At 65.4% G+C, this 66,911-nt stretch overlaps 3 protein-coding genes across 7 annotated transcripts in view; 2 read left to right on the top strand and 1 right to left on the bottom strand.

Annotated features, from left to right (window-relative positions):
• Positions 1 to 2,683, top strand: part of MKNK2 (MAPK interacting serine/threonine kinase 2) — an 11,050-nt gene extending 8,367 nt beyond the window's left edge. For all 4 annotated transcript variants that reach the window (XM_032358603.1, XM_032358594.1, XM_032358583.1 and 1 more), the window contains 2 exons: positions 219 to 262; positions 509 to 2,683. In XM_032358603.1, the coding sequence (XP_032214494.1) occupies positions 219 to 262; positions 509 to 749 (285 nt within the window). In that variant the 3' untranslated portion in view covers positions 750 to 2,683. The remainder of the gene's footprint in view (positions 1 to 218; positions 263 to 508) is intronic.
• Positions 2,684 to 15,356: 12,673 nt separating this feature from the next.
• BTBD2 (BTB domain containing 2) lies at positions 15,357 to 33,883 on the top strand. The gene is made up of 9 exons (XM_032358736.1): positions 15,357 to 15,802; positions 25,714 to 25,833; positions 28,242 to 28,398; positions 29,919 to 30,024; positions 30,114 to 30,311; positions 31,929 to 32,121; positions 32,224 to 32,311; positions 32,466 to 32,612; positions 32,808 to 33,883. Exons 1-9 carry the CDS (start codon positions 15,366 to 15,368, stop codon positions 32,967 to 32,969), a joined length of 1,608 nt encoding a protein of 535 aa, XP_032214627.1. The 5' UTR covers positions 15,357 to 15,365; the 3' UTR covers positions 32,970 to 33,883.
• A 5,231-nt stretch (positions 33,884 to 39,114) lies between these two features.
• On the bottom strand, positions 39,115 to 63,087 carry CSNK1G2 (casein kinase 1 gamma 2). 2 transcript variants are annotated; one of them, XM_032358692.1, is made up of 12 exons: positions 62,843 to 63,087; positions 47,508 to 47,943; positions 41,852 to 41,892; positions 41,591 to 41,660; positions 41,357 to 41,505; positions 41,038 to 41,272; positions 40,888 to 40,973; positions 40,729 to 40,813; positions 40,495 to 40,643; positions 40,303 to 40,386; positions 40,117 to 40,223; positions 39,115 to 40,022 (listed from the first exon to the last, which is right to left on the bottom strand). In XM_032358692.1, the coding sequence occupies exons 2-12, from the start codon at positions 47,689 to 47,691 to the stop codon at positions 39,968 to 39,970; spliced, it is 1,245 nt and encodes a 414-aa protein (XP_032214583.1). In that variant the 5' UTR covers positions 47,692 to 47,943; positions 62,843 to 63,087; the 3' UTR covers positions 39,115 to 39,967. The 2 variants fall into 2 exon arrangements, with proteins under 2 accessions (XP_032214583.1, XP_032214588.1); XM_032358697.1 differs by lacking the exon at positions 62,843 to 63,087 and having other exon boundaries at positions 47,705 to 47,856.
• Between the last annotated feature and the right edge of the window lie 3,824 nt (positions 63,088 to 66,911).

Below are 66,911 nucleotides of genomic sequence, written 5' to 3'. Positions count from 1 at the left end.
CCTCAGGGCTCGCCGCTGGAGAGGCACCCGTGCCCTTCGGGGACGTCAGGAGACCCAGGAGTGGACACGGGAGGGGGCGGGAGCCAGTCCCCTGGGCCACTCCTGGACTTCCACCCCCTCCCGCTCGCCTTGGCCTGGCTCAGTTCCCGCAGGTGCGCCCTGGGCGCGGGGGTGCCCCTGGGTGCTGCTCCTGAGCCCCAGCCGTCCTGTCCCCACAGTGCGCTCCGGAGAACACTCTGCCCACACCCATGGTCCTGCAGAGGTGAGGCTGTGGGGGGGTCCCGAGGGGGGGCACTGAGTGGGGGTTGGTTAAGGTTGGGCGTTCAAGAAAGACAAGCAGTTCTCTGTAAGTGGGCGGGCTGGGGAGCCGTCTGAGTGCCGCTGGTGACGGTGACGGTGACGGATCGAGCCCCGGTGGGAGGCTGCAGCCCCTCCCCCAGGGTACTGCCCAGGGGATTGGGGCCTGCCTGCAGCCCCCCGCCGACCTCTGCGACCGCCCCCTCCCCAGGAACAGCTGTGCCAAAGAGCTCACGTCCTTCGCCGCGGAGGCCATCGCGGTGAACCGGCAGCTGGCCCAGCGCGAGGAGGACGCGGCGGCGGCGGAGGAGGGCCAGGGCCCGCCGGTGCTCATCCGCGCGGTCTCCCGCTGCCTGCAGCTGTCCCCGCCCGCGCAGAGCAAGCTGGCCCAGCGGCGGCAGCGCGCCAGCCTGTCCGCCGCCCCCGTGGTCCTGGTGGGAGACCACGCGTGACCCCTCACCCCTGTACATAGGTCACTCCCGCCCCTCCCCCCACCACCCCATCAAATCTGAAGAGGTTTTTTAAGCTGTTTCCAGCCGGTGACCCACAGGCTGCCCTCCCCTGGCTGGGCTCCGAGGCGCTGAGCTCAGCCGGGGGTCTTTTTATATGAGGTTTTTGCTGTTGGGTTTTTTTCTCCTTTTTTCTGCCCCACCCCCATGTCTCCCCCCTTTAAAGGTGTTAAAAGCAAAGCAGGCGCCGGGGAGAGGAGAGGGGAGGCCGCGTGTGGCTGGGCTTGCGGGTCCCTGCTGCCCCGGCCCGGAGGCGCGCCCGTACTGTGAAAGGTCCCCGCCCGCCCGCCCTGCCACGACTCAGGACAGGAGGCGATCGTCGTCTTCCAGAGCTGGGGGCCCAGGAGCGCGCCCCTCCCCAGCCCGCACAGTATTTCAGGGACGGGCCCGGCCCATACCTCCCCCCAGGGACCCAGCAGCTCCCTACCCCTCACCCCAGAGACACCCTGGCGGCTGGGTGGGGCCGGGTTTCTCAGGTCTCCCTTGTGGCGGGAGGGGGCCTGGGTGCAGGCAGGTGGGCTCCACGGCTGCCCGCTGTACCCACCCCCCGCCTCGGACTGACAATCGGGGCTCTCTCAAACCTTGACCTTAAGCTGCAGCCCACCCCAGGTGGGGGGTGCCCCCGCTGCCCCCCCAGGATGGCGGTGCCGGAGGAAGTGGGAGGGGCTGGACAGGCGCCCGTCAGCCAACGTGGGGGTTCCAGAGACCCCCACCCTGGGCACCCGAGTGCCCCTTCTCAGGGCTCAGTCTGACCGCGGCCACGTCCCGCCCCTTGTCGCCCTTGGGGTCTGGTGTGGAAGCTCTATCAGCCCCCTTCCTCCGCAGAGCCAGGGCCCGCCCAGGGGTCCTGCTGAAGCTCCTCCACCCCCAAGGGCAGCGTTTCGACCCGCCCACCTTCAGGAAAATGGCCGCTGCTGCCGCGGCATCCTCCGGGGCACCCTCCGGGGCACCAGGAATCACTGTGCCCGCCTCTGCCCACCTTGGCGCTGGGCTCACACGTCGGGTCTGGCAGGCCTGGGGAGACCGATGCCCCTCCTCGTCCTCGGGAAACACTATGCAATACAGGCTCCCCTTCTCTACGGGCCCCCTGCCCGCCGGGGAGGGCCCCCCGCGGTCCCTAGGCCCAGCAGCCTAGCCGGCGTCTGGCCTGGTCTCCACAGCGGCCCAGGGCCTGGAAAGCCCTCCGGCTTCTAGTTTGTCCTGTTCTGTTAATTTTTCAAAGACATCAGTTGACTTGCTTCCCTGTTCTCGAATACTTGAATGTTGGGGGGGGTCTCGTGGGTGGGGGGGCCCAGATGCCGTTTCTGTGGCCGTCTCCCGTGGCTGGTGGGGACTGCCGCCCTCCAGCCCCCCCCGCCCACCCGGATCTGTGGACTGGCCTTTCCAAAGACCTCGGGGCGTGGGAGGCCGCCCCACCCCGTTTCTTGCCCACCGGTGATCCTACATTTTGCAACTGGGGATTCTGCCTTTTTGTAAAAAACAAACAGGCCCCCGCCCGCCACAGGCGCCTTGGCCGTTTTACTCTAGAAAGCGGAGCCGTGAGGAGCTTTGTTCCTTCTTCCCAAAGGTGGGACAGCCACTTCTCTGCCTGCCACACGTCACAGGGACCGTGGGAGCTGAGGGGCTGTCAGAACCGTTACTGTGAATGCGCCTGGCCCCCAGGCCGCCCCACGCTGGGGGAGGGGAACGGCCACGTTCAATGTTAAGATGTGTAAAAAAGACAAAAAAAAAAAAGTTTTTTTAAAAGTGGGGGGAACACATCCAAGCACTTTAAGCGCCGCACCAGGTGAACTGATCCAGCTCATCTTCCGGACACCGACTGTCAATGCCGGAATTTTGTATTGTTTTGTAAGGATTTAATAAAAGTCATAAAAACTCGGGTGTCCTGGTTTCCTGTTTTGTAACAAGTGGCCTCCAACCATTTCTCACCCCTGGTGAGGCTGTGAGTCGGGGCTGGGGACAGGTGCGGGGGGTGGGGGGGCTGCTGGGGTGTGCCCTGAGCCGTCTTCAGGGAGCTGAAGTGGAAGCTGCTGGGCAGCCTGGCCTTGGACCCTGGCCCTCACCTCCCCACGTCCCCCCCACCGGGCTGCTGCCGGTTGAGCCTGGGGAGGAGGAAGGAGAGCTGCCCGCAGTGCCACTGACTCGGAAGGCCACGACCCAACAAAAAGTTGGGTTTTGAAAAAAGCCCTACAAACCTGCCCAGATTGTTGTTCCGTGCAGGCCTCTGTGCCAGATAGCCCCGGGCTGACTTCGCATCCTGGCGGGGAGGGAGCGGATCAGGGAGGGCTTCCTGGAGGCGGGAGCCAGTGGGGTGGGGGAGGGGCGGTGACGTCGGGCCCCTGAGGGTGTCACCAGCTGCTTCAACTTCCCCATCTGACCAGCAGGGATCCGAGATCGGCCTCACGAGGAAGGCGTGAGCAGGTGGCAGGTGCCCAGCCGCCTACGAGCCGTGTGAACTTCTGGGCCATCTGCGTGGGCTCTAGCTCTGTCCCGGGGCCGCAGCGTGACGGTGCCTCGCTCCTGCTGCCGGCCGAGGGACGCTCACTCGCGTGTGGGGGACACGTGTGTCTGTTCACCGGTCCGTGGTCCTCAGCTTGTCCCCACATTTTTGGGTGCTGTGAGCCGGGCTGCAGTGAGCAGTCACCTCTGTCCCTGCGTGGACGGACACTGCCGACGGGAGGAGGCACAGGCACACCCGGATGTCATTTCTGGAAGGACCATCTTGTCACTGTGTGGAGTGGGGACACAGCCCAAAGGGCCTGGTGAGCTGCAGCCAGCCCAGGGAGGGGTGACAGCCCGGGGCAGGGGGCGCCAGGAGGCCAGAGAGAGAACCAATAGCGACCTGCGTCAGTAGGGGACCCGGGTGCTCCTGGAGTCCCAGGATGTGGCACAGGAGAGAGGGGCGCTCTCTGGGCTGGTGACAGGCACAGACCCGAGGATCTGCTGGGCAGGAGGGGCCCCGTCCTCCCTGGGAAGGGAGACTCAGCCAGGAGCACACCCTACCTGGCACGGGAAGGGAAAACCCAACCCCCGCCCCCAGCATTTGTCCAGCTGCCCCTAGAGACGTCTCTGGAGACCCCACAGCTACCCTGCTCCCTCCAGGACCCCCGCCCCCACCGCCAAGCGCCCCCTCCATCGCCCGGGTCCCTCCCCTATCCCTTGCCCAGCCCGGCATGTGTGTGCGCGCACCGAGCCCCGGGGGCCACGTGCCAAGCCCCCGTCCTCCCGGGTGGCCCTGAGCCCCGCCTGGCCCCGCCAGGCCCCGCCGCTGACCTCTCCCTGTTTCCTCCCGCCCCGGCAGGGCCTGCATCAGGGACCGCGGGATCTGGCAGTTTCCTCCGGGCGGACCCCGCCCCTCCCACCTCTTCCTCCTCCAGGAGCGGCAAGAAAGTCCAGAGCAGGAGGGACTGGGAGCCTTTCCCAGGCTGGTGACGCCCCGGCCCCGTGTCCGCCTGGGTCAACGGAGAGGCTGGCTTGGGGCTCACCCCCTGCGGCGGCGCCGTCCGGCCTTGGGCACCCCGGCTGATGCGGGCAGGCGGGCGCGTGCAGACGGGACTGGGACCAAAGCGCCCTGGAAAGCGCCCTGGAAATCTCGTCTGCGACGCGGGTCTGCGCCCTGCACCCCCTTGACAAGGCTGGGACCCAAGCTGATGTTTGGGGTGGATGATGGGGAAACGGGCTGGCCTGCGGAAGCCGTATTATCCTCACAATTCTGTCTGCAGAGCTGAGAGTTTTTAAAAATAAATTTTATTAAAAAGTAGTAATAAGGGGCGCCTGGGTGGCTCAGTGGGTTAAGCCTCTGCCTTCAGCTCAGGTCATGATCCCAGGGTCCTGGGATTGGGCCCCACGTTAGGGCGCTCTGCTCAGCGGGGAGCCTGCTTCCTCCTCTCTCTCTGCCTGCTTGTGACCTCTCTCTGTCAAATAAATAAATAAAATCTTTAAAGGAAAAAAAAAAGTAGTAATAAAGTAGCGTCTCCTGGGCGGCTCGGTCGGCTGAGCATGTGACTCTTGATTTTGGCTCAGGTCCTGATCTCAGGGTCGTGAGGTGGAGCCCCGGGCAGGGCAGGGGTCCCCCGTCTGCCCCTCCCCCACGCACGTGTGCACCCTTGCTCACTCGCACTCAAATAAATAAATAAACAAACAAAGTAGCAACGCACGCACAGACAGCCAGGGCCCCTGTGGGTGTCGGAGCCCGGGCTGGGGCACGATGGCTGAGGTCTCCTCGTCGTCGTGGGACGGCGTTTCCTCTTGGGGTGACGGAACTTTCTGGAGCGAGACGGCAGCCATGGTTACACAGAACAGTGACTAGCACACGCCGCTGGTGCGTGCTGTGATCTGCGCCTCGATCCGAGCGAAAAGGCGACCAGAGCGCGTCTGTGGAGGAGGCGCCCGTGTTCAGGTAGCGCACCGAGGGCTAATCTATCACCCCAAGGCGGGGGCCGAGGCTGCACAGACGTGCACCGCCCCCCAGGACTGGGGCCTTCCGCAGGGTTTGCTCCTGTCTCTCCCCGTCCCCACGGCAAGGTCTCCCGTTTCTCTCCGCCCCACGCAGGGTCTGGGATTCACGGCAACCACAGGAGGATGCTTCAAGGTTTCTGTCCTGCCCGTTATTTCCCTCATGTAGACTCAGTTTCCCCACGTGGAGTGTGACAACGGCGACCCCGCTTCCCTCTTCCGACCCCCTGTGAGGCAGCAGGAGGCTGGGACCCCAGCAGGGCAGGGGGACAGACGGCTGGCCCGGCCCCGGACACAGAGGCACAGAGACGTGAGAGGAGCGCCCCCAGCATCGTGTCCACTCGTGCGAGGTGGTCCCTGAGGGTGTCCGGGCCACAGGAGGTTGTGGGACTGTGCCCTGGTCGCGCCCGACCCGAGCCCCTCAGCTCAGTGACTCAGCCCTGCCCAGTCTCTGGTCCTGCAGTGTCCCCCGCCTTGAGCCTGGTGCCAGGCACGCAGGGTGAGAAGCCGGCTCCCGGCCGCTGCCGATGGGACAGCCAGGACCGAGGGGAGGGGACACGGGCCTCTCCTGGGCTTAGAATCGGGGGAGTCCACACACTGCGTCCCAGGGACAGTCCCTTGTGCTGGGAATCCACAGCGGGTCCCCCCCCCCCCCCCCGCTGCCCATTGGTAACATTTTGCAAAACCCTGTTACAAAGTCAGCCCCAGGACTCCGGCATCCCTGCATCCAGCCCAGTGGAGAGTGGCGTAGGGGTGTCCTAGGCGCAGGGGAGGGGCGTCCCTGTCTCCCATACTCTTCTCTCTGCGGGTGCAGTTCACACCCATGGTGCCCAGTGGCCCCGGGGGTGTCTCTGGGACCCCCACCCTGAAGTGAGGCAAAGAGAGCCCCTCGCCCTGCATTTGGGGCCGGAGCGGGGTACTGGGGCACCGCCGGTGGGCAGGGGAGCGATGGGGAAACCAGGGCACAGAGCGGTCGCGTGCCGGCCCACGCACGGAGAAGCGGGGTACGCGGCCGGAGCCGTGGGGCTATGAGGGGCGGCCGCTTCGTTCTGTCCCCGCCTGCCTGTCTGTCTGTCCTTCCCTCCTGACCCCCCTCCCTTCTGCCTTTCTTTCCGGAACAAAAGCAGGTATTTGCGGAGATTGAGAACTCTTTACTTCCCAGAAGGAAAACCCATAAAGGACATTTGTGCTGTGGGTCTTGAAAAATTCACCAGCGAATGAAAGGTTTCCACGCACGGCGTGTGCGCTGGGGGCGGCGATGACGGTGTCCGGAGAATTGTAGGGGGGCTTCGGCAGGTCCTGTGAGTCCAGCCCTCTGGGTCCGGGGCGGGGGGGTCCCGGCCCCTCCGTGGGCCCGGATGCAAGGCTCGGGAGTGGGGAGAAACGGACCTGGAGGCCTGGGTTTCTCCGTGGGGTCGGCAGGGACCATCCGGGGCGGGGGGGGCCGGGAAGTGGAGGAGGATGGCGGCCCGCACGGCGTCCCCACTGTCCCCACTTAGCCCGACGGCACAACCCACCCTGTGAGGTTTCTCAGGAGAGCCGAGGAGGGCTGGGCTTTGCAGCTGGGTCCGTCGGGGCTTCCAGACCAGACTGGGTGGCCCCAGAGGCGCGGCAGGGATAGAACGGCACCCCTGCCCATTCTGCTGTGGGGACGCCGTAGGAAACCAGGACAGGGGAGAGGGGCGAGCTCCGTGGGGGGTTGCCTGACAAAGAATCCCAAACTCACCAGTTTAATGCAACCATTATGTTCTACTCCTGCCTCCGTAGACCAGGAATTTGGGGAGGGTTCAGCAGGATGGTTTGTCCGGGGTCGGCCCCGAGCCCACAACACGCAGGGAGGGAACCAGACACAGGAGGCCACACGGGGTGTGAGTCCACGCGTGTGACATGTCCCGACCAGGCTCCTCCACCGCCGGGAAGGGGCTTGTGGGGGCCGGGGGACCGGTGGGGCTGGGGAGTGAGGGCTCTGGGGAAAGGGATTCCTTGCAGGTGATGGAGGGTTCTGGAATTAGGTAGTAGTGACGGTTGCACACTCGGGAAACATACTGACCACTGAGCGAATGGACCCGAGGACACGGGGCTCAGCGAGAGCGGCCAGACCCAGAAGGACCCGTCCCATAGGACCCCACTCCCAGGAGGGCCCCAGAGGAGTTCGGTCCACGCAGAGAGGAGGGGGTGGGACCGGGAGCTGGGGCAGGCGTGGGAGTCTCCGTGTGGGGGGTGGGACGTTCTGGAACCGTGTGGGGGTGTGAGCCGTCTGCACAGACGGTCGAGGCAGTGCATTCATGTTATGTGCACTTTATCACAGTAATAATTTTAAAAAGGTAAAGCAAAAACCAAAACAAGACAACAGAAGGCACGGGGATGTATTTCTGGCCCCGTGTCTGGGCGGCTGGGCCACTGCTCATCTCTCCCCGCTCCTGGGCTTGCGGCCACAGTCCCCGCGGGGCAGACAGGACAGGAATCTGGAGTGCGTCCCTCTGTCGAGTCACGGCCCTGAGGTCCAGCACTACGGGCTGGCCGAGTCTGTGGCTGAGGGGTGACCCGGGCCCCAGCCGTGTCCAGGCTTCTGCCAGGACGGTCCTGGAGCAGGAGTTGGGGGTCGGTGGAGGGAGCTTTCCAGAGAACGGGGCTCGGAGGACAAGGGAACCCACAAGCCTCCTCCGTCGCTCTGCACAACCGGCCAGGCAGGAGTTGGCTCCCCTCTGCGCAGAAGGGACGGGCGAGGCCGCCTTTTGTCCTCTGGACGTCGACTTCACGACCTCGCGCTGGTGTCCTCCCAGGCCCCGCTGGAGAGCGGCTCCTCCGGACACGGTGGAGGACAGAGCGAGACGGACGTCCCCACCTCCGCAGCGAGGCTGGCTTCCTGCTTGCCCCGTAACCTGGGTCTTGCTCCCTCGCGCAAAGAGACATTAGGACTCTCGGGCCTTGGAGGCCGCCTCCGGGATGAGGGGCGGAGGACACGAACCTCAAAGCCCGGCTCGGCAATAAAGAAAGAATCAAGTGACCCGGAGGACTTTGGATCAGCCCAGCGCTGGGAGAGATAAGAGAAGTGTGAGGAGGGGTCGGGGGGGGGATCCCAGTCCCTGTGGTTCCGGAGAGTGGCACAAAGTGCTTCCGAAGCATTCCAGAATATTCGTGTCTGCTCTAGGCTCACCCCTGGTCGGCGTTCCTGGAGTACAGTCGGGCAGGCTGGGAGCTCGCTGGGCGTCCGACGGACGGTGTCCGCAGTGGGTTGATGTAGGAGCAGAATTTTCTCTGAGAGTCGAGACAAGTCAGTGCGTCATCAGACCCATCACCCCGAATCCCAGAGGCCCTTCTGCTTCTCCCGGAAACTGGCCCCCCGTGGAGTTGTCCCCTTTGCTGGGTCTCCCGGCAGCACACAGGGAGGCAGGAACGCACCGGAAGGTTTGGAAGGATTCCCTGGGAAAATCCAGCAGGGCAGGGACTCCCTACGGGGACAACTACCCCTGGTGGCACCGGGCCACGACTGGGGGTGTCTGCGGTCGTCACACTGTGCTGCGCCTGGCCTGGGGGTCTGGGGGTGCTGCTCAGCCCCCACAGCGCCCGGGACGCCCCACCAGTGAGGACTGTCCAGCCTCCTACATCCCCAGTGCTGGGGCAGGGGCAGGAGCCTCGTGGTGGGGGGCGCAGAACCAGAGGGCAAGGCAGGTGAGCCAAGGGGGGACATCGCACAAGGTCCCCTAGGGGCAAATCCGGAGAGGACGAGGGTCACACATCAGCTGTCCCTCCTGGGGCAGGGGAGCTGGGGTCCACCCCGCACCTGCACGTCATCAGAGTAGGGCTGCTGCCGTGCGGACGTTACTCCCAGGGTCCCCCGGCTCCCGCTCAGTCCTGGCGAAGGGGACATCAGCTGCCTGAGGGGCCGAGAGCACAAGGCGCTGGCTCGGGTCGGGGGAGCGGCGTGAGCAAAGTCCTGGGACCTGGGGGCGGCCCCTCGGCTCCTGCTAGAAACGGACGTCCAGGTGCAGCGGGCAGCGCAGGAGCCCGAGGTCCAGGACGCCCGCCAGGTGCAGGGCCCGGCGGTCCGCTCCCTTCACTCCCTGTGGCCACCGCCCCCAGGACGGCTGCCCAGGCTGCGCTGTGGGAGGAGGACAAGCCTGGGTCGCCCGGGCTCCGGGCCGGCGGGTGCCCTGACAGCGCTGCGCACACACGCCCACAGGAGCTGAGACCCCCCGGCCCCCAGCCCTGACCTCCCGCAGAGACTAAGCCGCTTGTCCTGGGAGACACCACCTCCAGGCGGGGCCCCGGCTTCCGAGCTTCCTTCGGCTGCTTTCTGGCCACGGAACTTCTCATCAGTGGGAAGCTGCCCTCAGGCTCGATGGGAGTCCAGGCACCACTGTGGGCTCGAACCCTGGGGCAGCGGCGCCCCCCTGGCCATATCTGGGCGTCTGAACCACAGGCACGACGAGACCCCGGCACCCCGCGCCCCTCTTCCTCTAGTGACCTCAACCGCACGACCGCCCCGACTGGGCGTGAGAGTTTCACGCAGAGATGCTGTTTTCTCTCAAACGCGTATCCTTCTCCCCCAAAACCTGGTCACGCACGCAGTTCCTGACCTCGGGAGGCCACGCGCACTGTCCATTCTATGCCCAAGCAGATCCGGCCGTTGGCCGGGCGCGAGACTAAATGAGCCTAAAACGTGACCCGGTGGGGCCTCCCCTGTTCCGGGTCACTGACCTGCTTGCAGGAGGAGCCTTCCTGGGCCAGGGTGTCAAGGAGAAGGCTGCGCGGGCCGGCTGGAAGCGTTTCCGTCTTCAGCCCAGGCTGATGGAAGCCAAGGGGCACCAGGAAGCCTCGACCCACAGCTGATGTCCCTGGCAAACCTCAGGTGTGTGGGGGAGGGAAGCCTTTTCCTCTACCCTCTTAGGTTCTGTACTGGGGCCTGTCAATTAAACGGATGAAAGACATTTTATAGGAGCCACACAACTTTGCTTATTTTTGATTTGACGTGCTCAGGCATCACAGGAAGAAGTTGAGGTGCAAATGAACAGGGAGATCCGACAGCTCGTACACCGTCACGGGGGAAAGGCGGGCAGAAGAGCCGTGTATGGGGGAGCAAATGAATTTTGGGAATGATAAACTGCCCTCAGGAGAATAAGTGGGAGCGGTGATAGTTTGTGACAAAGTCTGTCTGGGAGCGGCGCCCGCTTCTGTTCCCCGAGAGGAGACCCTGATCCCTGGAAGGGATCTATGACAATTGCGTTCTTTCGGGAGCCTCCGTTTTCAGGCAGATAAGGGATTTCAGGAGCTCAGACGCTCGCAGCTCAAAGTAATTCTCACAACAAAGTGCCATGTTTTGGGGGTAACAGGTCCGGGTCCCCTTCAGCTGCTCCAAAACTTTGGAAAGTTTTACCAAACTTTCCTTTTCTTTACTTGTGTCAGACGTTTTTGGTGCGAATTAGGACACCCCTGTGCGACAGTCCCAGTGTCCTAGAGTCGCGCAGTGGCCGGGGGTAATGACCTCCCACCCTGCCCTGCACCTTGGGTCCCCAGAAACGCCGCGGGGGTTTCCCCGCTTGGCTGTTTAAGCAGCGCCCTCTAGAGGCCCCGCCGGTGTAGACAGGCCGGGAAGTGGTTCGAAGACCCCCTGCGGCGAAATTCTAGCTCCTTAAGGACTCCGGCAAGAAGACGCACAGGTGTTGGGTGGGCGCACTGCACAAAGTGTCAGTCAGACGAGGCGAACAGCCTGCGGACCTTCCCTGGTCACCCCTGGGGCCGACGTGCCCTCAGCCCCCTGCTTCCGCAGCTCATCTCCGCGTCTTCCGGAGGACCGCGGAGCACAGGGAAAACGTGGCATGTTAAAAGCAACACTTACTTCTCACATTTCAGAATATTTCCTTCTGCGCTGCCAAGAGATATATGTACATATTTATATGCATCATATATGTTTATTTATTGTTCATAAATTTTACTTATATAATATGTGTTTTTATGTATTTATATGTTACTTACGTAATATATATATATTTAACTGCAATAGAGAAGTTACGACAAGGTGAAACCTGGTGGGTCAAACATTACCTATTTTACCTTTTTATTTTTATTTTATTAATTTATTTTAGTTTTTTAAAAGATTGTATCTATTATTTGACAGAGGGAGACACAGAGAGCGAGGGAACACAAGCAGGGGGAGGGGGAGAGGGAGAAGCAGGCTTTCTGCTGAGCAAGGAGCCCGATGGGGGGCTCGATCCCAGGACCCCAGGATCATGACATGAGCTGAAGGCAGACGCCCAACGACTGAGCCATCCAGACGACCCTATTTTATTTTTTTAAGAATTTTACTTTTTAAAAGATTTTATTTATTTGTTTATTTAAAGATTTTATTTATTTATTTGGCAGACGGAGATCACAAGTAGGCAGAGAAGCAGGCAGAGGAAGAGGAGGAAGCAGGCTCCCCGCTGAGCAGAGAGCCCGACGCGGGGCTCCATCCCAGGACCCTGGGATCATGACCTGAGCCGAAGGCAGAGGCTTAACCCACTGAACCACCCAGGCGCCCCTAAAGATTTTATTTTTAAGTCATCTCTATACTCAACGTGGGGCTCGAACTCATGACCCTGAAATCGAGAGTCATCTAGCCCACGGACTGAGCAGGCCGGAGACCCCCAACAGTCACCTACTTTCATCCCTGCAAAGGTCTGGAGTTTTGCCCCCGAACTGAAATGGCTAATACTTCGGAATTCCCTGTACACGCTTGAATAACATCTACCAGGGGCACCTGGCCGACTCAGTCCGTGGAGCTTGTGACTATCGATCTCACGGTTGTGAGTTTGAGCCCCAACATGAGCACAGAGATTGTTAAAAATAAAATCTTGAGGGCGCCTGGGTGGCTCAGTGGGTTAAGCCGCTGCCTTCGGCTCAGGTCATGATCTCAGGGTCCTGGGATCGAGTCCCGCATCGGGCTCTCTGCTCAGCAAGGAGTCTGCTTCCTTCTCTCTCTCTCTCTGCCTGCCTCTCAGTGTACTTGTAATTTCTCTCTGTCAAATAAATAAATAAAATCTTTAAAAAAAAAAAAATCTTGAGGGGTGGCTGGGGGCTCAGGTCATGGCCTCAGGGTCCTGGGATCCAGCTCCGCGTCGGGCTCCCTGCTCAGCGGGATGCCTGCTTCCCCCTCTCCTACTCCCCCTGCTTGTGTTCCCTCTCTCGCTGTGTCTCTGTCAAATAAATAAATAAAATATTAAAAAAAAAAGAAAGAAAGAAAGAAAGAAAGATGCTGCCAGGCAGGTGTGGTGCGCTAGACAAGCCTTGGAAGGGAGCTCGCTTGCTCATAAACCCACCGTCCACCCGTCGGGAACGGCTCGCCACTTCCTTCGGTTTCTCCTTGTCCAGCATGTACAGGGGCCCGTTGGGAACCAACACTGCACCTTGATTTTAGCCCCCTGAGGCCATCACAGCCTTCTGACCTCCATAGTTGTTGGACAGAAATGATTTAAGCCTCTGTGGCTGTGGTATGAGTTACCATCTCATACCCACTCGGGGACCAGAACTGGTCCCATGCCCCGTCCCCGAAGAAATCAGCGGGCCAGGCGCTCCCGTGCACCCCACAGTTCCTGCCATCTTAGATCTTCATTCCCAACCCTTGGCTGATTGTAGAGACCCTTGATATCACCACTAGGGTCTGTCCTTGTAGTTTATGCTGACAGGTAAAGTGAACATGAAATCACACAAGCTATAATCAGGACATTCAGAAACTTACATGGTTTGCCAAATGATAAAAGAAAAAGGTAAAATTATATTTTGGGTGAGGGGCTAAAATATCAAGGGTTTGCAAATATTCTCTGTAAAGGGCTTTGTCTGCGCTTTGGTCTCACATCTACTCACATCTGTCCTGGAAGCTGGGAAGCAGGCAGAGACACCTCGCAAATGAATGGGCACGTCTCTGTGCCAATAAAACTTTATTTACAATAAGAAGTGAGGGGCTGGGTCTAGCACTCAGGCAGGCCATATTCACTGAGGACACCTGTTTCAAAATATCACTGGAGCTAAATTGGAAACAGCAATAGGAACGCACCCTCTTCCAAACTGATTGTTTCTACCTGATCACTTTAGGTAGCCATTAGAGGTTCTGCACCAAAAATTAGCATGCAGTCATTGAAGATGTGTCCCCAGTACCCTGCAGTCATGGATACTCTTCTCCATACCCAGAGAATGGGGGTCTCTGGAGAACAGCTGGCTGTGTGTTTCCGGGCAGGGAAGGTGCACTACGGGCTTGGACTATGTCACTGCAAGAAGGCAGGGGTGTCTATCCACGTGGCAGTGTTGAAGGCACACAGGAGCCCACACAGACATATCCGTCATCAATCATGATTACAATTAATTAAAACTGCCTGAGTCTGAATGGCACGAGTCCATAATTATCCTCCAAGGGCAGGAACAATGGTTATACTATACACAGGCCTGATTTGTTCCGGTGAACCATTTCTCAGCACCCTCACATCAAAAATCTGCTATCCCGTCACCACACGGAACAGACTCAGGGTGACCCAACTATATAAAAGATCCTATCCTTTGTAAAAAAACAACAAGAAATTTAAAAAAAAAAAAAGGGCCAATAAAGAAATACACTAAAAAGCTTACACTAGTTATTTTCGGATAGTAAGACAATAGGTGATAGTCACGTGCTTTTCTGTATTTTTCTGGTATTTCCAAGAGTCCCTCCTTTATACTTCTAGAATGAAAAATTATCCCCGGGTTTGAACTGCCTGTGTCCACGGTTATAAGCTGGTGCTTTGGCCTTGGGTCAATTTCTCACCCCAAAAGAGCCGCGTGAGCTGGTGCACAAGGAGGCGTTTTATCCCATCTCGTGGCCAAGGCTGCCGTCGGCAGCACGTCCCGTGAGGGGCTGGCAGGTGTACAGGTGCAGGATGCCCTTGGCTCTGTCCTCATCCCCAGGGTAGAGGTCGTCCCCAGGGGCAGGGGACTGGCTGTCCGTGGAAGGGAAACCCGGAAGGGCTTTAAGCAAAGGCTCTGAGCCTCCGATTAAGCTCGGAGGAGACTGGATTCTACAGCGTAAGGAGGGGTGAGTGGTTGAGGCTGGAGGCTGTCCTGAGAAGCAGGGGCAGTGCACAGTTAAAGCGCGGAGTCCCTTGTTCCAATATTGTTACAAATCTCAAGATGGTGACAGCAGAGCATTCCATCAAGCTTGGGGCCCTGGATGACCGCTTGGGCTGCGTGCCCGGGGAAGTTGGCCGTGGTGGCATCCAGAAACGGGGACCCCATTCAAGCTGTGCTTTGGAGGTGAAGAGCTGATGGAGATTTGGGACTGCACACTGAGGTGGGAGGTCTTGCCTGTGGCTCTCCTAGGTGTCACCGGGCCACTCACCCCTGCCCCCAACAAAACTCCCTTCATGAGAACGACCAGGCCGAGACTGTGGTGTGGGGCGGGGCGGGGGTGGTGGTTGCGGGGGCTCCCAGTCCCTCATTAGACGCTACATTGTCGCAGATGTTGTGCAAATGTGTCCTGAAGTGCCCTGTTCAGGTAAGGGCCAGAGGAGAGCCTCACGCCCACCTATGGGGATGGGCCTGTGCCGCCGGCCTTGACCCTTCCACCCGGCCTTCTGGCCACCCTGATGTGGCTCCAGGACCTGGAAGGGTCGACGCTCTTCCTGAGTGCTGGTCAGCGGTCAGCGGCCCTTCCTCCAGGGACCCCTCCCCCAGCGCAGCTCCAGATTTGGCCCCCCGCCCCCGGGTTGCCCAAGGAGCCCGGCTTTATGGACCCTGACCTCCCCGTGTCCCCTCTGCGGGGCGCTGGGGTGCCTGACACTACGGGCGCGGCCAGCAGTTTGGGGTCGAGGCTCCGTCTGGCCCTCGCGTCAGGTACCTGGCCCCGAACGGGGCGCGTTTCTCCGCCCCTCCCCCCTGCGCGCCCCTCCCCCTCCCCCCTGCGCGCCCCCTCCCCGCCCCTCTGCAACCCCCGTCCCCCTCGCCCCGCCCGACTCCCCGCCCCCTCCCCCGTCCTCCCTCCCTCGCCCCTCCCCTCCCCTCCCCTCCGCTCCCGTCGCCCCGCCCCGCCCCTCGCCCCGCCCCCCGCCCCTTCCCGCCCTCCTCCCGCCCGCCCCGCCCCGCGGCCGCCGCACCGACAAGATGGCGGCGGGTGGGAGCGGCGGGCGCGCGTCGTGCCCGCCGGGGGTCGGCCCGGGCGCGGGGGGCGGCCCCGGGCCCAGCGCCAACGCCGCCCCCGCCCCCGGCAACGCGGCCGCCGCCGCCGCCGCCGCCGCCGCCGCCGCCGCCGCCGTCGTCCCGGCCCCCGCCGCCCCGGGGCCGCCCCCCGCGCCCGGGCCGGGACCGGGGCCGGGGCCGGGGCCGGGGCCGGGGCCGGGCGCGCAGGCCGCGGCGGGCGGGGAGCGGGCGGCCGAGGAGCCGGGGGCGGCGGCGCTGCTGCGCGAGCCCGCGTACAACTGGCAGGCCACCAAGCCCACGCTGAAGGAGCGCTTCGCCTTCCTCTTCAACAACGAGGTGCTCTGCGACGTGCACTTCCTGGTGGGCAAGGGGCTCGGCGCGCAGCGCATCCCGGCGCACAGGTGGGCCGCCGCCCCGCCGTCCCCGGGCCCCGCCGTCCCCGGGCCCCGCCGCCGTCCCCGGGCCCCGCCGCCGTCCCCGGGCCCCGCCCGCACCCCGGCCCTGCCCCCCAGCCCCGCGGCCCCGGCCCCGCCCCGCCGTCCCCGGGCCCCGCCGTCCCCGGGCCCCGCCGCCGTCCCCGGGCCCCGTCCGCACCCCGGCCCTGCCCCCCAGCCCCGCGGCCCCGGCCCCGCCGCGCCGCTCCCCGGGCCCCGCCCTCCCCCGACCCTGGGATCCCGTCCCCCCCCCACCGTCCCATCGCGGGGACCCAACCGCTGCAGGGACCCGCCACCGCCGTGACCCCTGAGCCCCAGCGCTCCTGGGACCCACCTTGCCCCAGGCCTGTGACCCTGCCAGGCCCGCCCTCCACCCCTCCGCCCTCTGATACTGGCCCTACCCTGGCCCTGGGTCCCCACCCCCCCCCAGCGGACTCCTGCCCTCCAGACCCAGCCGCCCCCACCGTCCTGCCCCAGTGGCCTGCTGCACCAAGTCCCCCATCCTCCCCGGCTGGGGACCTTCAGGCCCCCACCAGACCCCCCCACCAGACCCCCCACCTCTGGAACCCAGGAGCCAGATTCCTAAACCGCATAACCCCCTCAGTGATCCCAGGTCTGTGACACCCCAGCCCATGTCTGCCCCGGTCTCCAGGCCTGTAAAAGGGGCCATTGTTGGCCCAGGTCCGGCCCCCCTGCCAGTCTCCTGGGTGCAGCCCCCAGACCCCCAGCCAGGGCGCGGGTGGGGGGGTGGGGGGACTGATGTCAGACCCCCGTTCAGTCCTGGTCTTTCTGCCCTTTGCACTCCAGGGGGCTGGGGCCGGGCTGGGAGGCCTCTGTCGGGGGAGGGGGGCGGGGGGTGTCTTGCCAGTGGCCTGGAATGTTCCACAGCGAGCGGTCCTCCAGCCTTCCTGACATGTGGCCTTTATTTAACCTGTGTCTTTGAGATGTTTCTTTCTGGCTTTTTCTTGGTTATTTATGTGCAGCTGGATTTAGATTTCTGTCTGCAGAAGGTTCCAGGCCTTTGGTTGGGTCCCCGGGACCTCCTCCCCCGTGTGCGTGCAGCCACATGGGCCTCTCCCCTGCCTGCAGTAGGGGGACTGATGCATGTGCGGGTCCTTCCCAGAACCCCCCATCCCGCCCCAGGCCTCCTGCATGTCCATCTGATCCGCTCAGCCCGGTCTGGCCTTTAAAGCTGTTCCCCCCAACCCACCCAGCTTTGGGGAGCGCACGGAATGAGCAAGGTGGGGCCTCATGAGCTCCTGCCCGCCTGACCCATGGCCTTTGGGGATGGGGCCCCGTGGATGCAGCTGGAAACCCCACGGGGTGGGGGGGCCTCAGGGTTTGTGCTGCAGGGGAGTGACCGGCCGCCCCGCGTGCCCTTAACCTTAGGACGTGTACTCCAGGGTGCGCGGCTGTTGGTGATGAAGAAAGGATGGGGCAGGTGGGCGTGGGACCCCCAGAGGAGTCCGGGAAGGGTGTGGCGGGCTGGAGCTCCACGGATGGGCTCTGGTGGGAGGGTCAGTCTTGTGTGGTTTCTGGTGAGCTGTTCTGGGAGCAGGAGGGAGTTGTGGCCCGGGAGAGGACGGGCGAGGACAGCAGGGATCTTACCCTGCGCCGGTGGTGCCAGTGCCCAGCGGGGCGAGGGGGAGGGGAGGCCTGGGGACCAGAGGGGCTGGGCCTGCAGCAGGTGCAAGGGGGCGCTTTGGGCAGAGGGACAGCGGCTGCTTGGAAGGGGGGGCCTGGCTGTGGATGCAGCCTGCACGCGCTTGGTGGGGACCCTCGAAACAGCAGGTGCAGGTCCTCTCCCTGGGGGGCTGGGGTGGCGGCTTGGTAGGGGAGGAGGGGGTGGGCTGCAGTGGCGGGTCCCTGGACCCTGGCTCCAGCTCCTGGGGAAGGACAGGTGTGGCAGGGATGCGTCCAGGGCCGAGACACCTGGCGGTGGGGGGAGGCGGCTGGAGGCCCTGTGGGTCTGGGGTCTGCAGCGCGCGGGGGCAGAGCCGTGGGAGGGGTGGGGTAGCCTGGGAGAGGTGTGGGGTGGGGAGCGGCTGTGAGGAGCCGTCCGAGAGGGGTCTGGGCACAGGCGGGGCGGCCTTCCGGCAGACATGCACCTTCAGACCGGCCTCCCGCTGGACCGTGGCTTCGTGCACCGGCGGCCACACGAGTCCCGAGTCCCCAGGGAGCCTGGGCCCGAGACTCCCGGAGCCCGTGGGTTTGATTGCCAGCCAGGGTCCGGGTCGGGCTGACGGCACTTTTCTCGCCCCTGTGCCCTGGCATTGACGCCCCACTCTTTGGCCGCTACTGATAGAAGGTTCTAGTTCTTTTTCTTTCTTTTCAGCCTTTGGGTTGTGATTTTGGACGCGGGGGTGAAATTTGCCCGCAGTGATCATGTGGATCACTGCCTGGCGAGTGGCCCGGGGTGTTGTGGGCCTCGATTTCCCTACCTGTGAACTGGGTCTGACAGCTCAGATGCCTCCACCCCGGGACTTCCAGGAGGACAGACTTGGTGACCCCACCAAGTGCTTATCGCAGGGGTCCAGGGTGAGCGTAAATCGAGGTGGGGACGTAATCCAGGGCGTGAGGTCAGCAGGCCAGGGGCCCTGTAGGGAGGGGCAGAGGCTCGGTACCCCCGGGCCCCACTGGCGTGTGCTGGGGCTCCCCACCTGGGCCCAGATCCTGGGAGGTGATGGTAGCCTCATTGTGAGGAAACCTGGCACACCCCCCTGAGCCAGGGGCAAGGTCAACTTGAGCGTGATGGTGAGCGTCCACCGGGGACTCCGGGTGGGTCAGGCCAGAAGGGCGCCTCGTCTCTGTGTTCTTCCCCAGCGTTGTGGGTTGAATGGTGGCCCCCGAAAAGGCGTGTCCACACCCCAGTGCCTGGTACCTGTCGATGAGACCATATTTCGAAAAAGGGTCTTTGCAGATGTGAAGTTCAGGGTGTCAGAGGTCACCCTGGACTGTCTGGTGGGCTCCAAACCCAGTGACAGGTGTCCTGGGAGACAGAGGAGAAGCCCCCGACCACCACAGAGGCAGGCACTGGAGCCCTGGGGCCCCCCGCGGCTGGAGGAGGCAGGCAGGGCCTCCCAAGGGCCCTGCAGCCTCCCAAGGGCCCTGCCGCCCCTGCACCGGGGACTTCTGGCCTTCAGGACTGGGGGACGGTGGGATTCTGTTGTCGAGAGCCGCCCAGCGCGTGGGAGACTGGGGTCTCCAGGCTGACCCCAGGACAGCCCCCAACAGACCCAGATCAGGCTCACGCGGCGGGACGCCTAGCCAGGCGTCCTGGAGACTGTCAAGGTCACGAGAAGCAAGGAAAGGTGGAGATCTTGCCGCACGCTAGGGGTGCCTGAGGGGGTGGCCAGACGCCATGTGGGTCGCTGGTGGTGTCCTGCCACAGAGGGCAGGTTCGTGCCCCTGCTGAGGCCCACGCCAGAAGGCAGACTGGGGGAGGGGCTTGTGCCAACCGCGAGGAAGGCCCCTCGGGCTGGCCCACCCCCTGCCCCAGGCTCAGGTGGGCATGGGCTGACCGGGGGTGGGGGACAGAAGGGCCCTGGGCCCTCGTCTGGGGGCTCTGCTTGGCCTTCACCCTGTCCCCTTCCCCTCACGTGTACGTACAGTAGATGCATACAGTAGGTGCTCAGTCACTGCAGGGCCGCTGACCTGCCCGCGTCAGAGGTCTCGTCGTCGCGGAAGCCCTGGGTGTCTCACACTCCCGCAGTCGGGGGCTCCGATGCCCCAGTTCCTCCCGTTGTGGAGAACGGAGCCCTGCAGGGGGTGCCCACGGGGAGCGGTGTGTGGGGTCCCGGGGCATCGACTGTTCTGCTCCCAGATCTTGGCGATCACTGGCCGTACCGTTTGTTTGGGGCACTGCCGAGGTCCTTGTCCTTTGTCGAGACTCTGGGCTGGTCTCCCCCTGACACTGACCCTTCTGTCGCTGATCCCGGCCCCCCCCCCGGCAGACAGTCACGGACGCGAGGCGCCCGCGGGATGCACCCCTGGGCCGCCGACACTCCAGCCCCGGCGCCGGCAAACGGCCACACGGCCTCCGTCTCAGGTGCTCGCTTCTGCCCGGCGGGACAGGGCGGTGCGGGCAGCGCCATCCGTGAACGGGTGCGGCCGTGTTCCGAGAAAACTTCATTTGCAGAAACGATCGGTGGGCCGGTCTGCCGCCCCCGGGGCGACGCCTGGTCCCTTAGGATCTCAGCTGCCGAAGGAGTTCGCGGCGAGGCCGGGTCCACCGGCCGCACCAGGCTGGGGAGCGTGACGGTCAGGCTGGGCGCGTCTGGGCACGGGAGCCCTCTCCGCTGGCTCAGGTCGTTGTCCGGGTTCACGGGACGGCTGCGTGGTTTTCTACAACGGATTTTGCACATTTATTGCCGATTTTTGCTCACTTTTTTTTTTTCTCTGTCATGAATAATCTTCGTTATATTTTTCCAACTGGTTCTTGTGGGGAATCATGTTTATTTCTGTCTGATTTGAGCGATGTCTGTCCGAGGCCTTGTTCCTGCTAATCGTCGGGCGGATTCTGTGGTCTGGCACCGCCGATAGGTTTTCCGGTGGTGACGGGCGCCCAGAGTCCCACTGTCCCGCGCCAGCTGCCCGTGGCCACCGAGCCTTTGAAATTCAGTTGTTGCAATGGAGGGATTGAATCTTTAATTTCTTAAAAAGATTTAATTTGTTTGTTTGAGAGAGAGAATGAGCACGAGCAGGGGCAGGAGAGGCAGACTCGCCGCTGAGCAGGGAGCCCGGCGTGGGGCTGGATGCCAGGACCCGGGGTCATGGCCTGAGCCGGAGGCAGAGGCTTCACCCACCAAGCCCGTAGGTGCCCCAGTGAAATCTTCAGATTTAAAAAAAAAAAAAAGGTTTTGGGGGATTTCTCTACGCTGTTGTTTTCAGCACACTGAACCCTTGAGCCATGGCGGGGCCGGGGCTCTGGCCTGCCCCCGGCCAGAAATCCACGCGTCACCGTCCACCCTCCAAACCGCCCCTGCTGGTAGCCTAGTGGGGGCCACAGGCCGTGCGACGCCCGAGCGGACGCTTTGTCTGCCATGAGCCGTGCTCTGAGGGTCGGGAGGAGAGAGAGGACGTTGGCGGCCGCGGCGGCGCTGGCCGAGGGACACCCGCCTGGGCGTGGGCCCCTGTTGGAGGCCCAGCGACAGCTCTGTTACCTGCTTTCAGGTTTAATTTTGTTTGTTTATTTATGGACGGCAGAGGGAGAGCCCCCAGCAGGCTCCTCCGTCCTGTGCAGCCCGAGGCGGGGCTGGATCCCATGACCCTGGACGGGAGCCGAAATCAGCCCGAGGCTTAACCGGCGGAGCCCCCAGTGCTCCCGCTCAGTACGGGTGTGGCCGGGGTAACTCCGCAGCTACTGAATTCCGTGCAGGGGCAGACGGCGCCGCGTCCGTGCCGCGGGCCGCGTCCATGCCGCGGGCGTCCAGCTGCCCTGGCTTCTGCGCGGCCGCGGGTGGAGACCCAGGTTCTTAACTCCGGGGTGGACCTGGGAGCGGACAGCAGGGACTCGGGGGGAGCCCTGACGTTAGACAGTTGGAGAAAGCGCCAGCCTGGGGCTCCCCGGGGGTCTCCGCTGTTCCACTCGGGGATCCCCGGGTCCTGGATCGATCCCGGACAGGCTCCCTGCTGGGCGAAGTCTGCTTGTGGGGCTCCCTCTGCCGCCCCTGCCGTGCGCGCTCTCTTGAATAAATTAGATCTTTCGTAGAGAAGGAAAGCGCCGGCCTGCTTCCCGGCGCCTGCACCGTCTGCCCCCGTGATCTCGGCCTCGCGGCTCCGCGGCTCCGCGGCTCCCTCCGGTCTGCGGGGGCGCCGGGGGTCGCCGTGCCTTCCCTTCAGGGAGGGGTTCACAGGGGCTCCCCTGTGCTTGTGCGTGTCCGCAGCGGCTCCTTCTCCGTCTGAGCTGCCCTCGTTTGTTGGTGTAAAACCGTTCCGAACTTCTTCATCTTCTTGAGGGTCCGCAGCGACTGCCCGCCTGGCCGCTGAGTCCGGCGGCTTGTGTCTCCTCCGGCGGCGGTGGGCTCGCGAGGTCCGCCGTCCCCGTGCGCACCTGCTTCTCGCCTTGGGTTGGGTCTGCTCCGCGCTCGCTGGACGCCGGGGATGGGCGCTCCCCTCGCCGAGTACCGGGCTTGGCCTCATGGACTCGCGGCCCTTGGTCCTGGCGGCGCCCGTCGTCCCCGTGGTGGGTGGTGGTCTCCCCCAGGCCGGCCGGGGGCCCTGCTCGGCGGCTGCGGCGGCCGTCCTCCGCCCGCGCGTTGCTTCCGGCGCTGCTCTGTTCCCAGCGCGTGGCCCTTTCTCGGCGTTGCTGTGGCTGTGGTCATCGGACTCGTGTTTGGAGAGCGCGCCCTGGCTGCTGCCAGACTGTGGCGTGTGCGCGTGGAGGCCCCCAGATACGCTTCGGTCAGGCCAGCCGTACCGCAGTCTGCGCGCCGCTCCGCCAGCCTCCTAGAGCAGCCTGAAGGTCCGTCCGGTTGTCTCTCCGTCAGCGCTCGTGGTCTCCGGCGAGAGCCTCATCGGGACGCCCATTGTGCGGGCCTCCTGCGGCTCTGCCTGTGGCCTGTGCCTGCCTCACCCGCAGCCCCTCCCGCTGCGTCCCAGGGCTGCTGGCCGGGAGCACTGTCCACTCTAGGGGCTCTCCCCGGGGGACACTGAGGCTCTGCACACACCCCGTGTCTTCTCCGTGCTGCCCACTGGCTGTCGCGTTGCGGGACAAGGAAGCCCACCGGATGCCGGGCGGTGGTTTTCCGTGTTCGTGAGCTGGACTTCTAAAGGGAGAGCCGTCCCTCCTGGCCGCTCACTCGGTTCTGTGCTTGATCTGTCTTTGTGGATGTGGATACGCGCTGTGTCCCGCGCACGTACTCTGTTGAGGCTCACGGCGCCCCAGATTTGGCCGTTCCACAGCCCCCGCTCCGTGACCCTGTCCCACGTCCCTGTCCCGCCCGGAGCCTTTCTCTGCTTCCTGTCCCCACGAGACACTCCGAGTGTGTCTCGTACTTTCCCTGCTCCGGCCCTGGAATCCACCACGTCTCCAAGGAGCTGGTCCCGTTTGTCGACACCGAGCTCCGGGCGCTGGGCGTCCTCTCGCCGCCAGGGTGTCCGAGCGTGGAGCCCTTCCCAGTGGACGAGCTGCCCCCACCTGTGTCTGCGTCCACCTGCCCAAAGCACAGGGTGACCCAGTGCCCCAGGTCAGCACCCCAGAATCCATCCCTCCACCGCACCTGTTGCCCCTTTATCCTCGGAGGAGAACCTGGCACACCCCTTCCATGACAAGCCTGCTTCGTGGCACAACCCCAGGACCCGCGGCTCTGCTCAGGAGCGAGACAGGACGCGCAGGGGTGCGGCCCCTCCGGAGGCCCGGCTCCTTGAGCGGCGCCTCGCCTTTGTGCGCGGCTCTCTTGGCCTGCACCCCTTTCCCAAAACGGGTTCTCACGCCACCCGGGGGTCTTGTCCGTGTTCCAACTTCTTTAAAGCTTTTCAGTTGGGGTAGAACGCGCACAACACGAGGTCACCACCTGAGCGTCTGTGCACAGCTCCGCGGCGGGAAGCACACACCCCCACCCTCTGGCTCCAGAACTTTCCATGTCCCCACACGGAGACTCTGTCCCCACGAAGCACGGACTCCCCAGCCCTGCCCCAGCCCCCGGCTCCCACCCTCTCTTGTCTGTGCTGACGGGACTCCTCTGGGCCCTCTTGGGAGTGGGGTCCTGTGGGACGGTCCTTCTGGGTCCGGCTGCTCTCGCTGAGCCCCGTGTCCTCGGGTCCCTCTGCGTCGTGGCAGGGGTGAGGGTCCCTCCCTTCCTGAGGCTGGACCGTGCTCCCGTGTGGGGACGGGCCGCGCTGCGTGTGTCCTTCACACATGAGGACACTGGGGCGCTTCCCCTTCTGGCCGCTGTGACCCATGCTCTGTGAACACAGGTGTGCAGCGTGCATGGACACGTGTGCGGCAGGCGTGAAGCTGCTGGGTCCCGTGGTAGCTTGTGTCCAGCCCGCAGAGGGCCCACCGGACCGTCTCCACAGCGACCGTGTGACCCGCACGTCCCCGCGTCGGCGTCCCATCTCGCCGCGGTCCGCGTGGCTCACCCCCCCCCCCATCTCTGTGGGCCGAGGTGGCCCGGGGGGGCAGATTGGCGCTTGGAGAAGGAAGGCTGGCGCGGTGACGAGGGGCTGGAGGCGCGAAGGCGTCTGAGCCCGGGGACGGGAGACGGGCCGACCCTCCTCAGACCCGGTGACCTCTCTAGGGCGCGGGCTTGTGGCCGTGCCTGCTGGCAAGGGCGCGTGAGGTCCGGGGCCACAGGTGTGCGGCACGCGGCGTGGACACACGAGGTGCCGTCCGGGCCTCTCGCTGCGGCGTCCGACCGTCTCCCGGCCGGGACTGAGGTGCTTGTGTGCGGCTGGGACGCGGGAGCAGGAAGGCGCTCGGTTACTCGGTTACTCGGTTACAGGGCGCGGGAGCGCAGGGAGGGCCGGGGCCGCCCCCGTCGCGGACGTGTCCGAGGCCAGCAGCTGCGGAAGCCAAGCCTGCAGGCTGCGGGACCACAGACGTGTTTCCTGTCCCCGTCCTGGGAGCCAGACATCCGAGGTCACGGTGTGACGAGGAGGTCCCTCCTGCCTCTCCTAGCTCCGGGGGTGTCCGGGTGTCCCCAGGCTCGTGGCCGCGCCCCTCCCGTGTCTGCCTCTCACCACGGGGCTTCTCCCAGAGTCTGTGTCCCAAAGTCCCCCGTACAAGGACTCGGTGTGGGACTAGGGCGACCCTGCCCCCTGTGACCTCATGCGAACCAGTCACATCCACGAAGACGATTTCCAAGTGAGGTCCCGCTCCAGCTTTCTGGGGGGACGGGACTTTTGAGCGAGGCTGTTCTCCCCGTAGACTCGGTTTCGCGTCCGGTCCTCTGTCTCGGGTCCGGTCTCTGGATGGGCCCCGTGCCGCGTGGTGGCCCCTACGAGGGCCTGGGAGGTGTGGCCCGGGGTGGAGGGGACGGTAGGAGCCGGGGAAGGAGGCCCTTCTCCCCGTGAAGAGTCGGGGGCTGCCCGCCCTGGGACTCGGGGGGGTCTGTGGGCAGGCAGAGGCTGGAAGGGGGGTGTGGGGGCCACTCTGAGCCCCGCATGCGTCCCGATGGGGGCCCCAGGACTGGGTGTGGTGCGGGGGCCTTGGGGGCCTTGGGGGCCCGGGACAGGCGCTCTGCGGCCGATGGGTGGCGGGGTGAGCCCTGGATGCTGGGAGTGGACAGCACAGAGCGGCGGCCCCGCGGACGGCTCCGGCTGGGGGTCACAGCTTGGAGGACGGCGGGGGTGCCGCGCTGCTTGTGCTCAGCCAGTGGGCCTTCCGGTCTTTATGCTGAGAAGTCGCAGGCAGGTGGGTCCCCCGTGGTCACGTCACACTGGATGAGCCCTTCGGCCTCACAGCTCCCGCCTCCTAACGCCGCCCCTGCGTCGCGCCCCTCCCCTGCAGCTCAGCTCCACTCCCCGTGCCCCTGGCAGCCTTCCTGGACCCTCGCTCCTACCACAGCCTACGTGCGTCCAGCCGCACAGTCAGGCTGTCCGTGCACCAAACCTGTACGTGCCTCCCTCCAAGACGGCCGGGACCCTAGTACCCACAGCCCGAGTGGGGGCGTGTGGGGGGTGACGGAGGGACCCTGACAGCCCGAGCGGGGGTGTGTGTGTGGGGGGACACGGAGACACTGACAGCCCGAGTGGGGGCGGGGGACAGAGCCTCAGGGCACGGGCTGCATAGCCTCCCTCCTCCGCCTCTCCGATCGGGAAGCGTCTGCTCCCGCAGCAGCTCCTGTGGGGACAGCCGGGCTCCCGACAGCCCAGACTCGGGTGACGGGCAGAGGCAGGGCAGCGTGGAGCGTAACCGGGCTCTTCTGTGCCGCCAGGTTCGTGCTGGCCGTGGGCAGCGCCGTCTTCGACGCCATGTTCAACGGCGGCATGGCCACCACGTCCACCGAGATCGAGCTGCCCGACGTGGAGCCCGCCGCCTTCCTGGCGCTGCTCAAGTAAGACTCCCGGACCCTTCCTGGCGGGGCGCGGGCGGGGCGGCACCGAGACCCCGACGACTGCGCCCCAGAGCCCCCTTCCGTGCGTGGAGGGGCCTGGTCTGGGCGTGTCACACGTGTGGCCTCACACACCGCGGGGCCTCCTGCGTCTGGTCCCTTCCCTGCGCGTCGTGGGCTCCGGGGCCATCCCCGGGGCTGCATCCACGTCCCCGTTCTCACGCCCGGCAGTCAGCAGAGTTTGTGGAAAAGCAGGATAATGGGAGGACCTTCCATCCGCCTCTAGTTTGCTCTGTGAGCCTGGAACTCCCTCTCCACTGCGTCTGCCTCGGAGCCCTGAGTGCCGGGTGCGGGGCTGCCCGCCCCCAGCAGGGGTGAAGCAGGGCTGTGGGCTGCCCGGGCCCTTCTCCCTCTGCTGAACACAGGTCTCTCGCTTCCAGAAATGCAGGTGTAGGCCATGGTGCGGAACTTTCCAGGCTTCCCAGCAGTTAGAGCGCCTTTTATTTTTTTTTTTTTAAAGATTTTATTTATTTATTCGACAGAGATGACAAGTAGGCGGGGGGGGGGCAGGCTCCCCGCTGAGCAGAGCGCCCGACGCGGGGCTCGATCCCAGGACCCTGAGATCATGACCTTCGCCGAAGGCAGAGGCTTAACCTGCTGAGCCCCCCAGGAGCCCCGAGGGCGCCTTTTTAAGTGCAGTCCGCTTCTCTCTGCGAGTTGAAGACAGCACAGAGTCTCGCGGGAAATACGGGGCGGGGAGTGAAGAGGAAAGACCGGAAGTTCCAGCGAGCGCGAAGGACAGAGCACGCGGCCCCCATCCGCTGTGTCCGAGCCACGCGAGTGCTGGCCCAGCGCCAGCCCGCAGCCCCTCTGCCCCTTGGGGCCACCCTTGCTCCCTCCCGCTGCCCACCGCGCGCGGACGCCCGGTCCCTGGATGCCCCTTAATCCCTGACTCTGACACGGTTGGTCCTTCGCGGGTCCCGGCGACTTCCCCACGGGCAAGCGGCACTGTGGGGAGCGATCTCGTGGATTTGTCATCGTGTAACTTCTCCGGTTGCTCCGCCCGGGGGCCGGCGGGCTCGGTCTCTCCGTCTCCACCACTCCCCCCGCCGCTGGGAGTGTAGAAGCAGCTGTGGGGGGGGTGCCGTGTGCCAATAAAACTTTATTTACAAATACAGGTGACAAAACCGTGGTGAGCTCTCACCCCGTACCTGGTAACTATTATGAAAACCACAGGAAAACACGAGAGCTGACAAGAATTAATGGGGAGTGGGGGTTGGGACCCCTGTGCAGGTCCAGTGGGAATGTGAGACCTGGCTGTGTCCCCAGGAGACGCGCCAGAGGCCCCTCAGGAGGTTTCCATTCGGAGCCACCGTGACCCAGCGGTAGAGCTGCGGGATGTCTGTGCAGGAACCGAGAGCAGGGACTCTGACGTGACCTGCGCACCCGTGTTCACAGCGCGAGTGTCCACCCGTGGGTGCAGGGGAAACACCACATGTCTGTCCACACGCTAGAATGTTAACGAGGAGGGACCCCGAGGACACGGGTCAGCGAAAGTGGCCAGACCCACAAGGACCCGTCCTGCAGGACCCCACCCAGGAGGGCCCCGGAGGAGTCGTGTCCACACAGGGCAGGGTGGGGGCTGGGGCCGGGGCAGGGGGTGGGGAGTCCGTGCTTCACGGGGACAGAGTCTCCGTGGGGGGGATGGAAGGTTCTGGACCCAGGGGGGTGGTTGCAGGACCGGGTGAGTGTGCTTCCCGCTGCTGAAACGTACACCTCAAAATCGCGCTGGGGTGGGAGGGGCCGCGCGGCCACCTGGGGCCACTGCTGGCCGGCGGGTCCAGGTGCCCTCAACCCCCCACTGCTGGCCTGGGGGCCGCTGGGCGCCTGCCCTCCTCGGTCTGGGGCTGACCCTATGGGATCACAGCTGCTCGTGCATGGGGCTCTTCGGCTTCTGGCACATTCTTGGGGGACGGGGAGGGGGGCCGCGCTCGGGCGCAGCCCCCCAGATCTGGCTCTTGGGGCTGCGTCCCTGTGCATCTGGCGGGCTTCGGCCAGTTCCGACCTCTCCGTGCCTCGGCCTGCACCGCAGGCCCCACGTCCGCGTTCAGAGTGCAGAAGTGGCCGCAAGGCCCGGGGCCCAAAGCTCCCGCCGCCCCAGGGCAGACCCCACCGCGGGGACCTCGGGCAGAGTCGGGGGGCTTCCGTGCTGGTGCTCCAGCATGGGGCCGGGCCCGGGGCCGGAGGGGCCGGACTGTGGGTACGTAGTCCCTGGCTGGTCCAGGCGGGTAAGGGTCTTGGGCAGGTCGTGTGTGCAGGTCACAGGGTGATGACACCCGCTCGTTCCGGAAGGCTCCTGGGGCTGGAGCGCTGCTGCCCGCCCGTCTGACGGTCCTGGTGTCCTGTCTTAGGTTTCTGTACTCGGATGAGGTTCAGATCGGACCCGAGACGGTCATGACCACGCTGTACACGGCCAAGAAGTACGCGGTGCCCGCGCTCGAGGCCCACTGCGTGGAGTTCCTCAAGAAGAACCTGCGGGCGGACAACGCGTTCATGCTGCTGACGCAGGTGCGCGCGGCGCGGGGCGGGGGCTCCGGCGTGCGGGGCGCGGGGTCGGGGGGGCTCCGGCGTGCGGGGCGCGGGGTCGGGGGGGCTCCGGCGTGCGGGGCGCGGGGTCGGGGGGGCTCCGGCGTGCGGGGCGCGGGGTCGGGGGGGCTCCGGCGTGCGGGGCGCGGCGCGGGGCAGGTGAGGGCGAGGCGCGCGAGGGCGGGATGGGGGCGGGGCAGGTGAGGGCGATGGGACCGGGTGCCGAGGAAGGCTCCCGGGGCCGCGGGAAGCGGGTGCTCGGGAGAGGCCGCGGGTGTGCAGGGGAGACGGAGGCCCGGGGAGGGCGCGGGTGTGGGGTAGGGCGCGGCGCGGAGAGGGCGGCGGGAAGGTAAGGACGCGGGGGGGGCGGGGGTTAGGCGAGGACACCGTGCGGGCGCGTTAGGACGCGGATGCAGAGGGAGGCGGTGAGAACGCTGGTGCGCGGGGGCGGGGCCGAGACCCTGAGACTGGGCGCGGGTGGGCTGCTGGGGGGCGGGGGCCGCTGGGAGGGTGCGAGGACCTGGGGGGCGGGGCCGCTGGGACCAGGCGACACGAAGGCGCATGGGGCTGGGGGCGGCGAAGGCGCGGTCGCGGGAGTAGGTGAGGAGGGAGGGGCGCGGGGGCGGGACGCGGGGGGCGGGGGTGCGCGGAGGGTGTGCGGGACGCGGGAGGGCTGGGCGCGAACGCAGGCGTGGGAGGGTGAGGCCAGGTCGCGGCTGGGGGTGGACCGGAGTGTCGGAGGTCCCGTAAATTTTGTGGCTGAAGGAGAGCTTTCCTAGGCTCATCCTGGCCTGGACCTTTCAGACGAGGTGCCTGGCACGTGTTTGGCCAGAGATTTCCCAGCTGCCTTTTGATGCCCTTTTTCAGGGGTCGGGTGTGGGGAGAGGGGCTGTTACCATCATGAGAGTTTCTGGGAGCAGGTCCTTTTCAGGGTCTGTGGTCCCCGGCGTGGGGGTGTGGCTGGCGTGGCCGGCGTGGCCACAGGGACTGGAGGCAGGGAAGGGCGTGGACCCAGGCGGGTAGGGGACAGGGCCGCCCCCTCCCTGGCTGGCCCGGGCTCAGCCTCGTGTGGGCTGTGGCAGGGCCAGAGCCAGGCCTGTCGGGTGGCACCGAGAGCCGTAGCCCTGTGGGTTGTGCCGACCAGGCCCCAGCAGGGAGAGCACGTACCGGGGGCAGGGCCGGTGCTGGGCAGGAGCCGGAACGTTTTTGGCTCCGGTTCCCGCACCCTGTGAGCAGGGTCCTGACGGAGCAGTCTTGGCTGGTCCGAAGGGCAAGGCTTCCCTGTCCGCTGGCCGTGTGTGGCCCTCTCCCGGGCCTTCCTGCCTTCCCTGGGGCCCGGCCCGCCCGCGGGCCCCATGTCTGCCTTGGCGGCACAGGCATCGTAGAGCCCGAGTCTCTGCGGCCCCCGTGGCCGCGAGACGTGGAATTCAGGCCTGCGTCTGGCCCGAGGGGCGTCCGGGGTTCCCGTGTCGGCCGTGCGCTGACGCCCGCCCTCTCGCCAGGCGCGACTCTTCGACGAGCCACAGCTGGCCAGCCTGTGCCTGGAGAACATCGACAAGCACACGGCGGACGCCATCACCGCAGAGGGCTTCACCGACATCGACCTGGGTGAGGCCCGGTCGCCGGGGCCTGTGGCCGCAGCGGCCGGGGAGGGCGGCGTGGTGACCCCCTGCCGAGCTGGTGCCTTCCCCCCACAGACACGCTGGTGGCCGTGCTGGAGCGGGACACCCTGGGCATCCGGGAGGTGCGCCTGTTCAGCGCCGTGGTCCGCTGGTCCGAGGCCGAGTGCCAGCGGCAGCAGCTGCCCGTGACGCCCGAGAACAAGCGCGAGGTGCTGGGCAAGGCCCTGGCGCTCATCCGCTTTCCGCTCATGACCATTGAGGAGTTCGCCGCAGGTAACGGGGAGGGGGCGGGGGCCGCTCGGCAGGAGCACGACCCCCCGGGTCCCCAGGTGTGACCCTGAGCCAGCTGCGGGAGCCGGGGTGGGGGTGCTTCTCCACTGAGGACACCCTGGCCGGGTTCACGTGGACAGCGTGGCCCACATGCCAATGTGTAAAGACCAACAGGCCCTGGACGGCACCCGCCAGGCATCTGGGCTCCCTCCCGCTACGTCCCGCGTGTCCGTGCGCGTGTCTGTGTGCGGGCTGGGCCGCCGCGGTCCACGTCCTGGACAAGCCTGCACTGGGCGGGAGGAGGCCGGGCTCCCGCCGACGTGGAGGCAGCCCCACCGTGTGGACATGTGGGACACGGAGCTGCCGGCCTCTCCTCCGGGGCTGACGGGTCCCGGGTGAGGCTTCCCGTCCGGCCGCGCAGCTAGTGCCAGTCACGGCCCCGGGTCTCCGTGTGCCCCGCTCCGTGCTTGGCTTGCCGGATGGAGCAGCTGCGCTGAACTGTTTGCGCGCGTCTCACGCACACGCGAGCCAGGACCGCCGTCTCCTGCGGAGTAGTGGTCTTGAACGTGGGGTTCAGGGCTGGCTGTGACGTCCGAGCCCGATCGCCCATCATCAAAGGCGTAGTGAGTGCCTCTCACGTGCCAGGCACCGGCAGTCCGCGGTGACCAGGGGGGCCTGGGCGCTCTGGATGGCGCCAGGCTGTTGTCGGGTGGGGGTGGTCAGCGGGCCAGGCCTTGTCCCGTCCCCACACCCGCGGGAGCCTTGTGGGGGCTCCTCCTGCTGCAGCTTGGCTCACACCCCCAAAACTGCTGTCCTGGAGGTCCCCCTGCCCACCGGGCCGCTGGAACCCCTAGGTGACAACCCCAGCTAGTGCCACCCACTCCCCTGGGTGTGGGGTCTTGCTGCTTCCCGTATCCCTACCTCTCGTGAGGCCCCCCCAGGCCGCCCTGCTCTGCCTGATGCCTGTGGTCCCTGGGAATGATCTGTGTCTGCACCCTGGGGTCGGGTCCGGCCTTCTGGCCCTTTGTCGCTCAGCGCGTTTTAGAGAAAGATGGCCCCTGCTTCTGTGTCCCACCGGAAAACAGGAGACCAGAGACAAGTCGGGAAACACCGCGCCCGGAGACTCGGCGGCCAAGCCCACCGTGGCCGCGGCCTGTGCTTTTCCTCCTGCATTTCCTACGCAGAGATTAAAAAGAACCGTGTCAACTCTGTTCATGTTGTATCTTCCTTACACCCCCAGAGCTGTCCCCGCGGGTCCCAGGGCCGGGCACAGGCCTGTCAGCAGCCCAAGGAGACCAGCCCCGAGGCCCGAGGCCCCTGGATGGGATTGGGCCGGCTCGCCGCCCCCACCCCCTGTCGCTAGGTTGCCCGGCCCGGACCCCCGCCGGCTGGGGCAGACAGCGGCCCCTCGTTAGCCTGGGCAGGGCGGCCGCGGCTCCCCGAACCAGGGCTGCCCCCCAGGGCGGCTGCTTGCCGGGCGACCTGGGGGCGGGAGGGGCTTGTGGCTCCGGGAGCCAGCGGATCGGAGGCCCCCGCAGATGCCAGGGCTGCCCGGACCCCCGGTGTCCTCACCTCTGAGGGCCCCCGCCGCGGCCCGACCTCCGCCCCCTGTGCCCGCAGGGCCCGCGCAGTCAGGCATCCTCGTGGATCGCGAGGTGGTCAGCCTCTTCCTGCACTTCACCGTCAACCCCAAGCCGCGCGTGGACTTCATCGACCGGCCGCGCTGCTGCCTCCGCGGGAAGGAGTGCAGCATCAACCGCTTCCAGCAGGTGGAGAGCCGCTGGGGCTACAGCGGGACGAGCGACCGCATCAGGTGGGCCGGCGGGGGCGGGGCCGGGGGCGGGGCCGGCGGGCCGGGGGCGGGGCCGGCGGGGGACGCGGCCGCAGCTTGGCACCTGCTCTGTTCACCGCCCAGGTTCTCGGTCAACAAGCGCATCTTCGTGGTTGGCTTTGGGCTCTACGGCTCCATCCACGGGCCCACGGATTACCAAGTGAACATCCAGGTGCCCACCCCGTGGCCCGCCCCACCCCCAATCAGCCAACTCGTGGGGGCACGGGCCGACTCTGGGCCTCCGTGGGGTCTTGGGGGAGGCACGGGGCGGGGGGGGGGGGGGGGGGGGGGGTGGTGAGCAGCGCCCGCTCCCCCCGCCCCCCCAGATCATCCACACGGACAGCAACACTGTCCTGGGCCAGAACGACACGGGCTTCAGCTGTGACGGCTCCGCCAGCACCTTCCGAGTCATGTTCAAGGAGCCGGTGGAGGTGCTGCCCAACGTCAACTACACGGCCTGCGCCACGCTCAAGGTGTGCCCCTCTCAGACCCCAGACCCAGCCAGGGTCCCGACCCCCCCCCCCCCATTGTGGGGCTCTAGGGTCATTGTGGTCATGGCCCCGGGCAGGGGGCTGCCACCCCGAGGCCTCCAGTAGGACCCACACCCTTGGGAGGGGCCTTGCTGGGGCTCCGGGGTGCCTGACTGACGGAACCCCATCCACCCCCAGGGCCCCGACTCCCACTACGGCACCAAGGGCCTGCGCAAGGTGACCCACGAGTCCCCCACCACGGGGGCCAAGACGTGCTTCACTTTCTGCTACGCGGCCGGGAACAACAACGGCACGTCCGTGGAGGACGGCCAGATCCCCGAGGTCATCTTCTACACCTAGGCCCCCAGGCCCCCGAAGTCACCTGAGGCCAGCAGGCCGCCCCCCGTCCCAGGCCGTGCCCCCCGCGGCCCCCATGCTGTGGGCGCGCTCCCTGCCACGTTTCTGGGCGTCGGGAGAGGGTCACTCCCTGAGGGGAGCCTGGCTGCCTGCTCCGAGGAGCTGGGCAGGAGCTGGCAGGCCCTCCTGCGGGTGTCGGGAGGCAGGGCCGGCCTGGACCCGCCCTGAGCGGAGGGGCTGCGGGGTCCTGGGGCGTGGGAGCCCTGCACGCTGTCCCTGCAGCTCGGGGCTGCCTGACCGACGTCCTTCCCACGGGCTTCGGCCAGGACCCTGTCTCATGTTTGTTCTGTCCCCGCCCCCCCCCCGCACACGGCAATGCATTCTGGGTTCCCATGCCTCGCGTGGGAGGCGTTCAGCAGGGGCGCCCCTAGTGCATCGGCTTGGGGTCTCGTGTTCTGGTCTGGTCACGGGATGCTCAGGCCACCCCGACCCCGGGCCCCAGCACACTGGCCTTGGTCCCCCCTTGAGGTCCTGCGGGCTGGCGCTCTGCCAGGCCCACCGCAGCCGTCCCGCCCCTGTAGCCACGGGCACAGACCACAGGCCCCGTCTGCCCGGGTGATGCCGTGAGTCTGCCGTGGCGGCCAGGTCCCCGGCTGGCCCACCCCCCACCCTGTACATAACGCAGCCCTGCCCCTCCTGCAGCCACCTCCGAGCAAACACCCTGCCCAGAGGTGCGGCAGGGCGGGGGGGGGGGGGGGGGGCGGAGCCCCGCCCCCAAACCCTGCTGCACCCCCACCACGTGTTCCCGCCCCGTGATTCCTTCTGGAAACTGTCTTCCCCAAAGCCATGGAAGGTGTGCCCTCCTCACACCGTACCCCCACATGATTTTTTTAAATAAAGGAAAGAAACGTAATGGCCCTGACCCGTGGGCTTCTTCCTGCCGGAGGCGGCCTGGGAGCCCAGCTGCTCCGAGAGCTGGCCCTTCTCTGCGGCCGCGTCCCCACCGTAAGACTGGGTGGCCCGGGGAAGGTTCTGCCCGTGTCTGGAGTCACGGTCTCCTGACACACATGTCCCTGCCCTCCCCATGCCCTCTGTCTTCTGCACGAACTTCTGGTCTGCCCATCGGGGGGCCCCAGAGGGGCTCAGCCGGAGCACCCTGACCACGCCTTGTCGTCTCTGCCCTCTGGGCCCTGGAGCGGGGCGGCACACAGCAGGTCCCTAGGCCATGCCATGCAGCGCAGGCAACCGGACCATGGCTCTGCCCCATGGGTCGGATGATCCCCAAGAACAGGCAGAAAGAGAAGGGCCCAAGAGAGAAGAATTTTCCAGAATGAATACATACATCGATCCCTGCATTTAAAGATCTCAGAAACTCCGAGATTTAAAAACCACACATACTCAAAAAGGAAAAAACAGCAGGAGAGGGGCACCTCGGCTCAGCCGTTTAAGCGTCTGACTCTTGGTTTTGGCTCAGGTCATGATCTTGGGGTTCTGCGATCGAGTCCCGCGGCGGGGTCTGTGCTCAATGCAGCGTCTGCCTGACATCATCTCCCTGCCCCTGGCCCGCCCCTAACTCGGCAGCAGGCGCTCTCACTCTGTAACATGAATAAATCTTAAAAAAATGCACACAGAAGAGCTACCAAACTAGAAAATGCGCCCTTCAAAACTGAAAGACAAATGAACTCAAACAGCAAAACGGGACCCAAACTCTGTCAATTATGTTAGACACACACAGATCTCCACGGGAGGAAGACGGTCAGGCTGGGTAGGAAACCGAAACTAAACTAGTTCCTGATTCCAAGAGTCTCACTTAAATTACAAAGAAACAGAAAAACTGAAGATAAAAGGTAGTCAGTTTCACTAGGCAGACCCCGACCTTGCCAGAAAGACGGCAAAGACCTGAGGGCAGCAAGTGGCCCTGGAAGCGAAGCCCATCGCGCAGCGACGGGATGGTGGGGATGGGGGGTGGTGGGGGTGTGGTGTCCGCGCGGCAGGGAGGAGAGGCTGCGGGTGCGCGCACCAGAGCGCGTGCGGAATGAATGCGGAGACAGAGACGCAGTCAGCAGACACCAACGCGCCGCATCCGCGAGCAGGACTGCACCGGCCGGCACCGAGGGAGGCTGCCCGCCCACGGCAGGGCAGTCGGACTGGAAACCAATCCAGGGGGATCAAAGCTTGTTTCCATAAACACAGGCTAAAAAGCCATATGGAAATGAGGAAATATTTTGAACTGAATGATACTCTGATCATACTAGAGCAAAATCGCAAGATCCCGTCAAAGTGGAATTGGGGAAATTTATATTGTATGCACAGGTAGAAAAACCAAAGGTCTAAGTTTTCATCTTAAGAAACTAGAAAGTGAACAGCAAATTTGATCCCCAAAGTGGGAAACAATATGCTGAGACCAAAATTGAAGCAGAAAACGTGAAATACCAACAAAACCATTAGCTGGTTTCTTGCTGGAATCCTAGCAAAACCCAAAAACTTTCTTTTTTTTTTAAACACAAAAATCCAAGAGCGATGTCCAGACTGAAAAGGAGACAGCACTTCGCACCCCACAGATCGTGAGGACACAGCACGAGGGGTGTTCTGGTTCGGGTACGGACCGTCTGCAGGCCCGCACCCCGTGCGACCTCACGGGCGCCACGGAAACGAAGCGTCCTGAGTGCAAGACGGAAGGACGCGTGTGCAGCGCACGGTATCAGCCTCGTCTCCTTTCAAAGGGAAAGTTCTGCCATTTGCAGCAACGCGTGGCCTCACTCACGCAGAGGCTGTGCGCGGCCTTACGTGTGACGTCTGAACTACAGCCGCTCCCGTGGGATCAGGCTGGGCGAACGGGGCAGATGCTGGTCGGCGTGCGTCTGAGAAGATCTGCACGTTCTCGGGGCGCACCGTGCAGCCCAGTGACGACAGCGCAGGCCGGCAGAGCTACTACAAGGGGCCCCGTGTCCTCGCCACGCGCACACCGCCAACTCTGGGAGCTGAGGGGTGTGTTAGTCACCCTGGCCCGGGGTGGGGGGCGGGGGGCGCTGCGCATCAACGTCCTCTTGTCTGCACGCCATCGGGTCACAGCGGACAGCCTGAAGTTAAAGATGGAAGAAAACCTATCAAAGGCACACGGATGCCAAGAAACCTAGAGGGGCTGGGTTTCAGGAAGAGACACTGCCCGGCAGGCAGAGGCCAGCAACTGACCCCCCAGAAGCATGTGCCGAGCTGGGCACGCCATGGGCAGGGCACACTCTGCCCGAGAGAAGCCAGCTGGGGCTGGCGTCCGCGCGCCAGCAGAACCAACCAGAACCTGGAGGAGCTTGGAAAATGGCGGGTTTTCTCCCACGGGACTGTGCTTAGTGCTGGGCGTCTGGTGCAGGGTGGGTGGGGTGGAAATCTGCGGTCTCTCCCTGCCTGGAAATCAGAGTCTGCGAGAACTCGGGGCTGGCAATAAAAACAAGCTCAAGACATGAACAAAGTTCAAGACCTGTGAACTGGAGGCGAGCCAAAGCCCAAGTGGAAACGCAGCCTGATGAGCCTGGCCAAGGCCTCATCCAGGCCGGCAGTCTGGGAAGGAGCGCCCCCCGGCTCTGCGGTGCTCGAGCACAGTGTCTGCGACGCAAAAAGATTCTGAAACGTGGAGGAGAAAAATGAAATCTATAATCGAGGGAAAAACCACCACAGCCTGCAGAAGCGGACCTACAGGGGCCCCCAATGTTGAAACGAGAGGTCAGGGGGGCCTGGGGGGCTCAGTGGGTTAAAGCCTCTGCCTTTGGCTGAGGTCATGATCTCAGGGTCCTGGGATCGAGTCCCGAATCGGGCTGTCTGCTCGGCGGGGAGCCTGCCCCCTCACCCACCCACTCCTGCCTGCCTGCCTACTTGTGATCTCTGTCAAATAAATAAATAAAATCTTTAAAAAAAAAAAAAAGAATATATTGGGGGCGCCTGGGTGGCTCTGTCAGTTAGGCGTCTGCCTTCGGCTTGGGTCATTCATGATCCCAGGGTCCTGGGACGGAGCCCCATGTTGGGCGCTCTGCTCAGCGGGGAGCCTGCTTCTCCCTCTGCCTGCCGCTGTGCCTGCTGTGCTGTCATATAAACAAAATCGTAAAACGAACAATTAATAAATTGGATAGCTTAAGAACACCCAAAGCACAACAAATAAGTCAGGACTAGTAAATCCAAAGACATGTCAAATTACCCAAACTGGAAGCACAAAAGAAAAACAGAGGAGGAGGAGGAGAAAACCATAAAACAAAACCCCGCAGAGTATCAGAGCCCTCTGGGGTCAGGTAAGATGAGAACTGGAAACCTGGGGGTGAGGCACTGGGAAAGCACGCTCGCTGAGCTAACAGCAGGACACCGGCCAGAGCTGATGCAAGACACAGACCCCCAGATCTAAGGAGCCGGCAAGCCCTGCGGGACGAAGACAGAGACAACCACGTGCCACTGCCATGCGGCTCACACGCGCTGCTGCAGGCGGCCAAAGAGGTCCAGGAGTTGGAAGGAGCAACGGTGACTCACATCAGCACCAGCCGAACGACATCTGTGAAATGCTGGAGGCAAAAAAACCAAAATGCCCCCACCAAAAACTGAACCCACCTGCCCACCTGAAATCCCATTCCCAACAGCCATCGCTAAATCCCATTCCCAACAGCCATCGCTAAGGCAGGCAACATGTTCTCAGGCGGAGGAATGTTGAGACTTTGTTGCAGAAACCCACACTCCCAACACCTTTAAACGCAGCTCCCCAGGCGGGAAGGAGAGGCCGGGCCCGGGCCCCCTGGCGTGCAGCGGAGGCAGCACGCACACGCGCACGGAACACACACATGAACGTGTACTCACAATTACGTAACGGAAATATACCAGGGACCAGGACCCAGTGACTCTGCTCAGAAACACACAGCAGATACCGCCCCGCAGGACCGGAGGAGGGTGGGCGGGAACGGGCCCCACTGTGCAGCCAGCAGCGCCTGCGCGGCTCCATCCCTGCAGCGACCCGCCGGCTCCGTCCCCGGGGCCACAGGCTCTGACCCGACAGCCCAGGGCGCCGGCGGCAGGTCACCCAGACCAGCGGCGCCGCTGCAATCGTCGCCTGGCCAGGAGATGCCTGGTCGGTGGCTGTTCTCTGGGTCCCCCAGGCGCCCGTTCAGTGTGGGGTTGGTGATGTCTCTCCACCTGGAATGTTCTCTCCAGCAGAGGCTCTCCAGGTCGCTCCGACGTGCTTCTTCAAAGGCTCTGCCGACGCGGAGCTCCCTGGCGGCCCGTCTTCCTCCCGGCGCGCCTCGCGCTCCCTGTCCCGCTTCCAGGCCCTTCCGCGGACGCGCCGCCCCGCCGACTCTTCCTGGTTCCTGAAGGCTTCTTCCCCCTCCATTTCCTTCTGAATTCAAGCTGTTTCCGCTCCTAGTTCTGTCCATTTCCGTCTTTAGCTTTTGAATTTCTGATCCAGGATGACTTTTCGCAGAAGTCTTCGAATGCGGTCGGGAGTGTCTCGCTGTCTTCACCGGCGTCGAAGTCACCTGTCTGGGGAGGCTGGGAGTCCCCTGGCGGAGCTCCCTGGTCTGCAGTGGACAGGGTCACGTCCTGGTTTCGCTAAGATTCACTCCCTTTGCTTTTGGCCACATCACTCCAAGACCCTTCACAAGGGCATTAGCCCAGCAGGGGGAGACCCCCCCAACATGAGCTCACCGACCCTCACCACATCCAAAGATTCCGTCCCAGGCCACAGCAGTGTCAACCTGGTGAGCGCTGGGTGAACACGGGCAGCCCGGCAGCCACCGAGACCTTGTCCCTCTGTGCTGCATTCAAGGCACCACAAGAGGCTGTCCCGGGCCCCCACTTTGTCAGGCGTGTGGGGACCCCGTGCAACTGCCCCAGCCCCGCCACTTCTGCAAGCAACCGCTTTGCCGGGCTTTCTGACATGTCGGTGTGAAGCCAGGCCCAAGGAGACCCGGCCTGTACCTGTCCTCCATGCTCGTCCCAACGAGGGCAACAGCGGCGTCCCCGGCCCCCAAACACAGCCTCGCCCAGCTCCGGCACTGACCGGAGCTCTGACGACGTCTTGGGAGCAGGGGGTCGCGCCCCGGGCCTGCCCCTCCTAGGGACGGGTGCACCTGTGCTGCCTCAGCCAAGCCTCTTGCAAACACCGCACACCACACTCAGGACTGCTTTCATTTTCCTTTATTTTTTTTAAAAAAGCCCCTAAACTCTATGGCTTCCAGGAAGCGTCAGAGAAACCGAAGTGCCGTTTCTGTACACGGTGTAAAGCAAGGCCTAGACGCACACCCGCTGCCAGGCCGGCCCCGCCGCTCCAGCCCGAGGGCCAGTGCAGGCCCTCCGGGGACCTAGGGGGACGGCTCCCGCCAGGGCTGCCTAGCCCGGACGCGCCTGCGGGGCTGGGACCGGGCTTTAAGGCGCTTGTCTCCTGCCGCTGCACCGGGGCGTGGAGCCCGGCTGCGGGGAGCCCGCGAACGCCCGGGGAACAGACCTCAGCCCCAGCGCGAGCAGGGGCCGCCCCTGGGGCTCTGGGCCCTGGACTCGGCTCCACGAGCAGCAGCGGCAGGAGACCCCGCGGGGCTGTGCCCACCAGCCCAGGCTGGGCTGCAGCATGTGGTCGGGGCCTCCCCCACCCCGCCTTCCCCTGTGGCGCGGGGAAGCCCAGGGTGGGCTCACCCCCGCAGCGACGCCCACGGTGCCCCCTCGAGAAAACGGCCTTTGGATCGAGGGAGACAAGCTGGACTTTATGAGACTAACAGGGCGGGCGGCGCGGGCGGCCCACTACTCACTCCGGCGGGCGCCGCCGCTTCTTGTTCCGCTGTCACTGCTCTCGGAGGGAAGGACTAGACACGGGTGTAGGAACGTTCGGCCAAAGTCTCGTGTGAAGGAAGTGAGCCCGCGAGGGGCAGGCGGGCAGCTGGCCAGCCCTGCAGTCTGCGTCCTGGCTGCGGCCGCGCCGCGGGGCCGGACTGCCCCCAGGGGGCTCTGGCAGGAGGGGTCGGGGCGCCTCGGCCCCAGGGTCACTTGTGACGCTGCACCGCTTTTCTCTTCCTCCTCTTGAAGAAGCAGCAGCACCTGCACGGGGAGGGCAAGGGGAAAGGGACATGGGGCACGGGGTGGGAAGGGGGCCCGAGGTGCCCCGGTGCCCGGCTGCTGCCCAGGGCCTTACTTGGTGTCGTCGGCCACCTCCACCTCCGCCGGCGCTGTGATGGGGGCGTTGGAGTGCCCGGCCGTGGGGTCGTCCGCGTTCAGCTCCCCGTTGGTGGAGTTCAACGCCTGGGTGGGGGCGCAGCAGGCGGGTCAGGTGGGCCCTGCCCCACCCCCCCATGTCGGGGTCGTCGGCCCCGCCCCTCACCTGGTTTTTGCTGTGTGGCTGGGCTTTGTCCCGAGGCTGAGGCTGCGAGGGCAGGTCGGAGTGGACCGTGCCGATGGGCGTGGGCTGCAAGGGGTGCGGGGCGCACTGCTGAGGCCGCCCACCACGCGCCCGGGCCCCGCCCCTTGCCCCGCCCCGCCGCAGGAACCAGGACTCTGGCCGGTGCCCACGTACCAGGGGCTTCCCCGCCCAGTCGTACTCGTAGTCGAACACGAAGCCGCTGCGGTCAAAGAGGTCGGTGAAGAGCTTGCGCAGATAGTCGTAGTCCGGCTTCTCGAAGAAGTCCAGGCGCCGCACGTAGCGCAGGTACGTGGCCATCTCCTCTGTGGGGAGCAGGCGGGGGCGCGGGGTCAGCGGGGCGGGGTGCGGCCAGCGGGCCCGGGGCCGCGGGGCGGGGGCGGCCCTCACCTGGGAAGCTCTCGCAGAGCACCTCGATGGGCGTGGCCCGCTTGGTGTCCCCGATCTTCTGGTAGCGCTCCTTGAGCGTGTCGGCCTGCGGGGACAGGGGTCAGCCGAGCCCGCGCCGCCGGCCCCCGCCCCCGCCGCCGCCCCCACCCCCGTGCCCACCTTGAGCCCCTGCCAGGGCAGGCTGCCACGCAGGAAGTACATGAACATGTGGCCCAGCGCCTCCAGGTCGTCGCGGCGGCTCTGCTCTGCGGGGGGAGAGCAGGTCAGCGCGGCCCGCGCGCCCCCCCGCCCGGCCCGCGCGCCGCTCACCCTTGCCCAGGTGCGTGTTGATGCTCATGTAGCGCGCCGTGCCCGTGAGGCTCTTGTGCTCCCGGTACGGGATGTGCTTCTTGGTCTCGGGGTCGATGTACTCCTTGGCCAGGCCGAAGTCGATGATGTGGATGGCGTGCTGCCGCTTGCTGCCCGGCCGGCCCACCAGGAAGTTCTCGGGCTTCACGTCGCGGTAGATGAGGCTCTTGGTGTGCACGTACTCCATGCGCGTGATCTGGGGCGGGGGTGGGGGGCGGTGAGGGCCCCTCGCCGCCGCCGGCCCCGAGCCCCGCCCCGCGCCCGCGCCCCCAGCCCGCACCAGCTGGACGGCGATCATGAGCACGGTCTTGAGCGTGAACGTGCGGTCGCACAGGTCGAACAGGTCCTCCAGGCTCGGCCCGAGCAGCTCCAGCACCATGGCGTTGTACTTCCCACACGGACCGAAGTAGTAGACCTGAGGGACGCCCTCTGCAGCGGGCAACACAGACTCGTGTGGGGCCTGCGGGGCACCCTGGGCACCGCCCCGCACTGCGCGCGCCCGGCTCCGGCGTACCTGCGGCGTTGAGCTGCTTGTAGAAGCGGTACTCCAGATGCAGCTGGGGCGCCCGCGACTTGATGGGCTCCTGGGAAGGGCAGGCGGACATATGGCCAGGTGACCCCCGCCCCCGACGGTGTGCAACACCGCCACCCAGGAGACCCACTGGGCCAATCTGAGCGCAGGTGACACCTCCCTCTCTGCGTGCCCACCCCACCCCCCCGACTCTCGGCTGGTCTGAGCCCAGACCAGGCGACGACACAAAAGTCCCAGACTCACCAGTTTAATAGCCACGTACTCATTTGTGTAGAGATTCTTCCCTGCAGGAGAAACGAGCGTCAGAGCCGCAGCGCCCCGGCAGGGGGCCCAGCGGACCCAGGGGCCTCCGGGGGCCACCTCCGATTCCCCGGCAGACCCCCTTGAGCTTGGCCACATCCTGGGAAGGAAAAGAACACCTACACGGCCCCCTGCCCCGCCGCGGGTGGCCCCATCGGGCCCCCCCCATCCTCGAGGTCCGCCCGGCAGGTGGCCCTCTCCTCCCGCCACCAACCAGGCCCGCCCACTCAAGCAGGCCGCTCCCAACTCCTCTCTAGGGACTCCTTCCTGCCAGCACACCAGCTCGCTCCAATCTCTCCCATCTAGAAAGACAAAGAGAGAAAACGTAGACCCATGGTGACCCCAAGGCCCCTCTTCAGCTCCCACGGCAGCAAAGCAGGAGAGAGCAGCGTCCCCTCAGCCGGTGCCATCTGACTGCAGCAGCCCCTCGGGGCTCCCGAGAACACCCCCACCCCTTCCCCCTCTGACAGCTGCTCGGCCTCTCCGCAGGACCAGCCCCAGCGCAGTCCACGCCCCCGCCCCCGCCGGCCCATCTCCGTCCGTCCGTCCCGCCAGCAGACCCCAGCCCTGTGGAGCACAGCCCCCTGGCAAGAAGCCACGTGGAGAGGCCTGTCCAGGTCCCGTCTTGCAGGGGACTCACCGAAGGCGCTCCACCCCGGCCATCGGCGTGGGGAGCTCCCTCGAGGTGCGGAAAGGAATGAGGCCCCGGGGCCCTCCCCCTGGCTGGAACCTGTGGTCCAGTGAGACGCTGCCCACAGCGGCTCTGGCTGCCTTCCCAGCACACCTGGGGCTAGGATCTGTGTGCCTCACAGGTTCGAAAGAGCCTGGGGGAAGTGGTCTTCCCGAGCCCATCAGACCCACAGGACCTCCAGAAGCCCATACAGAAAGAGCCCACACACCCAACCCCAGAGACCTGCTAACATGTGAGTTCCAGAACCAGCCGCGGCCCAGGTTTCACCTGCTAGAAACCCCAGATGGGGCTCCTGGAGAGCCGGCCTAGCCCAGCAGCTCAGGGCTTCTGTCAAGGGGTCCCGCACCCTGTGGCTCCGAGGTCGGGTGAGCTGCGGCACCACGGAGGGCTGCCCGGTGCTCAGCCCTGCTCCCCAGCCCCTCCGGGGCCACTGTGCCACGGGGAGCCGGGCTGCCCTCTCCCACAGAGCAGCTCCTCCCGGCATGACCCTGGCCTATGCCCTCGGACCGGCCTCACGGGACCCGGAAGGCCACGAACATGGCCCCACACGGTATACCTGCTCCTCCGGGAGGCCGCGTGTCTGTCCCGCTGTCCCGGAGGAGGATCCGCTGTGGGGAGAGGCCCCAGCTTACTCCCCCCATCCTGGTGTCACCCGCACCGCGCTGTCCCTGTGAACCAGCTCCCAGGCTGTCGCGGGGGCTGCCCCGGCCCACCAGCCCCTCCCCCAAGTCCCCACCCCACCCCAGGCGAGCTCCGGGTGGTCTGTGGCACCAGCGGCCTCCGCGATCCTAGGGCCTTGTTCCCAGGGGCGGTTCTAGAGTCCACAGGTCCACTTCCCTGACACGCTGCGCAGGCCCTCAGGAGAACCCGAGGAGGGGACACCTGACCCCCCAACCGCCGGCCGTCACGTGTGAGGTGACATCTCATGGGGGTCCGCAGTTGTCGCTGGGGAACGCGTGACAGCCCGTCCGAGTCACTCTGCGGGCCCCTGGCAGGCTTCGGCACGCGGACAGCCGGCAGTGTGTTTCCGTTTTTCTTCTCCAACTGTTGCCCAAAGAGAAAAGCTCACTTCTGATGGCGTCTCGAGAGACCGCGTGGCCGCCAGGGGCCTGTGCCCGCGCCGTGCAGGGGCGCCCAGCCCGCTCTCTCCATGTTTTCCCGTCTTCGGCGTGACGGGCCATGGTCAGGAAGGGGCGGACCGCGAGGCCCCGTGTCCTGGCAGACCCCGTTCACAGCGCAGACGACCAAGAGGCTTATCGGACGCTCTCTTGAAGCCCCGCTTCCTTGTTTTTGATGAAAACTAGCTTTTGCCTCTTACGTTCTTTCTTCGACGTTTTACGAGAAGTCTCAACATAAACGGAAGCGCCACGCGGGGCAGACCCACACCCTCAGGCCCCAGGTGACCTCAGTGAACCTGCTCCTTACCCCACTGAACGGCCGTGCACCTGTCACCAGATCATCTCCTTTATTTACTTATTTTTAAGATTTTATTTATTTGAGCGAGAGCGAGCACAAGCAGAGGGAGCAGCAGAGGCAGGGGGGAAGCAGGCTCCCCGCAGAGCAGAGAGCCCGTTGCGGGGCTCGATCCCAGGACCCTGGGATCATGGCCTGAGCCGGAGGCAGCGGCTTCATCAACAGAGCCCCCCGGGCGCCCCGCCTTCCTTACTTCTAGTAAGAGCAGAGCCCTGCGAAGCAGCCGCAGCAGCACCCGCGGTGCCTGTTTTCACTGGAGGCATTTCCCGGGGATGCACGCACCCGCCGGGCCCACGCGATGAGCTCGGGCAGACATGGGGTGCCGCCGGCTCCACACGGACGCAGCAGCCCGCCCGAGGCAGCGACCAAGGGGCACCACTGTGCCCGACCCCCCTTCCCGGCTCCGGCCGTGTTTCTCCGAGGACGCCGGCGGGCTCCCAGGGCGCTCTCCCATGCACCGCAGCGCTGGGTACCACGCCGAGCCGCTCGGCCCGGTCCGCTGCTTGTGCTGCAAATGTGGCGTGCGACTCACGTGGCGCCTTCACTCGTGGCCGCTAAGGCCGAGTGCCTTCTGCACCCCATGGCGACTCTCTCCACGCCTGCCGTTTCTAATGTGGTGTCTCCCCGCCCTCCCAGCAGAACGGGGCTCCGGCTCAAGGCCCCGGGTCAGGACTCGCACGCCCCGCCGGCGAGCTGGCTGGGCACCCCTCTCCTGCCCGTCTGGACTCACGGCGTCTTTTTACACGTTTGTGACACCGGGACTCTGTCACACAGTGCTTGGCAGCACCACCTGTGGCCTGTCTGTCCACGCTTCTAACCAGCTTCCTTGTGAAAACACGGGTCTTTCCAAAGACTTCAAAGACAGAGTGAGCAGGCAAGCGCCCGCGTGGGGAGAGGGGCAGGAGAGTCCCCAGCGGCCGCCCGCGGAGCGCAGAGCCGGACGCGGGGCTCGATGCCACAGCCCAGAGATCATGACCCAAGCCGAGACCAAGAGTCAGACGCTCAACCAACGGGGCCAGCCAGGCGCCCCTCACAGCAGGAGTCTTTAACTCTGAGGGTTCTGACCCTTTACAGTAACTGATCACTGGGTCTTGCTGAAGAAACTGGCGTCTGACCGCCTGCGTGAGCCCTGGGACAGCCAAAGTCCTTGAAGGCCAGAGTGAGTGGAAGGTGAGCGGGTGCCCACGTGCCCACTTGTGTCTCAAGTGGGGAGTCGCACACAGCTGGGGGCGGTCAGGGCCTTGGGCTCAGAGGGCCTCACCAATGTCAGCGGAGTCACTGGTGCTACCGAGGGCGGCGAGCGGAAGGAAGATCCCTGGGGGCCACAGGAGGCTGCAGCGGCCGCCGTCCGGGTGCAGAGGTCCCCTGAGCTCCCCCGACCCCTGGCTAAGAAGCCAGGACGCCCTCACACATGGGACAGAGGTGACTCCAGCCCGAGTGAGGTCTGCTCTCAGCTGAGTGCCCGCCCCCAATGATGTCAGAGGAGCCTCCACGGCAAAGTGTCACGCAGACGCCCCACGCGGCGGAGAAGCCAGTGCCGGGGTGTGCGAGACGCGGCGAGCGAGGCGGTGACAAGGAAAGCGGAGCCAGAGCTGCTGGGTGCTCAGCGTTGAACAGTCACGAGGACGCGAGAGGCCCAAAGGACGAGACGGGGGACACGAACACGCAGATGGGAAACTCCGAGGGGGAAACGGGGCGTCCAGAGAAGTGAGAAACGCCGAGCGTGGAAGGAAACATTCACCCCCAGCGGCTCCGACAACAGGCCAGACGCGGCGGAGGGTAGGAGGGTGAACGGACAGATGAGCAAAACCGAATGGGACGGAAGCAAAGGGAGGCCACGGGCCCTGGGAACACCCGCCGCCGCCTGGGGGCCCCGCAGAGAGCGTGAGCACCTCGTGCGCGCCGTCGGGTCGGGGGACGCAAAAGGCCCGAAGACGAAGGCAGGAAGGAGCCGGCCAGAGGACCGAAGCGGCTCCGAAGTACCGGGAAGGACTCACACAGGTCTGCAAAGCGCACTCAGTCCCACGGACAGACACAAAGAAATCTGCCCTAAACCACGCAGAATCGAGGTCCGAAACCAGAGGCAAAGAGAAGAGCTTCGAGTTCCCGGAAAAAGGACGCACGGCGGACGGGAGGGCGGGAATCATCGGGAAGTGCACACGGAGACCAGCCGGCGTCCCCGAGCGCGCTCCAAGCAGAGAGGCCGGACAAGCCTGAACTTGGACAGGGACGTGGGACTCCCGGGCCCTCGGACGCTGCCCACGGGAGTTTAGAAATGTCGCCGTGCCTGCGGGGGCCAGTCTGGCAGTTTCTCGTCCGCGACCCAGTGCTTTAACAAAACACCTGCACACGACTTGGGGAGGGCGCACAGAGCGCGTGCACCATAGCGGTGGAAATCTGTGTGCAGCTGCACGTCCCCGAGTGGGAAGACGGACAGGGACAACGGGGCGCGGTCACAGAGACCGACAACCAGCTAGCTACACACGCAGCAGCAGGGACACGCAAGACCATGCGGGCAGAAGCCCGGCAGAAACCACCAAGCCCCCCAATTTGAAAAAGGCTCCAAGTCCAAAGCTGCGGCACCCCACAGCCCCGACGCACCCTGTCCTTAGTCTGTGCACACCCGGACTGTGAGGCTGCCGACCCCAACACCCCAAAAGATAGGCCTGTGTAGCCCCCAGGCTGCAGGCCGGCACTGGGCCCGGTCTGTGCGAGCACGGGTGTGCACACACGCACACGCTAACAGGGCAGCGGGACAGGGACAGGGTGGCTCCGTCTGGGGTCGGCTGCGGAACAGACCGCAGGCTGTCGGGAGGGCCGGACGCCGCTGCCCTCTGCTCTCTGCCGCAAGCTCGGCAGCCTCGGTGCCCGAGTGGCACACGCACCGGCCGTTCGAGCCCAGCACCAGCCCCGCCTGCCCCCTCAACCAGCACACAGAGATCGGACCCCAGCCCCGACAGTCTGCTCGTTCACAAACCCCGAGCCCTGGGCTTCCTAGAGCCACAGACAGGCAGTGAGACTCCACGGCCCAAGCCCAGTGCTGATGCCTCGAGCAGCTGTGCTGTGCCTCTGGCTCCGGACGGGGCCCCCAGCCTCCCAGGGCCGCCGGCTGGGGGAGGGCTTGGGCTCTGCCTGAGGCTCCAGGGCTCAGCCCAGGGCTCAGCGAGAGCTGAGCACACATCTCACCGGCTAATGCCCCTGTCCCCGCCAGCTAGAAACTTCCACGTGGGCACACAGCTCCCCGACTGACAGAAACACAGGTCAGGTCGAGGCTAGGGCTCCACGCGTCCGGCAAAACCTCCCCCTTGGGGAGCAGAATCTCACACTTACCTGCATTCCCAGGCCCAACCATCTGTAGTCCCCTGGGAGTGGGGGCCGTAGCCCCGTCGGGCAGCCTCCCCCTCCCCGTGCCCCAGAACGTAACAAGGGGCTCACCTAGCCGGAGTTCCCCGAAGTTGCCACAGCCTATCTTCTTCCCGACCCGGAAGTTGGGTCCCACCATCAGGACCCCTGAGCTGGTCCCCGAGCTCCGGACGCCGTGGCTGGTCCGGCCGCCGGCCTTGGACATCCTCCGACCCTCCTCCGACTCCCCTTTCCCGCCTTTCTTGTCAAAATCCATAAGTTTGTGGTACCCTGGCCTCTCCACGGTGACTCTGCTGCCGTGCAAATCCCGGGTCCGGGCAGACCTGAGGCTGCGGCCGGCTCTTCGGGGCTAGTACACCATGGTGGCCCGGCGGGCTCCCTGCTAGTGAGACGCGGGCGCTTGCCAGGGCCCGGCCGTGGCGCTCATCTCGGTGGCCTCGGGGTCGCATGCAGGGGGAGGACACATTCTGTTGACAGGTCCCGCTGCCTCAAATCTCGTAGCTCCCAGCTGGTAGAGAAACAAAGACAGGGGTTAGGAGGCCACAGGTGTCCACGACACAGTCCCAGACTGGCGGGGGGACCCACGGGTAGCACCACGAGAGGCTGGGGCAGTGAACCCGCACGCTGGAAAGACTTCTAAAGGTGAGAGTGCGACCCACGACTTTCTGGGGGACAGGGGTGCAGTGACTCACGCCCCTGTGAATGCCACAGGTCAGGCTGGTGGGGGGTGGGCTCTGTTGAGGGACCCCAGCCCCATGACTCGAGGGCAGAGCCCCCGGCAGAGGAGGTGGCCAGTCACAGGACTGAGGCCTCAGAACCCCAAAGCCAGCTATGGAGCCCCAAGCCTGGGTGCAGAGAGACCAAGGCTGATAGACCCTTACCACGGACCTCGGATGCCTCGGGGCCGTCCCACCGAACCCCCTGCAACCCACCCTGAGCTGTGCAGGTGGGCCTAACCACGCAGAACTGTGGCCTGTGGTCAGGCGGGGCTGGAGGAAACCTTGACCCTGGCAAGGCTTCACTCGGTCCGCAGCTGCCAAAGCCGGCACAGGCTGTGTGCGCCACTGGAGTGGGACCAGCCTCGGCCGGAGGGACTACGCGGGAGCCATGGAGGGCTGAGGAGGAGGGTGGGTACCGAGCAGCGCCCAGGATATAGGGAGGAAGGGGCCGGCCACCCAAGCTGGCTGTGGCGAGGGGCAGGTACCCACAGAAACAACCCCAAGCCTCCAGCCCTGTGTCCCCAGGCCCTCCCAGACCTGCGCCCACCCAGCAGACTCAGCCAGACCCCGCCAACCGCTCACACCAAAGCCAAAGGATCTCCTCAAAGAGAAAGCACCAACTCCGCCAGCCAAAGCGCCCCCCTCTCAAGTCAGGGTGGGGCGCCCAGGCGCCTCCGGGGGCTGATGGAGTGTGCCGGAGGACACTAGGTTTCAGCCCAGGTCGTGATCCCAGGGTCGAGAGCGAGGCCCCTGCGGGCGCCTGCCCTGGGGGCGGAGCCTGCTGGACGTGCTCTCCCCCACCCCACCCCCACCCCCCTCCCCTCCCTCCCCGGCCTCGCGCAGCCGCAGCTACCCAGCTCACACCCATCCCCGTCCAGTACTCAAGGCCTGCCACACCCGCCCGGAATGTCCACGCGCGGCTGACAGGACGAGATGACGGAAACAAGGCAGCGGGGCACGGTGGGCTCACCGTGGAGGGAGGCAGCCGGGTTTTTCAGCGGAGCGGGCAGGGGCTGGCAGGCGGGGCACGGAGAGGCAGGCTGCTTCCCCGCGGCCAGCGCTGCTGCCAGCTCTCCCGGGCAGGGGCGCCGGCGGCACAGATGCTGCTGCCTCTCCCTCGGGGGGCCCCCAGCACCCCTTGCTCCGCGATGGCCCAGGGCTGTGGCGCGCACACACCCCCTTCCGGGCTCGCACACAAGCGTGCACACCCACATCACCCAGAGAGGCGAGCTGCCCTGGGAGCCTGGGCGGGGCCTCGCTCGGTCCCCTGTCCCCCCGGGAAGGAGCTCAGGCCGGTGGGGAAGGCGCAGGGAAGGCCCCGCCCGCTCTGGGAACCTCCCACCAGCAGGCCCTGGAGGCCAGAACCAGCGCGGTGTGCTGGGCCCCCCAGTCAGCAACAGGGCCCAACACAAAGAAGGGGGCGTGCGGGGGTCCCCCGCCTCCCTGCTCCGTCAGTGGTGTCCCACATACCCCTGGGCAGAGCCTAGAACATGCAAGGGACGTGGGGTCTTGGGGACAGTGGCTGGGCTCCCCCAGGAGGGAACACGGCCATGTGAGACTGGCAGAACCAGCCCCCTCCGCCGTGGGCGCCTGGAGACCCCGCAGGAGCCCCCCGGGTGCAGCCGGGCTCCGCCTGCAGGTGACCCCACAGACACCGTCGCCCCAAGTCTGCTATGAACGCTGCCCTCGCGCCTGTCCCCCAGCGTCCACAGGAGCCACGCTGTGGCAAGAACCCGGATGTCCCCCAACAGACGAGCGGGTGCACACGAATATCGCGTCATCGGGAAGGATGAAATCCTGCCGTGTGTGGACGGAACTAGAGCCGGTTACGCTGAGCGGACTCGGCCAGAGGAAGACGCCTGTCACCGGCATCACGGATACGAGCGTCGGAGAAACAGGACGGCGGCACAAAGGCGGCACAGGGGCACCAGGAGAAAATGAAACCAAGATAACACCAGACGCGGAGACAAACCATAAGAAACTCTTAACCTCAGAAAACAAACAGAGCTGCTGGCGGGGAGGGGGTTGGGGGGCGATGGGGCACCCGGGGACGGGCATCGGGGAGGGCAGGTGCCGTGGGGAGCCCGTGAACTGCGCAGGACGGTAAGTCACACGTCACACGTCTGAAGCCAGTAATACATTAGAAGTTAATAAAAAATACTTACTTCCTGTAAAAACAACAACAAAGCCCTCGATGGGCTCTGTCCTCCGCCTGAGCCAGACCCCGTCCCAGGCACGCCGTGGGGGCGCGGGAACCGCACGAGGGGAGCCGGACAGCACCTCCCTCCCCATGAGAGCAGACGGCACCGCCCGTCTCTCGGACCTTGCTCCACCGTCACCCGTATCAGGGATATGACCCACATCCCACACTGGTCACCCTTGAAAAGCGCACAGTTGGGGGCGCCTGGGGGGCTCAGTGGGTTAAAGCCTCTGCCTTCGGCTCAGGTCATGATCCCAGGGCTCTCAGCTTCGCGGGGAGCCTGCTTCCTTCCCCACCCCCGCCTGCTTCTCTGCCTGCTTGTGATCTCTGACTGTCAAATAAATAAAATCTTAAAAAAATTTTTTTTAAAAATCTAAAAAATAAAAAGAGTAAAAAAGCACACAGTTCAGTGGTCTTTAATACAGAGTTACCCAACCATTACCATGATCTCATCCCAGAACCTTCCGTCTCCCCAAAAAGCAACCCCAACCCCATCAGTCATCACCCCCGAGCCCCCTTCCCGTCCATGGAGGAGCCTGGTCTGGGCGTGACACACGCGTGGACTCACACCCCGTGGGGCCTTCTGTGTCCGGCTCCCTCCCCGAGCGTCATGGGAGTGCGTCTGGGCCAGGGGCCGCGGGGCACGAGTGTCTGTCTCTGGGCGCTGAGAGGGAGCCTCGGCGGACACGTGCGGCCGGGGTCCTGGGTGCGCCGCGGGCACGCCGCTGCCGGCCCCGACGGACACCGCACCGCAGCCGGCGGAGCAGCAGCTGCCCGCGTCCCAGAAGCCCCCAGCGCTCCTCCGGCTCCGGCCCGCACCGCCGGCGCGGCGGCAGCGCCTCTGTCCACGTTTCCCCGCACGCCCGCTTCTTTCTAGACACGGCCTCCTCCGCCGACCGAGACAGAGGCGGCCAGACCGGCTTCCCCGAGAGTGGAACGTCGTCGTGAAAAGGGAACGGAGGAGGGGACGGCTCTGTGGGGGCCCCGGGAGCGGAGGGGGCACGGCCTGGTCTGGAGCGGCCTCCCAGCTCCAGAGGCACCAGCTGGGCCAGGCTCCGCGGTGCCCTCTGCAGGCAGGGACACCTGGCTCTGGATGCCACTCCCTGTGGACCTACCCGGACGGCTCTGCCCCAGGCACGCGGGAGGAGCTCCTCTGTGGGCCACACACCTCAGGACCTCAGCCCCCGCTCCTCCTGGGAGGCCCCCGGCCAGCGGCACAGGGCCATCCCTAGCAGCCCCCACCCCAGATGGGCATCTCCCCCGGCCTCGTGACCCAGGCGCAAACCCTCTGGGCCTGCAGAGCTGCCCTCCGGAGACCAGAGCGCCAGGGAGACCCCTGTGCCTGGGGGTGGTTCTTAGGGTCCCCTCCAAGAGACCCATGTGCTCACCCCAGCCGCTGCCTGTGACGGCGGGGTCTGGGGTCTCGCAGCACGCCCCTCCCCAGACACCTCTTGCTGCTGCCATGAAGAAACCTGACCATGGGGGTGCCATGCTGGGGGCTTGGGGACACCGTCCACACCCCTCACTCTCTCACCAAACCCTCTACGGGGAGGGGTCCACCAGCCGGCCCACTCAGCCACAGGCTCCTCTGTGTGAGCCTCCCCAGCGGCCCCGGCGGCCTCCCCAGCCAGAGGGGCCTCCAGTGGCTCCGGCAGATGGTGCAGACCGGGCGCCTGGGCGCAGCTCGGGAAGGATGCGCGTGCGCGCTGCCCCACAGAGGCCCCGGCACTGTGCCAGCGGCCCGCACCTGTAGCTCTCCCAAACCCCACGCTGGCCCCAGCTGGTCGGCGGCTGCCCCCCTCGGGGTAAAGCAGGCACCGTGGTGGCAGGTGAGAAGCCCTTCAGTCTGACCCCTTCCCGGGAAAGCTCTGAGGATACCAGGCCCTCCTCACCCCCACGGAACAGGGCCACCTCCCCGCAACCCAGCAGGCGGCACAGACCTGCCAACGTTCTAGAAGGCAGCCAAACTCAGCGTGCCCTGGGAGGCCACCCCACCCAGCACGGGCCACAGAGGGGCATTCTGGGTCATGCCTTGGTCCACTCTGAAAGCCAGATGGGAGCCACAGGGCACCAGCAAGAGCGAGTCACCTGCCAGCCCGGGGAAGCAAGGAGAGGAGCAGCACAGAGGCCTGACGCGGCCAGGACCGGGCAGGTGCCAGCCTGGCAAGCCGGGGTCCAGCCGGGTAACCCGCCATCCAAGGGCACGGGAGTGTCTGCCGTCAGCCCCAGCCCTGCCCAGGCCTAGGTGCCGCCGCTAAGAGTAACCCTGTCGGGGGAAGGGGCTCCCGACCCTCCCTCAGGCCTACGATAAACCCAGTCTCTGCTCAACCAACAGGGCCTCCAATTCCTGACACAGGGCAGTTCCCCCGGGGCCCCCCGACCCAGGGAAGGCCTCAGCCTGCCCCCACCAAGAGGACTACAGACCGCGTGCCCAGGCGGCCCCCGTGTCCCCACCAAGCAGGCCTTGTGGAGACCTTTCTGGGGCAGGGCTGTGCTCCTCTGTGAGCACCCACCTCAGGTGAGTTACCTGCCGTGGTATTTTGGGGGTCCTCCATCTTGTCAGGGCCAGGGGCCAGCTCCCCTGGTGGAGGCCCCAAGAACCCCCTTCTCTGACCGTGTCCACTTAGTGATGTCACAGTCCCTGGCTGACATCACCAGCGCAGCCCCATCCCAGAGCCGGGGCAAGTCTGGGAGCAGGTGCGCGCAGACAGCCTACCTCCTGAGATGTGGGGCCCTCTGAGGCTGCCCTGGGCCCAGGGCCCAGCCCACAAGCACCCACGTCCGTGGGATCCAGGCTGTGCCCCACCCCAGCATCTCTGGACACGCACATCCGTCCTGAGCCGGACCCACCCTTGTCTCACGGGGCCTTGAGGACAGGGAGGCCAGGACCCCCTGTGCCACATCCCGGTGTCCACACAGCACTCCCAAGGATGATCTGGACCCCGGACACGTGACCGACCTCGTGGTCGCAGCCCAGAAGTCCCAAGTTACTTGCAAGGTCGTGTTATGACAGAGAAGTAAGTGCCCCAGGGTGGCAGGCCCCCCGCGACGAGGCCAGCGCAGTGTGTTCTGGGGAACAGGTCATGTGCTGCGTGTCCCAGAGGAAGGACTGCAGGTGACCAGCGAGGGCAAGTTCGGGGACAAGCGTTCTCAGTGGGTGCCACACACAAGCCACTACTCAGCGAGCAGGAGCGAGAGACCTCAGGCCACGGTGAGCGTCCGCTCAGTGGCCATGAAGACGCCCGGAGGCCGCGCTGCAAGGAGACGGCGTGGAGTCCTGGGGGTCGGACAGGGCCACCGCCGCAGCCACGGGCGGCAGCCCCCAGAGTGTGCTCTCCAGCGGCTCGGGCACAGCCGACGCGGACAGCTGTGTAGATGTGGCCCGGGTCTGGGCCCGAGAGCCCCGGAATTCACAGTGCCTGCCTTGCGACCTTCAGACAGACCTGGGCTTTCACACAATGAACCAGATCACAAAAGAGAGGTGAGGCCCCGATGACAAGCCCCACAGCCGAGTCCACGCGCTGGCACCAAGCGGAGACTCGTAAGAGGTCGACCCCAAGACCTGGGCACCAGGATCCCCGGCAGGGAGCAGGAGAGGACGCCCAGGATCTGCTTCGAAACGTCGCCTCCAAAAAGCCTGGCAGGACACAGATCCCTGGGTGAGCTGCTGGGGCCGTGGGGCCCCGCGCCCCGTCCAGGGCGTCTGAAAACAGCGAAGCCGGAGCCGAAGGAAGCGGGAGGGCTCCAGGCCGATGAGCGGGGCGCACTCCAGTCCTGCGACGGGGGACGGCGCGGGTGTCCACAGGGCCTCCCCGGCCATGGGGGCTCCGAGGGGTGGGCTGGGCTGGGCCCTGCTGCTCAGGCAGCCTGCACCACGCCCCGCACGTGGCCCACGGGGGGCCATCTGTCCGGCCCGGAAGTCACCGGTCACGTTCACAGAAGAGGAACGAGACGGGTGCCAGAGGCTCAGTGGACGCCCGGGGCCGCCACACGCCAGCGCTGGCCTCTCCTCCGACCGTTCCCAGCCACCCAGGAGAGCCCTCGTCCGTAACTTTTCATAGAGCTAACCCCCTACTGCGGGGGCAGGCGATCCCACCGCACGCGACAGACCCCAGGCCCCCCCATCCCGGCAGGCCCAGGGCGACCAAGACACTTGCTGCAGCCGTCCCTGGTGTGGGCACTTGTGTCCCTGGAGAGGCACGTCTGAAGCCCCAGCAATGTGACCCTCTGGCAAACTAGGGTAGGCTGTCTCCTTAGACAAGTGTCCTCACGAAGAGAGGACAAAGATGTCCAGGAAGGGCAGGCGCAGCTAAGGAACAGCAAGGACAGCCAGCAAGACCAGAATCCGGCAGGGGCAGGCAGGACCCGTCCTGAGGCCTGCAGGGCGGGTGCGGCCTCGCCACACCTGGATCCCAGACCTCTGGGCTCCAGAACAGTGTGCAGCCCCGCTGGGAGACACCGCGAGTGGCCACAGGCAGGAGCCGCGTGGGCAGCCAGGACTCGATGGGACGAACGCAGCCTGGGGACGTCCTGCAGGACCCCCGGCCAGCCCTCCTGCGACCTCCCAGGGCACCACACGAGGAACAGTGGACTCAGAGTCCCGGCCCAGAGGGTCCGAAGCCGAGGGACAACGGAAATCCCGTGGGGTCGGGACGGGGTCCCGGGACAGAGCGAGGATCTCTGCTGAAGGAGGGGACGGGGCCGCCCGTCACTGCGCAGCCGTGCGGCGTGAGTGGAGGGCCCGCGCGTGGGGCCCCGGGAGCTCTGTCCTGTGCGGGAACTCCGCTCACGGCTGCTCCGGAAGAAGGGCTACTAGCAAAAACCCAAACTGGGGCACCTGGGGGGCTCCGTTGGTGAAGTGTCTGCCTTCGGCTCAGGTCGTGATCCCAGGGGCGTGGGATCGAGTCCCTCATCGGGCTCCCTGCTCGGCGGGGAGTTGCTTCTCCCTCTGCCTCTGCCCGGCCCCTGCTTACACGCGCTCCCGCTCGCTCTCCGTCCAACAACTGAACCACCAAAACCAGGACACTGACTCCTGAGGCCCACGAGCCACTCGGAGGCTCTGCGTGCACCTGCTCAGAGGAGCGTGGATGAGCGCGTCCACGGCCACGGACAGCTGGGTGCCCCCCCACAGCTGCTGCAGGAACCCCCAGGTTCTAGAAGGTGTGGGGCAGACGCAAGGAGGCAGAGATGGCCCCGTGAGGGCCAGACCCTAACCCAGGAAGCAGAAACGACGCGAGAAGCCAGGATGCAGACAGTGACCACGGAATCGGTGAAGACGGGGAGACCGGGGGCCTCACCCACATCGAGTGCAGAACACGGCAGCGGCCGCCGAGGAAAACCGTCAGCGGCTCCTCAGAGTTACTCACGGAGCCGTCAAGGGACCCAGCGACCTGCTCCTCGGGGTCCACCACAGAGAATGGACAACATGCGTCCACACAAAACCTGTGTGCCGTGCTCACAGCAGCCGAAAGGCAGACACAACCCCCACCTCAGTGTCCACCCACGGACAAACAGACACGCGTCCCCCGCCCATGGGCACGGCCTCGGCCCCCAGCAGGAGCGAGCCCCCCCCAAGCCCTGGGGACGGACCCTGAGCCCACGACACCCGGGGAGGAAACCGGACACAGGAGGCCCCACGGGGTGTGAGTCCACACGTGTGACGTGTCCAGACCAGGCTCCTCCACGGATGGGAAGGGGGCTTGCGGGGGTCGGGACTGGGGAGGGGGTGACGGCCGACGGGATGGGGTTTCCTTCTGGGGTGACGGGACATTCTGGAATGACAGGGAGGTGATGGTCCCCCAGAACTACGAATGTTATTAAAAACCACCAAAGTGCACATTTCAGTGAATTTTTTATGGTTCTGTAAATTACATCTCAACTCAAAACAGAAAAGCACAGCGCGTGGCGTCTCAATAAAGCTGTTTAAAAAGCCACAGGGCGCCTGGGGGCTCAGTGAGTGAAGACTCCGGGCTTGGGCCGGGGGTCGTGATCTCAGGGTCACGGGGCTGAGCCCCAGGTCGGGCTCTGCGCTCAGCACGGAGTCTGCCGGGGCTCTCTCCCCGTCGGCGCGTCCCACGCGTGTAGGCGCACGCGCGTTCTCTCAAGTAAGTCCTGAGAAAGCACTGAAAATAAACACGAACGAACAGGCAGAGTGAGGGGGTGGGAGGGACGGGCGCCGACGGAAGGCGCACCTGCGAGCCCGCCGGGCGCCGAGGCCGCTCCCCTGCCCCTGTGAGAGCAGCCGCAGGCGCTTCCGCGGAGCCGAGGGCCGCGGGCCCACAGGAAGTCAACGCCGCAGAAACGGCCGGCCCGGGGGAGAGGCGGACGGGCTGACTCGCCCAGCGTGAGAGCTCAGCAACCCCAACCTGCACGTCTCAACCCCTGGGGGGCCCCGGGCGAGGATGCCCCCTGCCACAGCCAGCCAGGACAGCCCCAGTGCACGTGGCCCGGGGAGCCTGAGCTCACAGAACACCCCAGCGCTCACCAAGGCCGGTCAGGGCGACGCTGCGGCCCCCACGCTCCCGCGCACCCCACGCTCCCGCACACACGCAGGGCTCTTGCACCTCCAGGCTCACAGGAGCCCACACCGAAGGCCCTCGGGAGGCGGCCGGCACCCTCCCGCCCCGTCCCACCACCAGAGACCCAGGCGGCAGTGGGGACCAGTCAGAGACCGGGAGCAAGCCCGAGCTACCCAGCCCCTGGTCTGGCCACACGTGGCAGCGCCTCCCCCGACACTGGAACAGCGCCCAGCGCCCAGGAGGCCCCTCAGAACGCACATGCGGCCCTGCTCACGACCCGGGATCCCAGCGCTCCCCGAGGGGCTGAGGCCGGCGTCCGTGTGGGCTGGGAGCTGCCACTGCACCCTGAAGGTCCCACCGCGCACCCCGCAGGCCCACCAGCCACCCACCCCACCCCTCAACAGCCCGGCACCGGCAGCCAGAACAGCAGATAAAAACACTAGGAGCTCCATTAACAAGGGACCTCGGTCGGCAACACGGAAGCGGGTGTGAGGGCGTCCCCGGAGGACACGGGACACGCTCCCACAAAGTAGCTCTGTCTGTCTGTCCAGAGCTCAAGTCCTCGGGCCCAGCAGAGCTGACCGACTGCGTAGCGGGCCACAAATGTTTTCTGGTCAATTCTGTGCTACTTCTTAAAATCAAGCATTTCCAATGAAAATTTAGCTCCTAGGGGCACCTGGGTGCCTCAGTGAGTTAAGCCTCTGCCTTCAGCTCATGGTCTCAGGGTCCTGGGATCAAGCCCCGCATCGGGCTCTCTGCTCAGCGGGAAGCCTGCTTCCCCCTCTCTCTCTCTCCCTGCCTCTGCCAAATAAATAAATAAGACCTTAAAAAAAAAAAAAGAAAGAAAATTTAGCTCCCAGAGAGCGATGGGCCACAAGTGTCAAACACACGTCAGCAGGAAGGAACTGACCAGCAGGGTCAACAAGGCCTCCCGCACAGGGTGCCGGGGGCTCAGCGGGTTAGGCCTCTGCCTCCGGCTCAGGCCAGGGTCTCAGGGTCCTGGGACTGAGCTCTGCACCACGTGCTCTGCTCAGCGGGGAGCCTGCCCGCCCCCACCTGTGACCTGTGTTTCACCAAATAAAGTGAATTCCACCTGTTGCTTTTGTGCCAAGGCCGGCAGCACGTGGCCCGAGTCCCTCTCCACCTGAGATCTGGAGCACCTGTGCCTCAGAGACCCCTGTCACTCCCAAAAGCCAAGGACCACCGAGACCACCTCGACGGTGAGCGGGCCCTGGAGAGCCTGGGCGAGGGCCACAAGGCGCACTGGGAGCCTCGGGGCTGGGCCCCTGTGCCTCGGCCTTCGGCTCTCCCCAGCCGCCCAGCCCCTCCCGCCGGGCTGCAGAGGAGCTCGGCCGGCAGCTGAAGCCGGACTCCCGGCGCCAGGTACAGCTCTGGACGTGGTCCCCATGGAGCCACAATGCAGCCCAGCCCGAAGCTCCAGGCCGCGCCCCTGATGGCTGCTGGGGGACCAGCCCCAGAGCCCTCTCCCAGCTTTCGTCCTCAGACGCCCAGCTCCAGGACACAACGGAGGGCTGCGCCGCACAGGCCCTGGGACCCACGGCCACAAGCCTCACGCTCGGGGAGGCCACTCTCAGCTCGGCTCCCAGCAGCGGCTCCAGGGCGAGGCTCTCACCAGGGACATCCCGCCCCCAGGGACCGTGGGCGACACCTGGGGACGTCCGCTCCGTCATGACTGGAGGGCTCCTGGCACCAAGTGGGTGGGGCCAGGGAAGCTGTTCAGCCCCCACAGCACCCAGGAAGCCCCCCAGGGAGTGCGTCAACCCCGGTGTCAGGGCGCGGGGACAGAACGTGTCCTCAGCAGATTTCCAACAGGCCCGTCAGTGCAGCCTAAGCAAAAAGAAGGCAGCCCCCAAGCAGGGGCCCGCAGTGAGCTCCCGTCAGCCTCCCCGTGGGTGTCAAAGCAGAGAGGCAGGAGGGAAGGCACTGCTGGGGCAGGGAGGTGCACTCAGGGCCCCAGGGCCCCAGGGCTCACTGCCCAGGCCGATCAGCCCTCCTGGCCCCACGCTCGCATGCGGAGCTGCTTGGGGGGGTGGACTGGGGATTCGTGGGACACACAGCTTCCTGCACAGAGTGGTAAAGGTTCTGTAAAGACATCGGTCTCCGGTCACAGCCCCAGAATTACACCCAAGACCATTCCTAGAAGCAGCGAGAGAGCCCTCAGGTGTCCTGTGTCCCAATGAACCACACCCACCTCTCCCGGAAGCCCTCAGCCTTCCTGAAGTCTCTGTCTAATCTAACCTAATCTAATCTAATCCGTGAGACACACAAGTGAACCTGGGGAGACTGAAGTGTCCCAGGCCCTCTGCTGCAAAGCCTCGAGAGGCACCGCCTCACCGTGGGGTGCTGTCCAGAGCCTCCAAGGCCACAGGTCTGCAGAAGGGCTCTGCTGGGCCCACTCTCCCAAGGCTCACTCCACGCCCACCAGCCGGATCCTGGGACCACAGCAAGCAGAGACTACTAGGACAGGCACAGCCATGGGGCAGACACTGCCCTCAACCCCATATTTGCAGGGGAGACAGGTACCTGCTCTCTGAGACGGGGGCTCGGTCTCCAGACCCAAAAGCAGATGAGGTGTCCCTCACTTAGAGAGCGGAGACTACTGGATAGCTGGCGTCTCCCTTTACACACAATCTTTCTAAGACTCTAATATCACACACCAATGAGACACCAGTGACAACGCAGTATGTCCCTTTCCGCCTCTTAAACAGGGACTGCCCACCCAGGGCGGCCTTGGATCATCCCAGGACCCGCCCTGGAGCTACCCGGGTCCTAGCAGGAGGCTCTGAGCAGCGTGAGAAACACAGGCACCTTGCCCACCTGCCAAGAGAGCTGCACCGGACTTGGGGGGCGGGGCTGCTGACGGGAGCCTCAGCAGACAGAACCCGAGGTCGACTCTGCACCCCAGGTCTGCTGCATCAGTTGATCCGACGCACACCAAGAGCAGCTTAAGGAACAAAACTTCTGTAACGACGCTTAACCGTGGATGCTACCGAGCTCCCGGAAGAGAAAGGACCCGTCGCGGGGTGGGGCTCCCAGAAATGGGCCTCCAGCTGCCCTGAGGGTGAGCAGACCATGCGGGAGGCCGTCCAAGGGAGGGGACCCCAGACAGGGCCTGGACAGGGCCCAGAACCACAGCCTGCTCCTGTGAGCAGGAAGATTGGGGGTTTCAGCACAAGGACTTACCCCCCTACGAGAGTGCCTCTGACCCTGTGAGTGGACCCCCACACCACAAGGGCACTGTGTGGAAGACGGGACGAGAGGGAGACACCAAGGCAGGCCAGCACCCACGGGATGGTGAGGACAAACAGTAGCTCCCAGCCAGCAGGAGCCCCAGGAACTCCCAGCACACCCACTCCTGCCCGGGCCAGTCCTGCCTGGCACCGTGGGCACCGAGGGACACAGGTATGCGTGCTGGCCTCATCAGGGCCCAGGCCTCCATACCCAGCAGGTCACTCAGGACTCTGCTTCCTCGACTGCACAACAGGGACTCAGGAGGCTGCCCAGCATGGCCCCCCAAAAGGGAAGGGGGCAGACTCGAAGCCACGCAAGGTGGGGGCCTTCCATACCCACCAGACCTTGGCTTGGTTCTCCCTTTCCCTAAGGGCCCACTGACTGCACCACGTGGAAAGACTTGACCCGTGGGAACATTCCCGAGCAGTCGCCAGAGCTCTCCCCAGTGCGCCCTGCGGCCTAGCGCGAGCCAGCAAGGCAGTGATGCTGGCCGCCACCCCATCCAGCACGCCCCGGCTCGTGCCTACAGGCGCCTGTCTCCCCAACAGAGCCGACCATGTTGACCTGCCGATGTCACCAGAGGCCTGAAGGCTGGTGGCCCCCAGCCCCCCACCTCTCCTGCTCCCCCCAGCCTTCTGCCCACCAACGGACCTAGGGCCTTGATGGACTTCACCTCCTCCTAGGAGACAGGGCCAACCTGGAAAGAACCTGCCAAGACAGAGATCGGCCCCACCCCAACCAGGATGAGGGACCCTGCTGCTTTTGAGGTGGCCTGGGGCAGCTCTAAGAGGGCTGGGGAGAAAGGGGGAACTCAACAAAGTCAACTATGGAACAAGCGGTTACTGGGCATCCCAGGGGAAAGGCCACCACAGGACAGGGGGCCCCGCAGGCCTGTCCCAGTAAATCCCCATGGACACGAGTGACCCCGTGGGTGTCTGGAATGCCTACTGGCGGCACGCTGGCTTCCCCCGAGCTGGGATGAACAGATAGGGAGGCTTTCAACTTCGGGGGGAAAAAACCTCACCTACTTCCTCTCGCAACCCAGAGGTAATGACTGTGTAATTAAAAAGAGGAGAAAAATCAGCTGGAACCAGAACCAGCAGTTCAGAGAAGCCTGTCTTCACAGGGGCTCTGTCATCACAGAGCGGGGACACACCCAGAGCCACGTAACGAGCCACTCACCCCCAGTCCCCTCGAGAAACGAGAAGGCGTCCACATCAGACGCGAAGCCCGTTTACACAAGGTCCAAGCGCCGGCTAGACAGAAAGACCTGTGCCCCACGGCCCCCGCAGAGCCCCTGGGGTTCTGTCCACCCCCGGGGCCAGGCATGTCCAGTCCACTCCTTTCAGACCTCCCTCCCCACCCGCACCACACAGGTCGCACGTCCACTGGCCCAGCAGGCCCCGGACCGGGGCCCCCCCCAGCACTCAAGCACTCCCCGTTTCTGTTTCCGAGGCCAGGCCACAGAGCCCCCCAGAGGGTGAAGAGAACCCCTGGGGGTGCCACAGCCCAGCCCCACCCACCAGCCTGCCCATCTGCCCGCAGGGCTCCCTTTCTTGGGGCACAACTTGGAGGAGACACAAGCAAACAGAAAACGAACTACCGCGAAGCCGCAAACTTCCCCCTTTCGAACCTGCGGGCCTGGCTCCCAGCCTGTCTTGTCAAGGGCCCACCTGCCCCAGGGACCGGACCAAGGCCCCGCGGACCTTACCCCCACACTGGAGCCTTTGTGTTCCCACTCGTCTCTCACACCCACGAGCCGCAGCAGCCTGTGGGGCTGGAGACGCCAGCGGAGCCGGCCATGTCCTGCAGGCGAGGACCGAGGCCCCACGCAGCGGAGGGCCGCCCTGCAGACGCCCCCGAGTCTGAGCAGTGGCCAGAGCGCCCGGGGAACGCGTGCTGGAGCCCTCCGAGGCACGGCCCACAAACACTACCGCCCAGAGGCCAAGAGCCCCCAGGCCTCCCCAGGACAGCCCCAGCAACCCCCCCCCAAAGCATCCCTGAGAAAGTTGGGGCAGGCGGGGGGGGGCGGGGGGCAGGGAGGAGATCGGCGCGGCCACCGCCCCCGGCGCACAGACAGCGCACCCCCTCCCAGATCCAAAGTGTTTCCGGAAAACAAAACCGGGGGCGCGGGCGGAAAGGGGAGGGCACAGCCACACCGAGGCGGCCGCTCCTAAGCAGGGCCCCGCAACAGGTCACCGCGGACGAGACCCCCTGCCGCAGGCCCCGTCCCCGCCGGCCCCGCTGTCCCCTCGGGGCCTGCCAGCCCACAAAGCCAGGGACGGCCGGGCCGGGGCAGGGGTCCAGGGTCGAAGGGGGGACGTGCGGGGTCACGGGCAGGGGGCAAGGCGCCCGCGCACCCTTGCCCCCTGCCCCCCTGGGCCGCGAGAGGCGCAGTGGAGCGCGGCTCCGCGGACGGCGGGGTCTCAAGCCGGGTCCCCGGACGACCGCCGAGCCTGCACGGGGGCGGGGGGCAGCGCGGCCGGCAGCCAGGCGTCGGGGAGGCCCGGAGCGCGGCCGCGAAGGCGTCGGCGGGAGCGCGAGGCCGCAGGGCCCGAGCCGGGGGAAGGGGCCGTCCGGTGGGAGCGCGAGGAGCGGGGCGGCGGGGCCGTGGTGCGGGGTCTGTGGGCGGGGGGGGGGGCCCAGGTGCGGGGCCGGCGGGCGGGGGTCCGCGGCCGGGCGCGTGGCCGGGGCGGCGGCGAGGGCGCGCGTCCTTACCTCGGGGACTCCGCCGTGGCCGTGGCCGTGGCCCCCGGCCGGCCGGGCAGCGACCCGGGCTCCCTCAGCAGCGCGGCGCGGACCCCCGCTCCGGGCCCCGCTCGCGCTGCGGCTCCGGCTCCAGCGCCCGCTCGGGCCCCCGCTCCCGCTCCCGCACCGCCGCCGCCGCCGCCGGCCTCCGCATGTTGGCGCGGGCCGTCCCCGCGGCGCGGGCGCCCGGCTCGCCCCGGTCTCGCAGCGTCGCCCGCGGCCCGCGCTTACGCCCCGGCGTGGGGGGAGGGCCCGCCCGCACTGCGCAGCCGCCGTCGGGCCCGGGCGCGCGGCGCCTCAGCGCGGGGCGGGGCTTGGCGGCCGCCGGCGCCGCCGCACGACGGCCGCCGCGCTTTGCGGCCGCTCGGGGACGGGCAGACAGCGGCCCGCGGGGTGTTCCTGGAGGCGCGCGCCCCGCAGGGCTGGGTGGGGCGGGGCGGGGCGGGGTCGGGTGAGGCGCGCGCGCGCACGTGTGAGGAAGGAGCTGGGCCGCGTCCACACTCCGGGCTGGCGGGGGGGGGGGAGCGGGACTCCCGCCGTTCGCCCGGGCCCGCCCGCCGTTGCCATGGCGACGCGTGGCGGCCGCCCGCCGCGCTTCTGTGACGTCACGGTCTCGCCACCTGACGTCACGGCCGGGCGGTGGCGCGGGGCGGGGCTTCGGGCGGTGGCGGCAGCGGGGCGGGGCTTGCAGGGCTAGCGGGAGCCCTCGGAGAGGCGGCCGGGCGGGCGGGCCGGGGGGCGGGGCTTGGGCCGCTCCCCTCCCCCCCCGCCCCCAGCGGGCTCCCCTGCAGGGTGGAGCGCTGACCTCCCGGGAGTCCGCCGGCGTGCGGGCGCTCAGGGCTGCGAGCACCGGGCCCGGCGGGTTCGGGGGGGCTACGGGGACCGCGCGGGGCACAGTGACCCAGAGCTCAGCCCTGCGGGAGGACCGCGGCATCGGTGCTCGGGCCGTGGTCCGGCCGCGGTGGCCAGGCGGGAGGCCGAGGAAGGGGTCCACGGCGGACCGGCGCTGCAGGGCGGGGGCGGAGGCGGCGGCCGGCCTCGCGGGGCCCGCGGAGCCGGCCGTGGTGACCGAGCACGTGCGCCGCCGTTAACCGCCGCAGTCCTCGCCCGCTCAGGCCAGAGACCCTGCGGAGCCCGTCCGTAGACCTCGCTGCACCCTACACGACCCGCGGGCCGCCCTCCCCAGTGGCCGTCGAGACGCCGGGCAGTGCTGTCCCCGCTGGGGAGACCGTACTGAGCGCCCGTCCGCTGTCGGCCCAGTGTCCCCTGAAACCGTGCTTTGCCGCCGCCCCTGTCTCTGCCTTTGGATTTTGTCGGCGGCGCGAGGCCCAGCCTGGCCCCCCTGGGACTCCCCGAGCCAGGGCTCTTGCAACCCTGCGACCCATCCTTGGCCGTGCTGTCCTTGCTGGCGGCGTCTGACCCCTGCCCAGCCTGACCCTGCAGCCTTGAAGCGACATCCCAGGCCACTGAAGGAAGAAAGTGAGGCCGAGGCTGGGGCGGTGCCAGGAAAAGGCTGTGTGACTCCGCGCAGGTCGTCGGCCCTCTCTGGCCCTCCACGTCTGCAGGGTAGGACGCTCCACAACCCCCCGGTGCAGCGTGGGAATCACAAGCTCGTGAATAAAGGACTGAACGCTGAACGTCTCTGTCACCACTTGGACACTTTGAAAAAGCAAAAGGCCTTTTGTGCTTCCTCTTTTCTAACCCACTTTGAAGGTGGCCCGCAGGTGCCTGCCTCCTTTTAGCTTTGATCCTGGGGACACCATCGGGGAAAGCTGGTATGGGAAGGGGCCCTGCTGGAGCTCTCAGGGCAGTAAGAACCTCATGGAGAGGTTGAGCCTGTCTCTCCCGTTGCCCAACCCCCCACCGGGGAAAGCCGGCGGAAATCCCAGCCGTCCCTAAGTCCCAGACAGCTGCGGATTTCAGAGAGGGATGGGCGGGCAGCGACCCCTTGTGTTCCCCGACCCCCGGAGGAGGCAGGCCGGGCTCCTGGGGTCCAAGGCCAGCCCACAGGTTCACTTTTGTGGAACTGAGTCAGGTTCCCGCTCCCTGCGGCCAGGCCCTGCCCCGCTATGGGGCAGGACGCGGACTGGCACATTCGCATTTTCCAGAAGCGGACGCTGAGGTTTATTTATCAAGGGGAGGTGACTTGCTCGTGTCTGGGCCGTGGCAGGAGTTCTGCAACCCCAGCTGGGGCGAGTCAAAGCACACTCTCGGGATGCTGTGAGCTCCGGGGGATCCCAAGGCCAGAAAACGTGTGAGGGGCAGCCCGTGAGCAGACACCCAACAGAAGCTCCTGGGTGGGACCCCCCTCACCCAGCGGGCCCCCATCCTCTGAGAACAGACCCCAGCCACCAGGGCTCTACCATGTGGCCCCAGGCTGCTTCTGATTGGCCCAGAGCAAGCCCATCTGCGGTGACTCTTGGGTTCCCGAGCAGGAGGGGTTCCTGCCTGCCTGTGTCCAGGGGACCCAAATGGTGGTCTCCTGCTCGTGTGTGTCTGCCTCCCGCAGTGCCGAGACACACTGGGGTGAGCACGCGCTGGGGCACCCAGGTCTCCCAGGACCCTCCCAGCGGAAACCAGGGCAGGGGACGTGCAATGTGCCACGGCCACCAAAGATCCCAGCCGAGGAGCTCCTTCACTCCTAGGGGCCAAGGCCTGGGCAAGGTAGAGAATTGAGCGGTGCCACCCCCCAAAATTCACATCCACCTGGAACCTCAAATGGGACCTTATTTGGAAATAGGGTCTTTGCGCTGGTGAATTCGGAGGAGGTCCCGCTGTGTGAGAGTGGGCTCTATGTCAATGGCTGGTGTCCTCATAAGACAACACATGGGGCGCCTGGGTGGCTTGCTCGGTGAAGCATGGGACTCAGGGGCCTCAGGTCATGATCTCGGAGGCGGAGCCGTAGGATCGAGCCCAGCATGGGGCTCTGCGCTCAGCACAGAGTGTGCTGGAGATGCTCACCGTCCACACTTTCTCCACTCATACATTCTCTAAATATATATATTTTTTTTAATGGAAGAGAGGGGCGCCCAGGTGGCTCAGTGGGTTAAAACTCTGCCTTCGGGGACTCCTGGGTGGCTCAGTTGGTTGGACGACTGCCTTCGGCTCAGGTCATGATCCTGGAGTCCCGGGATCGAGTCCCGCATCGGGCTCCCGGCTCCATGGGGAGTCTGCTTCTCCCTCTGACCTTCTCCTCGCTCATGCTCTCTCTCACTGTCTCTCTCTCAAATAAATAAAATCTTTAAAACAAACAAACAAACAAACAAAAACTCTGCCTTCGGCTCAGGTAGTGATCCCAGCGTCCTGGGATCAGCCCACTGGGCTCTCTGCTGGGGTGGCGGGGGGAGCCTGCTTCCCCTCCCCAGCCCACCCCTGCTTCTCTGCCTACTTGTGGTCTCTGTCCGTCAAATAAATAAAATCCTTTTTTAAAAAATGGAAGAGAACAAACAGCGGAGGGGTCAGCCACAGACCGAGGGGCTCCTGGAGCCCCCGGACGGAGCATGGACCCGGCGACACCTTGATTTCAGGCTCTGGGCTCCAGAATTTAGGAGGATGAATTGTTTCGGGCCACACAGTCTGCGATACTTGAACGTGGCAGTCCCCGGAAACCCCCGTAGACGTGGACCCAGACTGGCCACTGTTAGGGATTGAACGGTGGTTCCCACAAAGGTATGTGGAGATCCCAGCCCCCGGCGTCTGTCGGAGACAAGGGGTCACAGGGCTGGCTCCTGCTGGGGGAAAACCTGTCCCAGGTCCCCCAGCTTCTCAGGGCTTCCCCCTGCCTGTCTGGGCCCACAGGTCCCCTTCCTATTATCATACTGGATTGGGACCACGCTACGCCTTATGGCCTCACCTTACCTTGGAAAAGTACTCCTTCGGTGACCACTTCTAAAGAAGGTCACCTCCTGGGGTCCCGGGGGGCTGGGACTTCAACATAAAAGAACCCAGTCCACCTCGTCAGAAAACGCAGACGGCGCGCACAGCGCAGCACACACCTCACTCCACCAGAGGGCAGGGCCCAGGCCCTCCGACCCCCGGA

The sequence above is a fragment of the Mustela erminea genome, chromosome 1, assembly GCF_009829155.1.
Source record: "Mustela erminea isolate mMusErm1 chromosome 1, mMusErm1.Pri, whole genome shotgun sequence".
Taxonomy (NCBI): Eukaryota; Metazoa; Chordata; class Mammalia; order Carnivora; family Mustelidae; genus Mustela; species Mustela erminea.
This window is presented reverse-complemented; position numbering and strand designations above follow the sequence as displayed.

Bases quoted from the DNA above. Each gene is read 5' to 3' on its own strand.
- BTBD2 (XM_032358736.1), top strand. From the start codon at position 15,366: ATGGCGGCGGGTGGGAGCGGCGGGCGCGCGTCGTGCCCGCCGGGGGTC. The intron at 30,312-31,928 runs GTAACGGGGAGG...CTGTGCCCGCAG, and splicing joins CATTGAGGAGTTCGCCGCAG to GGCCCGCGCAGTCAGGCATC. The intron at 32,122-32,223 runs GTGGGCCGGCGG...TTCACCGCCCAG, and splicing joins GGGACGAGCGACCGCATCAG to GTTCTCGGTCAACAAGCGCA.
- CSNK1G2 (XM_032358692.1), bottom strand. From the start codon at position 47,691: ATGGATTTTGACAAGAAAGGCGGGAAAGGGGAGTCGGAGGAGGGTCGG. The intron at 41,273-41,356 runs GTGCGGGCTGGG...CCCCCGCCCCAG, and splicing joins TCATGATCGCCGTCCAGCTG to ATCACGCGCATGGAGTACGT. The intron at 40,224-40,302 runs GTGAGGGGCGGG...GCCCCCACCCAG, and splicing joins AGCCACACAGCAAAAACCAG to GCGTTGAACTCCACCAACGG.